Consider the following 72089-nt stretch of genomic DNA (forward strand, 5'->3'; position numbering starts at 1 on the left):
TCATACTTACAAAAGATTTGTGAAAATGTTTCATCCAGTTCTGATTCTTGATATTTTCTTGGTTATCATATCATTCATTCTTCTTTTTCATCTGCCACCAGAGGAGGTTATTTTCTTCTACTATTACCTTGGGGTTATATTGTTTTTCATTCTCCTGTGTCTTTATATTGCTATACGCATTGATATACACGGTTTGTAATTTCGGGGTTGTTTTAGGGCTTTATATTTTCCATTATATTTCGAAGCTTCATGCTTTCGTTTTCTCTTCCCGACTTTAAGTCAAGCGAATAATGGTTCAAAATTCGTAGGTATGGATTTTGAAATGAACATAATTAATGTTCTAAGAAAGAAACGGTAATGGCACAGTCTGACTTGTCAAATTACCAGAATACCTCGAAAAAGACCGAATCATTAAGAAAAATATTTTCGTGATATGTTTAGAGGTTAAATAGAATGAAAGAGTTATGTAACATGGTTCATGATGAGGGTATGATATGTGAACCTTTATCACGTTCCATTAGAAACTCAGTATGACTTACTGTAATATAATCACGTTGATCAAGTGTCATTATATTATACTAACTCATGCTTCAATTCCCAACACTACTTCAAAAACATCCATTTTTCGAAATTTTTAGAAATTAGAAACTAAAATAGTTTCTTTTATGATGTAACACAGATAGCGTGAAGAGATAAATGATTTCAGATAAGAATAGTTATGAAAATATCTTCAGAAATATGGAGGATATTTATAATGTAAGTGAGAATGTACATTCTCCTTTTAGAAATGGAATAAAGGAGAATAGTTATGAAAATATCTTCAGAATGTACATTCTCCTTTTAGAAATGGAATAAAGGAGAATAAAAAGGCAAAGAAAGAAACTAAGTGTGGGGAGAATGTACCAAGTTATTCAATTAAAAACTATATATCACATGTTTCTGTAAAGTTATTGCAGGTGCTTTTGTTTTGGACTAAATTAACTGTTTTACCTGATTTACTGTAATATATTTGAAAGAAAAGATGGATCTACACGATGAATCAATTCCATCATTAAAAGGAAGTAAAGTCTTCCGAAAAAGACACGCGCTTCTTGATTTAGGTCAAAAAGTTGTCGTCCAGACCAGCTGTAGGTTGACGAAAAATCTAGAAAAGTCATCACTAAAATCAGCAGGAAATCCACGGACCTCAGCATAAAACAGGGTCGCCATGTGGTCAGACTTATCCTAACCATGAGAGGATCTGTCTCGTAAAATGGGGAGGGCGCCGTGCAAATTAGCTTGATAAGACTAATGAATCAGACCCCAGAAAGGATAATCTCCTTAAAGATTAAAAATCAGCTTTTAAGCCTGATATTACTCAATCCTTGAGATTGACCTTAAAGATTGAGAATTACAAACTCATGGAATTCAATGATATCTAAACTCGAGCTTGAACGAGAAAATATTTTGATCAAATTATAAACCGATTTGTTTTCTGAAAACCCATTTTCAATGCGTTCATTACCATTGAACGTAAAATCCTAGGAATTCACCTGGAATTCATTAGGTCACCTGAACCAAATCGGGTGTCAACCGTAAGAACGGTGGTTGCATAGCATGGTCGAAGACAGGACCTTGTGCCAGACCGAAAAATTCCTAGGGTGAGCTTTACTATTGCTCCTACAAAGGATAGTAATTGCATCCGACACGTTATAGACCATAATTAAAAGCATGTCAGGGGACATTGCCTTAACAGTTGCTTGTTCGACGCTTTCCTTTACAACCGGACGGTAGTTTATCGAAAGGTAATATACGGAGCAAGTATACTGGACGTGTTGCTTTCCTAATACAAGGTTAGCAAGTGGGTGACACAAAACCACAAGTGTTGAGCTAAAATTTTTAAATCTGAAACCCACACAACCCACAAGAATATGTTGCAAACACCGGTGAAGGGTTATTCCGGAAAACGTGTCTAGGGTAAAAGCTAGATTGAATTTTCAAAAGATCAAATGTTTTCATAAAGATCCAATTTCCTAACGGATCTAAATTTTCATAGTCATGTGGAACTGTAAACCGCCTTTCAAATGTGCACTTTGCTTTGGAAACCGAAAGTAAATCGGCTATTTGATTGCAAGTGTCGTTGACCTAAAACCGAGGCAACTGTGGATGACACACCCACCTTTAACCATGGTTCTATCGTTACTATCATTGTTTATACCACCATATCAAAATCACTGATGTACAAAGTGTGATGAATAAAAAAGTGATTCATGTATGTTTTTATTTCAAGTTCTGTATTGCTTGAGGACAAACAACGCTCAAGTGTGGGGATATTTGATAAGGCTAAAAAGGAACATATATTTCATAGCAATATCCCTCCTAAATAATAGGTTTTCATATGTAATTGTATTATATTTTTATTGTAATTGTTTAAATAAACAAGTGCGAAGACAAAAGGCGAAAACGAAGATTTGAAGACAAAAACGTCCAAAAAGCTCAAATGTACAAGATACAATTCAAAAGGTTCAATTTATTGATGAAAAACATCTAAAAATGACAAGAGTACAAGTTACAAAATGCAAAGTACAAGATATTAAATTGTACGCAAGGACGTTCGAAAATTCGGAACCGGGACATGAGTCAACTATCAACGCCCGACGCAACGGACTAAAAATTACAAGTCTACTATGCACAAGAATATAATATAATATATAAATAATTATATTAATTATTTATATTTTATATTTATATATATAAAACGTCGGCAAAGAAGATCCAAAAGGGTGTGAGCTGTATCCCATTTCCCCGCGACTCGCGGAGTTCTCAGGCACAAAGTGCCGCGACTCGCGGAGCACAGAAATTTCAGAATCCCTATAAAAGGTCGTGAATTCTGCCGAGTTTAAAAACAAGAAAATAATAATAATACTCCGTAAGATAATAAATAAATAAATATATAATATATATAATATATAATATATATATATATATATATATATAGTATAGATTAGTGTTATATTAGATTAGTTTGGGTTATGTAAAAGTTATTTTACGGGTTTTTGAAGTCGAAATTCTGTCCATGTACTACTACGCGATAAATAATCAATGTAAGCTATGTTCTCATTTTTAAATTAATGTCTCGTACTTAAGTTATTATTATGCTTATTTGAGCCGAAGTAATCATGATGTTAAGCTAAATATTAAGGATGGGGTAATTGGGTTTTGTACCATAATTGGGGTTTGGACAAAAGAACGACACTTGTGGAAATTAGACTATGGGCTATTAATGGGCTTTATATTAAATTAACGATACCTCGTTAATTTAATATAAAGGTTATGATTTGACGAATCTATATATAACCACATACGCTTAATCGGACACGATGGGCGGGATATTTATAAGTACGAATTATTGTTCATTTGACCGGACACGGGGATGGATTAATAGTCAATGGACTCATTAAAACAGGGGTGGATTACATTCAAGGGTAATTGGTGTAATTGTTAACAAAGTATTAAAACCTTGGTTTACACACAGTCGATAACCTGGTGTATTCATTAAGCAAAGTATTAAGACCTTGTTACAGTTCGAATCCCCAGTTAGTTGGAATATTTGACTTCGGGTATAAGGTTAAATTTGCCGAGCAGTTTATAATTATGACCGATGAACTATTATGGACAAAAACCAGATAGGTTTCAAATACATCCAGGACAAAGGACAATTAACCCAGGGCATAAAACTAAAATCAACACGTCAACCATCATGATTACGGAAGTTTAAATAAGCATAATATATTTTATTTCATTTTTCCTCGTACTTTTATTTATTGTCATTTTAATTATTGTTATTTATTTTATATTGTTATTTAAATATCGTCATTTACTATACGCTTCGCTTAAAATATAAATCGACAAGCCGGTCATTAAACGGTAAACCCCCTTTTATATATTATTATATATAATTATATATATTTTGTACAAATATAGTTGTTTAAAAATATAGTGTGCAATAAGCCCGCTCCCTGTGGAACGAACCGGACTTACTAAAAACTATACTACTCTACGATTAGGTACACTGCCTATAGTGTTGTAGCAAGGTTTAGGTATATCCCACTTGTAAATAAATAATTAAAACTTGTGTAATTTTTAATAGTATTTCTTGTAAAATTAATAGTATTTTATATACACCTCGCACGACATCAAGTTTTTGGCGCCGCTGCCGGGGACTTGGAGAAATGCTATATTTTTAATATATATTTGTATAAATATATTTTTAGAAAAACAATATCAAATTTAAAAAAAAAAAAACCGAAAAAAAATATAAAAAATAAAATATATATATAAATCTAGTTTTATGATTTTTATTTATAAAATTATAAAGTAGTTCTATTTTTATTTTAATTTTTAAATATAAGTTTTTATTATATAAATATTTAGATTTTAAAACAGAAAAATATAAAACATAAAAAAATAAATAAATAAAGAAAAACGCGTTGAATTTAAATAACCTGTCAGTTGAAAACTGGAACCCCGCGACTCGCGGGGTTTGATGCATTAAATACCGCGACTCGCGGAGAGGACCTGACACGCTGACAGAACCCTAATTCAGCATTAATTACGGGTAATTATTAATTATTATTATTATTTAACCCTATTTATTATTATTATTATTAGTTTTATTATTATTACTTTTACTTTTTATTTAATTTATGTATTTAGTATTAATTAGTTTAATTAATTTATAAAATTTGTAGTTTTAATAAATAAATAATATAAAAATAATATTTTTATAAAAAAATTGTACTTTTTATAACTTTTTGTATATTTTTATATTTTGTTCTTTTTCAATCGTTTTAGCGTAATATTTGTATTTTTAGAGCATATTTAGTTTTAAACTTAGTTTTTGCCATAGTTATTTTTACTTCTAGATTTTTAGGCTTTGCCGTAGAATTCCTTAAGTGCTTTTTCTTTAGACTAAGATTTAGGTGCTTTAGAATTTTGCGACGCCTTTTTAAGTTTTAGTACCTTTTTAAGTTATTACCATTTGGGATATAGTTTTTCTTTTAAGCTTTAATATTTTTAGACGCAACTTTTAATTCCTAGTTTTTAATTCCTTTTTAAGTTACGACGCGCTATTTTCTTATTTTTATTTTTCGACGCGCATTCTTTTTCTTTCTTATTTCTCGACGCTTTAGTTTTTAGGACTTAGAAATTTTCTCTATTTCTTATCTAATATCTCAAACAGAAAGAAAAATTATTTAAGTGGTTAAATTAATGGACGTTGATAATTTTCTGCTTCGTAGTAATAGTTGGATTTGTTAGTGGCTGAGTTGTGAGCTTCCGATTTAAAGGGTTCTGGCTCCCTGCTGCATCTTTTGGCTATTCGAAACGTGGGCAAAAGCAGAAAAGTCTATTAATTGGACAACTTATATAAGTTTTTCTATTTTTATAACTAATAGGATAATTAGTAAATGCACCACATTGTAGCTAAAATTTGGCCATCGCAATAAAATGGAAAATTTTGAAAACAAGGCTATGGAAACTCTTTTTGATATCCAAAATCAATTAAATCAATACTCTCAAACGAGTGTTGATGACAATTCGTTCGGTCAATCTTGGATCACGAATGACGAAACAATAACTGGTTGTGAAATCTGTGGAGATTATCACTCAACATGGGAATGTTATTATTACGTTCCTATGGAAAATTACGCACCCACGGAACCTGAATGGAATGATTATGAAGAATACAATTCAAATTGGGATTATTCCCAAGAATATTTCCAAACTCAACAACCAGTAGACGAGGAAAATTACGTGTCTGAAAATTTATTAGACAATATGAAAATCAAACTCGAAGAACTCAGTGCTCAAAATGAACAAATGAGAGAGTTTGTAAACCGGCAAGCTGAAACTCTATCAGACTACACACCTGTTGATCTGAGGAGTCGTGTGCAAGAAAATCTCATATCATCGAATTTTGATGAATTCGAGAGCTCCGAAATCACCAACTATCCCGATAATACTTTTTATTCAGTCTTACCAATTTCACAACATATCGACACATTAGCCTCTACCGATGAAATCATTGATCCATCAATGGATAAAGAAGAAGTAAGGGTGAAAAATTGGTACTCTTGGGAATATGATAACGTTGAAAATTTTACCCCCGAGGCCAAACCGAACTTCACCATTCCACAACCTTCCAACCCAATATTCTCAATAGACGAGTCATCCACCGGAAATGAACTACGAGCTGTAATAGATAATGACACCTCGAATTTCACCCAATTGGGTAATAGAGGTGAAAACTTTGATTCCGAGAATGAACGAAAGGAAGTGTTAGGAATTGTCCACCCTATAGAAATATGTATGTCGGTGTATATCAATCCATTTAACCAAGAACCAGAAAAGAGACATATCCATTTACTAAAAGCTACACTTAAAAAAGAATTAAGTAGTGATATTCGGGTGGGTCTAAACTTTAAACCCATTGATATATTTTATACCACCCAAGATGTAAATAACTGGCTCACTATTCTAATTCGTGGAACTTATTCTACCGACTTCACATGTCGTCAGCTAAGTGTGGGGAAGTCTAACCCCACTTAACGTTAAATTAGGGGTTCGGGTTAGTGCATAACTCGTTAATAAAAATGCATGATAAGTTAGGGTAAAAGACGCATTTTCAAATATTAACAAATAGTTCAGAAAAGCAACCGTTTTTGAAGAAAAACATGTATGATAAAATAAGAAGGAATGAACGATGAGGCGCGCCATCTATCATTCGATGAGCTTTGTAATTACAAACTGGGTATTTTTTATCACTTTTCTACACTTATCACCCTCATGAATTTATAAATATAGTCTGATTTCATGCAAATGAGGGCATTACATGATCTCAAGTGTGGGGAAGGGTTATAAATTCTCTCGGGTTTATACTTGGTTTATTTTCTAAATTTTATGAAAATTTAAAAAAAAAAAAATTCAACTAAATGAATTCAAAATCATGTTTATATATATTTATGAACGGTGAAAACTAGGTGTTAATACCGAAATTATCGTTACCTCGGAAAGGACATAAATTGAGAAACACCCTAAAACGATTGAATTCATTTAAAATGGAATAAAGGAGAATAAAAAGGCAAAGAAAGAAACTAAGTGTGGGGAGAATGTACCAAGTTATTCAATTAAAAACTATATATCACATGTTTCTGTAAAGTTATTGCAGATGCTTTTGTTTTGGACTAAATTAACTGTTTTACCCGATTTACTGTAATATATTTGAAAGAAAAGATAGATCTACACGATGAATCAATTCCATCATTAAAAGGAAGTAAAGTCTTCCGAAAAAGACACGCGCTTCTTGATTTAGGTCAAAAAGTTGTCGTCCAGACCAGCTGTAGGTTGACGAAAAATCTAGAAAAGTCATCACTAAAATCAGCAGGAAATCCACGGACCTCAGCATAAAACAGGGTCGCCATGTGGTCAGACTTATCCTAACCATGAGAGGATCTGTCTCGTAAAATGGGGAGGGCGCCGTGCAAATTAGCTTGATAAGACTAATGAATCAGACCCCCAGAAAGGATAATCTCCTTAAAGATTAAAAATCAGCTTTTAAGCCTGATATTACTCAATCCTTGAGATTGACCTTAAAGATTGAGAATTACAAACTCATGGAATTCAATGATATCTAAACTCGATCTTGAACGAGAAAATATTTTGATCAAATTATAAACCGATTTGTTTTCTGAAAACCCATTTTCAATGCGTTCATTACCATTGAACGTAAAATCCTAGGAATTCACCTGGAATTCATTAGGTCACCTGAACCAAATCGGGTGTCAACCGTAAGAACGGTGGTTGCATAGCATGGTCGAAGACAGGACCTTGTGCCAGACCGAAAAATTCCTAGGGTGAGCTTTACTATTGCTCCTACAAAGGATAGTAATTGCATCCGACACGTTATAGACCATAATTAAAAGCATGTCAGGGGACATTGCCTTAACAGTTGCTTGTTCAACGCTTTCCTTTACAACAGGACGGTAGTTTATCGAAAGGTAATATACGGAGCAAGTATACTGGACGTGTTGCTTTCCTAATACAAGGTTAGCAAGTGGGTGACACAAAACCACAAGTGTTGAGCTAAAATTTTTAAATCTGAAACCCACACAACCCACAAGAATATTTTGCAAACACCGGTGAAGGGTTATTCCGGAAAACGTGTCTAGGGTAAAAGCTAGATTGAATTTTCAAAAGATCAAATGTTTTCATAAAGATCCAATTTCCTAACGGATCTAAATTTTCATAGTCATGTGGAACTGTAAACCGCCTTTCAAATGTGCACTTTGCTTTGAAAACCGAAAGTAAATCGGCTATTTGATTGCAAGTGTCGTTGACCTAAAACCGAGGCAACTGTGGATGACACACCCACCTTTAACCATGGTTCTATCGTTACTATCATTGTTTATACCACCATATCAAAATCACTGATGTACAAAGTGTGATGAATAAAAAAGTGATTCATGTATGTTTTTATTTCAAGTTCTGTATTGCTTGAGGACAAGCAACGCTCAAGTGTGGGGATATTTGATAAGGCTAAAAAGGAACATATATTTCATAGCAATATCCCTCCTAAATAATAGGTTTTCATATGTAATTGTATTATATTTTTATTGTAATTGTTTAAATAAATAAGTGCGAAGACAAAAGGCGAAAACGAAGATTTGAAGACAAAAACGTCCAAAAAGCTCAAATGTACAAGATACAATTCAAAAGGTTCAATTTATTGATGAAAAACATCTAAAAATGACAAGAGTACAAGTTACAAAATGCAAAGTACAAGATATTAAATTGTACGCAAGGACGTTCGAAAATTCGGAACCGGGACATGAGTCAACTATCAACGCCCGACGCAACGGACTAAAAATTACAAGTCTACTATGCACAAGAATATAATATAATATATAAATAATTATATTAATTATTTATATTTTATATTTATATATATAAAACGTCGGCAAAGAAGATCCAAAAGGGTGTGAGCTGTATCCCATTTCCCCGCGACTCGTGGAGTTCTCAGGCACAAAGTGCCGCGACTCGCGGAGCACAGAAATTTCAGAATCCCTATAAAAGGTCGCGAATTCTGCCGAGTTTAAAAACAAGAAAATAATAATAATACTCCGTAAGATAATAAATAAATAAATATATAATATATATAATATATAATATATATATATATAGTATAGATTAGTGTTATATTAGATTAGTTTGGGTTATGTAAAAGTTATTTTACGGGTTTTTGAAGTCGAAATTCTGTCCATGTACTACTACGCGATAAATAATCAATGTAAGCTATGTTCTCCTTTTTAAATTAATGTCTCGTACTTAAGTTATTATTATGCTTATTTGAGCAGAAGTAATCATGATGTTGAGCTAAATATTAAGGATGGGGTAATTGGGTTTTGTACCATAATTGGGGTTTGGACAAAAGAACGACACTTGTGGAAATTAGACTATGGACTATTAATGGGCTTTATATTAAATTAACGATACCTCGTTAATTTAATATAAAGGTTATGATTTGACGTATCTATATATAACCACATACGCTTAATCGGACACGATGGGCGGGATATTTATAAGTACGAATTATTGTTCATTTGACCGGACACGGGGATGGATTAATAGTCAATGGACTCATTAAAACAGGGGTGGATTACATTCAAGGGTAATTGGTGTAATTGTTAACAAAGTATTAAAACCTTGGTTTACACACAGTCGATAACCTGGTGTATTCATTAAGCAAAGTATTAAGACCTTGTTACAGTTCGAATCCCCAGTTAGTTGGAATATTTGACTTCGGGTATAAGGTTAAATTTGCCGAGCAGTTTATAATTATGACCGATGAACTATTATGAACAAAAACCAGATAGGTTTCAAATACATCCAGGACAAAGGACAATTAACCCAGGGCATAAAACTAAAATCAACACGTCAACCATCATGATTACGGAAGTTTAAATAAGCATAATATATTTTATTTCATTTTTCCTCGTACTTTTATTTATTGTCATTTTAATTATTGTTATTTATTTTATATTGTTATTTAAATATCGTCATTTACTATACGCTTCACTTAAAATATAAATCGACAAGCCGGTCATTAAACGGTAAACCCCCTTTTATATATTATTATATATAATTATATATATTTTGTACAAATATAGTTGTTTAAAAATATAGTGTGCAATAAGCCCGCTCCCTGTGGAACGAACCGGACTTACTAAAAACTATACTACTCTACGATTAGGTACACTGCCTATAGTGTTGTAGCAAGGTTTAGGAATATCCCACTTGTAAATAAATAATTAAAACTTGTGTAATTTGTAACGTATTTCGTAGTAAAATATAGTACTATCACGTACCCCCACGCTACCACATCAGTAAGATACGATGATATCTTAGAATTTCTAATATCAGAGGATGATGCGGAAAATCTGTCTGTGAAGGTTTAGAATAAGAAGTAAGGTTCTTACTAATGGTTTCAGCAGACACTGAATCATTTGGATTCTTTGAAGGTAGATTTCGTCCTTGTGATTTGTCTACAGCTTCCTTCATACTTTGCTCAACCCGTTTTTCAGTTCCAAACCTTCTCTTTTTCTGTGCTTTTCCAACACACTACTCTTTATCATCAAACTTTCGACTGTTAAAGTCGTTTACAGTTTTTGCTGCTTCATCAGCATTTTTCCAAAATTCGGAGAACTAGTTTCGTAGTTTGGGGTGTTTTTCAGAAACTTCACATTCGAAGTATGTAAGTCTAGAAGATAGATGTTATATATATATAACTGTTGTCGTAGAAAATGCTGCGAGATTCAAAATACTGATTGCTAATTCCCGGTGGTTGGTATGGAAATTATTGTTACAAGATGTGGATGAGTACATGATAGGGTTTCAATGAGTATAAGGATTTTTCGAAAGGTCAAGGATTAATAAAGTTGTTTGGTAAATTTACTGCTAATGTGGTGGAATATGAAAGGTTCCCCAGTAACAAAATGTATATATCAAGGTTACAATAAGGCTTAATCTGAAAAGTTGAAGTTGTCTGGTTGGAAGTGTGATAAAACTGGATACTTTGAAAAGAAATTGCAAGATTATTTTTGGTAATAACAATGCTAAAGGATCTTTCACCGTTTTGAAGTCAAAGTATAGCTTTGAAAGATGTAGAGATCTAAGAATGATGTCACTTGTTAAATCTTGACTTGGATTCTGCTCTGTCAATATCAGAATATGTAATTGAATTTGTATGGAAACGATTGTATATCGCTGTGAGCATAGTTAATAATTTTTGAATCAAAGTTGAAGAATGTACAGTGTAACATATTAATTGCGAACTTATATATTTCCCGGGTATTACCTACCCGTTAAAGATTTCACAATTAATACTTTGTACAAAAGAATTTTTATTACCGTCTTTATGAATATATATGTATTTATATTTTCTTCAGATGTAACACAGATTTAATGAGTTAATATCATATTAAGCTCATTTAATTTTCGGCTTGACTTAGAAATGATTAATCTCTAAAACATTAAAGATTACATAATCTTTGCGGAGTATTTCGCTAATGTAATAGATACTTCATTATTTATTCTTATTGATATTCCTCGGTGAAGGATGTTGGTGCTTGTGGAATTTTTGTGAACCTTACAAGGCACAGATGATGTTTTCTGAAAAGTTTCGAGTATATCGAAATTGAAAATGTAAAATCAATTATGTAATTGATTAATACACTTGGTTTATTATGAAATTGAATTCATTGGGTTGAAACAGAGATTGTAGTTAACAATGGTTAAGTTGTTAAGGAAGGATGTACATCATTGCATATTAGTAATATGAACTAACCGAGTAGTACCTACCAGTTAAGATTCACACGTAATAGCTTAGTACGAAAAGATTTATTTTGATTTCAAAATTCATATATATTAAATATACATAAAATTTCTTCAGGGAAAAAAATGAGTTAATACTTCATCGGTTATTGTTGCTGGTATTTCTTGGTAACTATGGTGCGTATGACGTTGATGCTCGTGGAACAGATTGTGAAGTTGAGGTTTGCGATGCGGATGTTGTTGTTGGTGGTAATGGTACTGTTGGTGTTATTGTTGGTGGTACTGTTGATGCCGGTGATGCTGCTGGTGCTTGTAACCTTTGCACCATATTCTCCAAAGCCACTACTCGAGCGCGAAGCTTGTTGACTTCTTCTACTACACCGGGATGATTGGCGGTTCGGACGAGCGGATTAATAAGATCCAGAATTTGAGATAGTATATTATCGTGACGAGATACTCTGGAAATGAGAAAGAAAATGGTGTCTCGAACAGGTTCGCCGGTAAGTGCTTCAGGTTCTTCGCCAAGAGGGCAATGTGGTGGATGGAAGAGATCACCTTCTTCTTGTCTCCAATAATTAAGTAAGCTACGAACCCATCCCCAATTCATCCAGAATAGATGATGGCTAATTGGTTGATCCATTCCAGTTACACTGTCTTCGGAATTCAGGTGAATATCCATATCGGAATAGCTGTCAGAGTTTAAGGAATTTGAACTAGATACGTGATCCATCTTGTATAATTAAGGAGATGATTTTTGATATGAATTAGATTATAGAATTTAGTTTGGTATTCTTCAATACATAATTTACATATGTATATATAATACCAAATTTCATAAATTACGGAGAAATTTTCGGAAGATGTCAAAAAAAGTTTACAGTAACAGATACGCTAAGATATAAATTTTGTCTATACACTATTCATGCAATCAATGCAGTAAAACGTGTCTAGACTAGAAATGATAAGCAGGTAATTTCCGACAAGAAATGATAAGCAAAACTTTTAACATGCAGACACGGTCAAAGTCCAGACTTACTAATGCATCCTAACAACTATCAGTTAGACACACTCATGCAAGACCTGGTTCACTAGGACCAACGCTCTGATACCAACTATGACGATCGCTCCAAATCCATATGGACAAACACGTCATTCATCGATTTCATTGCGAGGTATTTGACCTCTATATGATACGTTTTGTAAACATTGCATTCTTTTGAAAAGGCACACCATCAATGAATATTTAAATTAAAGGTTCTCGACATCTGATGATTTCTATATATAGACAATCACCGTAAATAATAGTTTACAATAGTAATTCCGTTGACAATGCAGTCAAAATAAGATACATGGTGATGATTTTGTGAATGCAACGTTTTCTTGAATAAAGCATACAAGACTCCATGCACATAGCTTGTATAACATGTAAGCAAATAGCGGAAGACTTCTAGGGAACCTGAAAATAAACATGCTAACAAGTGTCAACACAAAGGTTGGTGAGTTCATAGTTTTAGTGTTTCGCATAATCTGTATATAAAAGTGGATCACAAGATTTCAGTTATTTCATCCAAAAACGTTTATCAATAGATTCTACATAACAGAGCACCCTGGTAACTAAGCTTTAACGTTATAATGATAAATACCCCATATGTTTTAATACACGCAAACCAACGTGTCCTAAACTCAAATAACACACGTCCGTTAAAAGGCTAGCGCTCTAGCTCGGACGGGGATGTCAAGCCCTATGGATCTATATACTGTTATTCGCGCCCACCAGTCCATATCCTATGTACTGGCAGCTACTAGTTACCAAAGCTAAGGGATTTTCGGTTCAAACTCAGTGTAGAATTTAGTATGTACTTGTATCCATTGCGTTTTAAAATAAATTGCATGTATTCTCAGCCCAAAAATATAGATTGCAAAAGTAATTAAAAAGGGAGCAATGAAACTCACCTTAGCAGCATATAAAGTCGTTCACCAAAATGTGACCGAAACTCGGATTACCAAATAACTGTAGATCTCAACATAGAGAACATATGTTGGTCAATAAATGTCTATCAAGCTAGGTCAGGTCATAGTATATCACAATCCTAATGCTCGATATCGACATACAAAATTTATCCAAAGTCGTTTCAAAAAGTCAATTTTGACAGTTGTTTAACAAAACGAGACGTACCTTATATAAGGATTCATTTACTCGATTGGTAATGTTCAAAAATCCAATTTATCAATCTCGTAAACAAGTTGTTTAAATCTTAATTGTAAATTCAAAAGCAATTTCAATTAACGTTAATCATAATTCAGTTGATCATATCTTTTAATACGTTCATCGAAATTATTCGATATCTAAATGAAAAGTTATTGATTTTTCGCCAGCTTTCCAAAAACATGTATATCATATACCTTTTACCAGTAATATATGTAATTAATTCGTGATTCATTATAAACTGTTTAATGACGAAATTTAGCATACTCGTATGTATAAATATATATACTCGAGCACTAGACATGGATACGCAATTAATATATAAAAGATAAAATATGAGTGCTTACGTATCAATATTGAGATTCAATATTGTAGGAAAGTACGTAGACGTAACGGAGATGATAAACACTAGGTTTGATTCATAAATATACCCCCGAACATTACCCATAATTTTCTTACCTCTATCCCGCTTGAAAACCATTTTGAAAGTGACACGCTCAAGACCTCGTCGTAGTATTTTATGTATAATACTAATTAATAATATTAATAATAATAAGATTAATAATAATATTAATCTTAATAATAATAATAATAATAATAATAATAATAATAATAATAATAATAATAATAATAATAATAATAATAATAAATACTTACGGAGTAATATTAATAGGGTGAGAAAACAGAACTGAAATCGTGCAATTTATAGAACCTTTTCTGAAAAAGTACCCCATGCGATCGCATGGGATTTGTGCTTCAAGGCCATGCGATCGCATGGCCCTCTGATTCAGCTCACAAACTTTTAACTTTTTGTTTGTCGACATAATTTTATATAATATATATAATATATTTAATTTATATAATTAATTATATATTATATTAAATTCACATGCATAGTTGACTTGTAATTTTTGTTCCGATAAGTCGTACGTCATCACTCGACTTATGTCCCAGTTTCGGTTTTTCAAATGTCCTTTCGTATGCTGAGAAAACTTGTATTTTACATTTCGTGTCACGTACCTTTGTCAAAATATAGCCTTAAATTATCCCTAAACTATACCACTCAAAGTATATCTTAAACTTTCGAGTATTTTGATCATTTACTTCTATAAATCATCGTCTCGCTATTTGTTAATATATATATAATAACATTTCGTTTTTATGACCAAGTTAATATTATATTTTATCGTATTGTTAAATATATATTTTCAATATTAATAAACACGTTTTAAAATACATATTGCAAGTTATTCATATATCTAATTCCAACAGTTGATATTCCTTATTATTGTATGTGTCCAAATTACGTTATTTAAACAAACACTTTACCATTTATTCCAAATACCGTTAATAATGAATGATTTCCCAAATCAACGTGGACCTTACAACAGAGGCCCGTAATAATATCATAATCCTTAAGGGACTCAATAATTATCTTTTAATTCAATCGTTTGGCATAATCTTTTAACTCTGTATCTAAATATATCAATCAGATAATCAAACCAATAAGTTTAATGCACAGTATCATATACTCAACACTTTGTTATGTTTTCAAGTTATGGTATATATATGTATCTATTTGCATAAAATTGTTCGCGAATCGTTGAGAACAATCGAAAGGTAATTGAATAGTTCAAAAATTTTGAGATTCAACTTTACAGACTTTGCTTATCGTGTCGGAAACGTTAAAGATTAAGTTTAAATTTGGTCAGAAATTTTCGGGTCATCACAGAATCTGAGCATGATGATATGGAAAATGTGAATCCAGTCAAACCAACAAAACACCCTTTTTCTAACTACATAGTTGATGAGGATGATGTTCCTGATAGTGATGATGAATACGAAGATGAATACGTCGATGTAACACAAACTTATGACCAGCTAATTAAGTATAATCACCAACCAGATGATATATTTTGGAACATGCCACCGTTACTGTCGAACACCCAACCCAAAATGAAACCTAGATCAATGACAATATATGAAACCTCAGATCTAGTTAAATTGAATCAGACTTTCAAAAACAAGGAAGATTTTCTTATGCAATTACGTACAAAGTGTGTTACTGAAGGGTTCCAGATAAAACCAAAGTACTCAGACAAGTCAAGGTATACAGCTACATGCATATCACCAAATTGTTCATGGCAAATTACTGCTAGGTGTATACAAGATAGCAACAACTTTCAAGTACGGAAGTTGAATGATCTACACACGTGCTCAAATACCCAAATTCTTCCGAACAATAGGCATGCCACCAAGAAGGTCCTAGGAAATATATTGAAAGAGGTGATGAAACAAGAAGGTCGTGTCTATCGACCGAATGATATAAGGACTGATATGTAGGCGCGATTTAAAATAAGTCTATCATACCACCAAGCATGGAAAGCCAAATGTTACGCAATTGAGATGTTGAGGGGTAGTCTTGAAGATTCCTTTCAAATACTACCTAATTATCTATATAATCTTAGATTGTCTAACCCAGGTAGTGTAACCAACATTCGAACGGACAACAAAGGCAGATTTGTTATGAGTTACATGTCCATTGGTGCAGCGGTATGTTTAATGCTCTCTTCATTTACTTATTAATTTAACTCGCATTCATTAACAATGTTTCAATACTTTTATATGTAGACACGTTCGTTTGTTAACTATGCACGACCAGTTATCATAGTCGATGGGGCTCATTTAAAAAGTCGTTACTTGGGGACTAACTTGATTGTTGTCGCTATGGATGCTAACAATGGAATCCTTCCATTAGCCTACGGTATTGGAGCAGGAGAGACCACCGATCATTGGACATGGTTTTTTGGTAATCTAAGAGACTCTCTACAGTCTTCGGGGTGTTGTATTCATAATCTTACCATTATATCTGACAGGGCACCTGCAATAGCTGCTGGCATATCAATTGTATTTTCAGAAGTATTTCATGCACTATGTGCTAGACATTTATTGGGAAACCTTAAAAGTGTGTCTAAACGAGTTAAAAGTTACGAGTGGCACTACTGGAAAATGTGCAAAGCGTATAGAAAATCTGATTTTGATCACCATTATGGTATACTAGCACGACGTATTCCAGATAGTACACGTACACTCACTACTGTTGGCCTCAACAGATGGTCTAGACATCATGCAGATCGTGTTCGGTATGCTTATCTGACTATTAATAGTGCAGAGTCAATGAACGCACAGTCAGTTCATGCGAGGAAACTCCCGATTACAATGCTGCTTGAATTCTTTAGAGCTTCAGTTCAACAATGGTTTTGGGAACACCGAAACACTGTACATGGTTTAACAACACCTGTCACTTCATATGCAGAGCGTAAGCTGGGTAAAAGAAATCACAAGTCTCTTACTTGGACTGTCAAACCGATATCACAAGTTAAGTTTGAGGTAATGGATATGAAAAAAGGCGGTAAAGTCAATCTACAAGATAAAACTTGCACATGTAAACAATGGCAGTTTTTCGGTATACCTTGTGGACATGTAATGGCAGTAGCAAGGTATTTTGTACTACGTGACGTCACTACACACATTCAGAAGTATTTCCACACTGAAATGTACAAGTCGGCATACAATGAAGATATTAACCCGCTAGATCATATTTCTAAATGGATAGATCTAGGACACCTACAAACCGTCCTACCGCCATTGGTTACAAAACGACAATCGGGTAGACCGAAGAGTACTGCTCGTATACCGTCCCAAGGAGAAGACAAAGACAATTTCAAATCTAAAAGAAAATGCAGTCGTTGCTTGGAATATGGACACACAAGATAAACTTGCACCGCACATTATGACCTATCTGAAGGCACACAAAAGTCCAAGTGTAACTCAAAAACAAAGGCAAAGCCGAAGGGGTTGGTAAAGGGGAAGGGTAAAGGAAAACGTGAAGACTCATGCTCAACACAATTTGGCTCGACTTACAATTTGAGTGATGATTGGCTTCTTCTTTGTGTTTTAAATGTGTTTAACTGCCATAGATGATAGGTATGCGTGTTCGTATGTTTTCTGCCGTTTAACTGTCGTGTATGTGTTGTGTCTGTAACTTGTGTTATTTGTTGTGTAATCAATAAATGTAGTATGAGATAATATATAATATTTGTTGTTCAAATTAAAGTTTATTTCACTAAATTGGATGGCAGGCTACATTGGAATTCCGAAAAATCTTATCTGATATATCTTATCCAATAGTAGTATGAGTTATGCTTAGTCGACAAACTTATCGGTCACCTACAACGCAAGTATGGTCGAATATGGTTAGTCGACCGAGTTTTGGCTAACAAGTCAGTCGACCTTGAAGTCGACCATCTCATTGAAGTAGTCGACCAACATCAATGAAGAATGTTGGTCGACTACCTTGAAAACTAAAGTGGTCGACCGGGTAAAGGGGTAGTCGACCCAAATGGTGGTCGACCTAATGGTGTAAATAGACAATTTTTTTCCCGAAAGTGTATTTTGAAAGAAAAGTTTTTAAAAAGTGTATTTGGGCGAATTTCCCAGGATTGAATGATCTCGTGATCTTTTGAAAACCACATAGACCCTGTTGCGCGATTAAATACATCGACTAATACACAGACACAATTTGCACGAATCAATTACAACAAATTAGAACCAACGGTTGAATGAAAGACGATTATTATACTAACACGATGGATTCAACTTGAAGTGTACACTGGAATTAGAATGATAAAATAGTTATAGATGCTACATGTTTGACGTCATTAGATCCGACGTTGAAACATATCAATGTAATATTATATCTATACGAGATCTGACGTTAACATATAATCTAACAATATCCTAATAACGGTAAGAAATATTCATCTTCAAAATTACTTATTTATATATGTCTTTCACACACAACTTGTTTTCAAAAGAAATTTTAGCATAATAAATGAATATAAATTATATATGGTTTTTTCATATGGGAGATGATCTTCCACACCACTTTTTAATCCATGTACATTTTTGTCACATAAAACTCACAATTATACCTCTGAATTAATTTATAGAGTTGAACTTACATTATTATTATAACTATAATTAAGAGTATAATAGGTAATTAGGTGTATATAAATTAAAAAGTGTTATGTGATGATCACTTCCATTTCCATATCTATCTATTAATGATTATTTTTCTTAAAAAGTTAATTTCATGTCTATTAAACAAGTTATTGGGCCGGATGTCCTTTTGAAAGCAATCTCTTTATCCGTCGAACATAGAGAGAGATGACTTTCTCTACTCTTGTGAGTGTTTCACTCGGGGTGGAGAAATGATTTTTCGTTATTCTAGGATAGAGGAAGGGTTGTCTACGCATCACCTCCCCCATACTTCACGCATGTGGGATTGGGCATGTTGTTGTTGTTGTTGTGTAAACAAGTTATTACAATCTGGACACCTTTGATGGATTACAACAATGATTTGATTAAACTTCGGAAATGAGAGGGCCTTATCGACACAATTATACTAATTGTGGATTAACCTACAAATTCGTAGACGTGAACAAAAAAAATACTAATTCACGGGAATGAAGATTATTGAACCACTTGAGTAATATACTAAACTAGATTTATGAGCCCTTGCACGGGTATTCATCCGAAAAAATTATATAGTATTTTGAAAATTTATATGAAATGACGATATTATACGGTCATGTCCTAAGTACTGTTGTGGGTTATTTATGTACTAACAAAAGTGGTAAACTTAATCTCACTAATACATGGTCATTTCTAATTTATGAGCCCGTTGGACGGGTTTTAATAATGACTGCGAACTTTATCTCACCAGCGATCTACTGAACTGTTTCATTATGTTCCTTTTCAACCCAAACTCATATTGACCGAAATCCTGACCATCTACAATTAACACAAAAGAAGATGTTAATTACAACAGCTTACATCGCAGCTTTTACAACAGATGTTAATTACAACAGCTTTTGTGTAATTAACACAAAAGATGTTAATTACAACAATGGCCTACCTCAGCAGCTTGCATCGCAGCTTTTCTTTCATCCACTTGTGTTACTCGGCCGACCCAAACAAACACCTCTGACCCACAATCCAAAAGATGGCATTTGCTGTTTTCAAGTAACGATTTCGAAAGTTCGCCATCTACGTGCTTAACCTGACCTTTAGCAATGCTGCAAAAAAGGCAATAAAATGTAAGCATAAGTAATACATGGGCATTTAAGTATCTGATTCAACATAATAGATCCACACACATAAAAAATGGAAATCACAATGATTATAGAATTATACCAATAAAGTTTTGGAGGAGTCTTTTCTACGACTATATGATCATCATTTGCGACCTTTTTGCTAATAGGCGCAAAACCGCCAAATATGACCCAAAATTCACCCGAGTCACCCTCCGCGTGTAGCTTTCGGTCATCTAAAATATATCAAGAAAGTTATGAAAATAATGATCTTACTACCTTACTTGTAAACTATATTCAAAAGTTGACAACATGTCAACTTTTGACTGACAATGACCAACTTTGACCTGACTTTTTTGCGTTGACCGACTAATTAGACGTTTTTGGGAAACATGGGAGGGGCTAGTCACCAAACTGCTGCGACCGCCGTTTGCAACCATGGTATTATGTAAAATTTCATACAGACAAAACTTAAAATCAATCTATATAGCATATTCACATACCAACAATTGCAACATCACACGTCCCATCATGAAATCATCCTTCAACAATTGAATAACTTCAAGTGCTTTAGCCCGTTCTTGTATATTCGAATTTGCCCCATTAAATTGTAAAATCTTATCCTTTGTATCCAAGATAAAGACATCATCATGATTCAATATAGATCGAGAGAAAGGTACCTGAATAAAAAACACATCTTCATTTTCAATAATAGAGTAGACATACAACATAACAATCAAAATTCAAAATATTGTGATATTAAAACCTGCTTCAATCTGACAGCTCGTTTTCCTTTGCATGTGTACAATCGTATTTGAAATTCTTCTTCTTCAATTTCCTTAAATTCTGTTGCAACACCACCCTCGAGTGGTATAATACACGATTTAAAGTATGAAAAAAAATCTATCAGATTCATGACCCTGTGGTTCCCTATATTGCACCGCGCGTATCACCAAGAATCGCATCAAGTTCGACTCTCTTTATTGCTGTTCTAGCTTCATCCTGTATTATGCAATGGAATTAAGATACTATAGAGTTAAACTTCACAAAAAAAAAAGATAAACATTAAGGTGTTGTTTGTTTTTCAGTCCGCAGATCTTATTTTTACTATTTGTTTGCAAGCTCGCAGACGTTTTTACTACAAATTGTTTGTTTGAATAATGTCTTATTTTGTCAACTCTACTACATACGTTTTTACTTATGTTTGCAAGCTCGCAGATCTTATTATGTCTTATTTTGATCCAATTATTATAAATTGTTTTTTTGAAGATAAAAATTTTCATACACCCAAAGTAAAAGCATAGTAATAATAGATCAATAACAAATAGTAAAAATAAGTAGAAGCTAAATAAAAATAAAAGATATGTACCTTCAGTATCTATACTCATAGAACCTGAAGAGGATGTCTGCAACTGTCGCTGGAAGTACAAATAATTGGATTCACACAACGACAATAAGACCCCGACCCATGTTGGATTTTTGGGAAACCATATATCGTTCAATAATCACAAAAGAATACATATTGCAAACAACAAAATAGTCAATGGTATGAGCAAATTATGAAACAAATATTAACTTTAGCAGGTATCTAATTTATATATGTTTGCTGTTAGTTTCCATAAAACACTAATAGTAACCAATATCTATAATCCATAATGTAATTCAAAACCAAATACCTAATATGTGTTTACTATTTAGCAGTCAGAAAACATAGAAAATATATCGCAATCAAACTGGTAAGTTGTAACATGGTAGTTTATAAAAAACAAAAAAAGTTTTGACTCGATACCCATCCTGCCCGACACGCCCATTTGGCCACCTCAACCTGTCTTGGTAAAAGTTCCAAACTTTAAATATTTCTAGCATTAAATTAATATTGGAAGCTACAAAAGAGAATGTGTACCTAGAGTTATCATAAAGTTTCACTAAAAGAGAGCTTCACTCAGATTTGGCCTTCAAATTGACAGTTGAACCGTATTACTCCACAACTTAAAAAATATAGAACGTAGAATAATAAACACTCTAAAACTAACGATACATATTTTAAGTTTTTTGAAGTAGTTGCAGCAATCGATGAACAATGTTATCAAATTTTTCGATGTAGCAAACGTGGTCCCATTGACCGCCCATGCCCTTCATAATCTATTTCGAGCACTGCATACCCGTAGCTCGCAAGCTTTGTCCCACAACCTACAACCAAAATCATCTTTTATAAATTTAGCAAATCATATATGTGAAAGTAATATATAATAGATCTATTATAAAATTATAACCATGTCATGATACAGTACAGATACTATGAACTATTTAATATTTGACTGCAATGACTTGATTCATAATTTGATCAAATAGAGCAAGTAGATATGACTATTTATGGTACTCTACATAGGTAGCATTATCTTTCAAAAACTTACAATGTTTTTTTTTTAATAGAACAAGTAGATATGATTATTTATGACTATTTAGAATATGTTAATGTTGTTATAAAGGGATTCAGTATTTGATATAAAACCAAGATGACACTACATTCCATACCATAACCTGCAATAGAAACATTAACATATTCTAAATCAAACATTAATGAAGCTTAAATCACAAATTTTTTTTTTTATATTTTTTGTGTTTGTGTGTGTGTGTAAAAGATATTAATCACACCATGGCAGAGGAAGATAAATGCTTAAAAAGATGAAATCATGACTAATCGATCAGAACCTGGACATATATCTGGTAATGCCCTTCGCCAGATGTTCGTTGAGCCGTTCTACTACCTGGAATTCATTGAAAACTTTTATCAAACACTTGGTATGCAACAACCAACAATATAATTTGAGAGTTAGTGGTCTAATACTTTGCAACTACTAAGAAACAACTTTCTATGCAACACATCAATTCCAAAGATACATTGGCCACAAAGACACCGACACTGACAACAACTATATTTCATTTGTTCTTTTCCAGTCACTACACTAATATTCACCAACTGCAATTAATGTAAAACAACTTACACATCCACAAATGCATTTAGAATTGTACACCAGCATCAATAATAGTACCATGAAATTAAAACCACAAAATAGCAGGTTAAAAAAAAATTCTAACAGCAAACAATAAACATATACCTTAAGCACCTTCAAGCAGAGATTTACTAAAACACAGCAAAAAAAGTTAATACGACAAAGCATATGAAAACAAAAACCAATTTAAAGTGAACAAAATGTTCACTACAAAAAACAAATTCAAAATCAAGCAACGATAACCATTAAGTTGTTTTTAAATTTGATGTATATATAAGCAGGGTATCAAAATAGACTAATATTACTACCGTTGATACAACTACAACTGTGATCAACAACATTAGAAGCACACCATCGAAAAGTGGCTTTAGGCATGCTCTCTTCAATTTCTGCTCACGAAACAAAACTAAAAATTGAAGAAAGCTACCAGCAATTTTACTGTACAACAAATAGCTAAGTAATCAAATTCACTTTTAATATAAATTACAACCAATTACACAAAATACTCCTTCAGAATTAAAACAAACTTATTAATCAAATCACATATATCTACTTTTCAATTGACGATGAACCGTAATTAGAACGAAACAAATACAAATTCAAACTTACCCATTTAATGCGATAAAGCTTAATAAAAGCCGCTTGAAATAATTCTCGCAACGATTGACTGATTGAGGAATTTTCAATTCTTCATCGAATTGATTCCTGCAACAATCGATTATGAAACAAACTGAAACGTGTATCACGGAATTACACTCGCCATTGAAGAGATAATCGACGGATATAGTGATCGTGGTTATTCTAGGGTTTTTACTTTTGAGGGATAGGAGCGGTTTCAATGATCATGATGATGAACATGAACTTCCTTAAGAGACATTAATCGTTAAAGATTGAATCGGTGATAGAATGAATCGATGAAAAATAATTTTGTGAACCCTAATTTTGAACGACCCCAACCAATTGAAGGGATTATTGAGGGACACGTGTCATTTTTATAGAATTATTGGGATTTAATCAACTTTTAAGGAGAAAAAAGAAAAATGCTGAGGGTTAATGTAGGACTGCCACGTGGACTTAGCTTACCGGATTAGTAATATAGAGGATTATTTAAAATGCAAACTCATGTTATAATTTGATGGCCGGTGAAATAAGTGACATTGTCAAAGGGTATTTGATATATTTATCATTTTTTTGCTACATTCATCATAATTATGCATTAATATAATATACGATAGAACATGTTAATACATAATTTACGGTGAATGTTGTAAAAATGATAGTAAACATATCACCACTCATTGTCAAATAATAATGACATTAACTTTTGTAGGCCTAGATCAAATTTACAAATGAGAAATGCGTAGCAAATTTATTTTTACTATCTAGTTAAGGAATTTCTATGCTTATGAATCCAATTAGGTTTTGAGACTTGTGAATTTTCTCAATTCAGTACTTATGAGTAATTGCTTTTACTCTGTTCTTCAATTGTTTGAATGTTGGTATTTTGATTAATTGAATTATATGTTATTTTTCAATTGTCAAAGTATTATTATGCTAATTAGATGTTTAAGTCCGTAATTGCTTGAATGTTCTAATGATAGTAGTAATTAACAATGTTGATTATGGTCAAGTTTTCAATTATTGTTAAGGGTATAAGTAATATGATTTAGATGAACCGAGCTTATGTGTTTGTCAATCAGAACTGGTAATCTCTTTTGAGTCTAATGCTATCTTCAATCAAGCCTGGAGCTTGTTTAAGGCTGATTAGTTTGATAATGGAAATAATCAAAGAGCTTGTTTTGTTTATGGACAATTTAAGAAGAAATAGTAATGTATTAGTGTGAAAAAACTAGTGAATTTGTCTTTCATGTCGGTAAGAGATTAAGAGATGGTCCAACGTAGATACTCTCTTTAACAATGTTGTATATGTATATTAACCAGATATTAAATTTTGTGAAATTGTTCGGAAGGCCTTAATTTTTAAAAGTATTTAAAAATATGCTCTCAAAAAATCGTATTGCAAAACTGCTCCATGACCATGCATCATGTTTTTAGGTTGTCTGTGTGTTTCCGTGATAATGGCCGAGACAACCATTGTTCATCGCGAACATGCACCAAACCAAGCACCACGTCCGGTGTGTGGTACTTAGTGCTTGTTGTGCAAGAAATTTGAATGACTGTATATTTTGACTCGTAACTACGATTTAGTCAACCTTTTTTTAATCGTGTAATTTTTTTTTTCAATATATGTCCTTTGGCAAACAGCCGAAGGCGGTTTGTCCCAAGTTTTTCGAAATTAAGCCTGGAAGACCTTCAATTTTGACATTTTCGTTGATTTTGATATTTTTTTTTAACATATTTTGACCGTTCATAACTTGCTATTGAACATTCTAATTTTTGATGTGTTAACTCTATCACAAGTCTTGACTAGAAGTACACGAAATCCCTTAATTAAATTTAATAAACGTCACATTTCGCAAAATCGAGCATTTTCTAAGTTAATTAAAAAAATCACATCATATCAGATCTAATTTCAATACTATTTTTGTCACTTCAGAAGAGTTCCAACGGGTAGATCTTGAAAATACACATTTTAAAAAATAATTAAGAAAACGGTAACTAAATCAGAACCACGAGTTAAAAGATATGGGCATTCAAAGTTTTTGCCCAACAAGGACCAAATACTAAGCACCAAGCACAACACGCCGTGTGTGTTGCGTGTTGGTGATGAAAAATGGTTGTCTTATCATTATCTCTACAACACACAAACGCACCAAATTACATGTATTTCACTTTGTGGATTGAGTTTTGTTTGTTTTGGCAAGACATATCCCTCGTAATAAACCCAACAATTTGTGGCTGAAACTCTAGAAAGTTTCAACCCTACTAAGTTTGGTCTACAAAGCTCTGATCTTTTCGATTTTAGTTTAACACGGATCAAAAGATGGCCCTAAAACGCCTTGTTACTCAGGTTTAGATTTCTTTTAATACTTTTTTTCCTTCTTTTATTTCAAGGATTGCTATCTTTTTTTGCTTCTTAATTGTGTAGATTGCGTGTGTCAATCATGAATGTTAGTTAGGGTTGCATTTGAATTTTGAAAAGAAAAGAAAATAAATCCCAGTATTACTAGTCTTTTAGGGTTCTTATTTATATATTTGAATTTAAGAGTTAGAATATGGTTATGTAGCTGTAACTTGATGGACTAATTTAATGGGAATTTGATGTGCTAAAAATGAAGTGTTTTAAGAAAAACCAGTATTCAGTTAGATCTTTGCGTGTGAAATCATAAGGGTTATCAGATTAAGTTCCATGAATTTATCTCAAATCTAGGAACAGAAAGCTTATAATTTATAACCCGAAACCAGTTAAAGATTGCGCCTTTTTAAGAGTGGAAAGCAACAAAAACAGGGCTGAAGTTAGTAAGTTGAGGATGAAAACATTATTCTTGATGTTGTCGATAATATTCTTTATGACAATTTTGTTTGTTGTTAGTTATCAAGCAACCAGTAATTCATATATTGTTTGTAAGATGGACATGTTCATTAGAATTTTAGTGACATGAAGTGTGTAGACGAAGCATAATGATACGCTATTCGGTTAGCGTATAGAAAAACACATTTTAAAAGAACCGAACACCATAAACGTGAATAAAAGCATCAAAAAACAATAAAGTATAAGTACATTAGCGACCAGCGAATAGAGAAGGCGGATAGCGAAGAAAAACAAGAATCAACTTCTGAAAAATAAGGGTTGACTCACCAGTCAGAATGTGACGCGTGTCCATCTTGAGGAAGAACCTTTGACTTTTTTGGCTATAAATAGGTCACCTGGACTTCATTGATAGGCAAATCAGATCATTTTGTCAATGCAGAACTTTCTCTCTCTACAGAGATTTTCTCTCTCTAAAGTGATTGACCAAGTTTGACCTTGACTGGATTCGCAGCTTGACTCTGGATCCGGTAATCATTGTTATTCGGAGAGTATTCAAGAACTTAAACCGCTCGCCGTCAACGTGATTGTGATTTGCACTTGTATTCTATCCGCGATCCGGATTTAGTATTATCAAAGAAAAAAATGAGCTTGAGGAGATCGTTCTCTATCTTCGTGACCCTAAGGTAGTAAGTGCACCATCAAACCTTAAAGATGTACTCTGCATTTTTTTTTTTTTGGGTAAAGGGGGGTCACCCGGTGAATTTTCTATATATATATAAACAAACGGTTACAAGCACAAATGCTACAAGAGAGTCTTGAAGCCTCAAAACGAACCAGAAGACTAAATATCAAAAAGATACTAAAGCCTATACACAAGCAAACTCAAATTGAGCTGTACTAAACAAAGAACCACAAATCAAGGTACTCTCCATAAGGCTTTCATGTTTTGCACATCCTGAGAATATTTAAATTTTAGCGAAAGTAGCTTGAGACGAACCGTTGAAGTAATAACCTGAACCAACTGTTCGATTGACCTTGTCTTTGATTGGAATAACCTTTGATTCCTTTCTTGCCAAACAAAATAAATCGTAGCCGAAAAAATAATCTTTGCAACCACTATACGAGCAAGCTGTTTCGAAGCTATAGTTATTAACAGATTAACCACATCAAGCCATCTAGAACTCGAGATAGGGATTTGAATTAGACTCTTCATCTTGGACCATACCTGCAATGGGTAAGAACATTCAAAGAATAAATGTGAATGGGAGTCTGGGACTGTTTTGCAAAAAGTACATAATAAGCTTCCACCATTCGCTCCATTCCTCTCCCAGTCCTTTATTTTGTCTCGAGTCTTGAGTTTTTCACCCATGAGAAGCCAAGTCAGGAAAGCGTGTCGAGGAATGCATTGAGAGAACCAAACTAAACTACACCATGGAACCACATTTGACCTGGGACGAATTGAATTACAAACCAAGTTAGCTGAAAAACGTTGCATATTACCATTGTTGTCCTTCCACATCAACACGTCTTCATTATTTGAAAAAACGGGAGGATTGATCCGATGAAGGAAGGGATACTTCTGAACCCAAAATCGTGGCCATTGGCAGCCATCATGTCGAATAACATCCCTTAGCTTTGCTTGCAACGAGTAACCTGCCACTTTAATGTCCCTGCTCGAGATAATATTTGCAAGAGGACCGTATTCACACCAAGTGTCATGCCATGCCAAGATATTTCGCCCATTCCCAACTTGGTGTATCAAATTGTCTCGAAGTGTATTACGCATCCTCAGCATTTTCCGCCAACCCCAACTACTATCAGCTGGAACAGTTACCTCCCAAAAACTTTTCTTCCGGAGACGATATGAATGAACCCATTTGACCCACAAAGATTGTTTATTAGTTAGGAGTCTCCATACCTGAGTGGCCATTAAAGCAAAATTCCGATTTTTTAGATGTTTGATACCAAGCCCTCCTTCTTTCGGCAAACAAACATCATCCCATTTAACTTTAGCTCTACCTGTCTTCATATCCCCCTGACACCATAAGAAACCACGGAGCAATTTCTCAATGTCTTTTATTATAGCATCAGGGAGAGTAAACACGGAAGCCCAATAGATCTGCATAGAAGATAAAACGGATATAATAAGCTGAACTCTTCCTGCAAAAGATAGAGATTTATTCTTTCAATCGTTGATTCTAGCTTTGACTTTTTCCACTAAGCTCTTACAGTCTCTGTAGTGAAGTCTGGAAGAGATTAAAGGGACTCCCAAATACCTGACTGGGAGATGGCCCTCCTCAAATGGCATTAACCCTAGGATCTGATCTTTAAGTATTTGAGGAACATTCGCGAAAAAGGCTGTACTTTTTTGGATACTAGGAATTAAGCCGGAACATGCCTTAAACTCCTCGAGGGCTTCGGAAATAATTGTGACCGAACCAGCATCACCATGCGAAAATAATAAAAGGTCGTCCGCAAAACAAAATAATAAAAGGTCGTCCGCAAAACACAAACTTATCAGATTTTGCTTCTCACACCGTGGATGATAGATGAAATTACCTGAACGTTGAATATTACGGCTGAGAATTAAAGAAAGAACTTCCATGATTAAGGTGAATAAATATGGTGACATTGGATCTCCTTGTCTGAGGCCACGCCTACCTTTGAAGTAGCCATGGAGCTCGCCATTAATACTAATCGAGAACGATGTTGACGTGACACACTTCATTATCCAGTTTATCATGGTTCTGTGGAAACCAAAATTATAGAGAATCTCCTCCAAGAACTTCTAGTCAACAGTATCGTACGCTTTCTGAATGTCCACCTTAAAAGCACATCTAGGCGTACCACGATTCAAGTGATAATTTCTCATAAGCTCCTGAGTAAGGAGAATATTATTCGAGATACTCCTACCAGGAATGAAAGCCGATTGATTTTCCCCAACAACATCATCAAGGCATGTCATGATGCGGTTAGAAATGATCTTGCTAATGCACTTATAGAGAACATTGCAACACGAGATTGGACGATAGTCATTGACCTTATTAGGGATAACAACTTTCGGAATAAGGGCCAGGATGGTATGGTTCAATTCTGTTAGTAATTGGCCGTTATCAAAGAAAGTTCTAACAGCTTCACATACATCGTCCCCTATAATGTCCCAAGTGCTCTTGAAAAATGCAGAAGAGTATCCGTCCGGACCAGGAGACTTGGACTCACCAATATTAAACATTGCATCCTTGATTTCAATGTTGGTAACATCGCGTATCATATAATTCGCCTTTTCCTCCGATATCCTTCTTGTGAACAGCTCATCCAATTTCAAATAATTGCATGGGTACTGAGTGCCCAAGAATTGTTCATAATGCGTTACAAAAACATTCGGCACATCCTTTCCTTCCACCAAATTATCCATTTGATCATAGATTGCATGAATGTGGCTCCTGATAACTTTTCCCCTAACAACCTTATGAAAATAACTTGAGTTGCTATCACCAACCCTTAGCCATTCCACTTTCGATTTTTGTTTAAGGAACCGCTCCTCCTCTAGAAGGGCTTCATTATACAATCTCAGCATATCCCTCTCTTTGGTTCGAATCTCAATCACGTGAGGGTTCATATCAAGATGTTTCTGGATTTCATCTAATTGTTGGCGCAGAGAGGATACATGAGCATGAATACTTCCTTTGTTCCACATGAGCTATCTAATAGGTTTTTTAAGTAATCGCATTCTTTTCACCACCCGAAACATCATGTGCCCTTCTATATCTGTTTTCCAACCATTAATAACCACTTCTTTGAAATCAGCATTGTGAGTAACAAAATTACCAAACTTAAATGGTTTAGGTTTTACCTCTTTAGGCTTCTCAATCTTCAAAACCGCAGGAGCATGGTCCGAGATTCAATAAGGTTGGAAAATTACATAGGCATTCGGATGTAACCCAATGAACTCGTCATTTGCCATTACACGGTCAATCTTCTTTAAAATACCTGTCACAGATTGTGGTCTCTGGTTCCAAGTGAAGTGAAGGCCTTTATGGTTAATATCTGACATTTGAATATCTTCAATACATTCCTGGAATTCACGCATAGCGATAGTAACCTTAGAAGATCCTGAAGAAGAGTCGTCTGGGGAGAGAGCAACATTAAAATCACCGAACATGACCCAGGGCTGACTACCTACAAATCTGTTATGCATAGATAATTCACGCCATAAAGGCCTGCGATTCATGTAATTATTTTCGGCATAAATAAAAGAAGCAAAAAACTGACTATTGTCGCAAACCATATTAATTTGGCAATGTATTGCTTGATCAGAAATGGCCAGGATCATCAGCCTCACTACATTTGGGTTCCATCCTAGAATTATACGAGTGCCACGGTTGCAGACACTATTATTCGACGACCAAACCCAGTTTGGAAATACTGAGTTACATATATTTGCGAGTTTTCCAAGAGCCACATGTGATTCAAGGATGGCACAAATTGACAATTTGTTCCTAGAAACAACTTCTTGAACCTCTCTCTGTTTCGGGACACGGTTCAAGCCCCGTATGTTCCATGCAGTGATACTAAACATTGGGCACTTCTTTTATGGGAGTGCTTGCCCCCTTAGTGTTTTTCTTTGATGCCAAAAACTGTGATGTCTCATCCTCATTATGTTCAGTGTCACTTGGTTCATCTACTAAATCAAAGATCTTATCATTATTTTCATCAATATTTTGTAAGGCTGCAAAAGAGTTACCAGTTTTAACTTTGTCCTTCTTTGTTCCATCTTTAGACGTACCCGCTTCATCATCATTACTAGGTTTATTAACCACACCAGTAGGTATAGTAGTAGATTTACGCCTATAAACCAATTTGGGCTGTTGTTTCCCAACCACAAAACCGTCATTAGTCTTTAAGTTTTTTGCTCGATGAGTACCTACGGTGACTCCCTTTACTTGTCGTGCCTTGACTTTAGTAAAACCATCAGCATCAACCATCTTTAAATCAGCCGTAACTGGGATATTTTGGGGACATTGCGAGTCCTTGTGACCAAATACACGACAACCTGTGCAATGCGGAGGTTTCCATTCATATTCAACTTTTATTGTCTCCTTTGTAAACCGTTTACTAATCGGACAAGGAACAGCAACAGTTAGACTTTCTTTTAGATCTGTCAAAGCTGAGACTTCAATTATTGCTCGAGCATAGTTGGGGCGTCCCCATGACTCTAAACACATTGTACTTGTGTAGGAGTCCAACATTAATGGTTTACCAATCTTTGACGCTATTGCACTCAATCCCACTTCAGTAAAAGCAGCAAGCGGTATGTCGTGTATCTTGACCCAAACTGGGACAGTCTGAATATCCTCTTTGGTAAGGACAACACGAGGCGACCACTTATTCAAGATTATTGGGACTGATCTGATTATCCATGGACCGTTTTCAAGCACATCCATTAAACCTTTTTCAGTACTAAACTTGAAAAAGAAAATTCCTTTAGTGTTCATCATTGTCTTTTCAGTGCCGTACTTCTTCCAAGTATTCATAACATAATTTTGCACTACGGGAAAGGCAATTCTACGACCCACAAAATAGCCATATAAAGTATTGTTGTACCTGCTCAAAGCCTCCTCAACTGAAGCAAGCGGAATCTCAACATCTATCCCATCCTCAAGACTTGCCGGTTGTTCAATGAATTTGAAGTTGATTTTTCGGTGAGGGGCTATCTCTCCCACCACCGCATTCATATACGAATTTATAGGAAGATTAGCAGCAACCTTCTCTATATGTGCCCCAGTTTCCACAGATTCCTTATCTTTGGCCATATCAGTATTACTATAATTGTCTCCAGTATTCACGTGCATCGGAAAAAGCATATATTCCGGCAACATGTTAGTATCTAGTTCCTGCTCCTTCACTGATACATCATCATCATTAGAAGAGTCATTAACCGTATGAACACTAACCTTATCGTAATCATGCCCGGAAGGCGACAGAGGTTCATCGTTAGCATTACTGTCATTGTTTTCACTAAGCTGGATACTCACACTATCATCTAATTTCGAGTTTTTCATTGAGTAATCGTCAGTTTGTCTTGTTTCTTCCATGTCATCTACCCCAATTTTTCTGTTGCGCAAAACCCTAGGCACAGTTATGGTCTCGTTCTTTTTCTTTTTCTTCCCAGCAGAGTTCTTCCCCATAGGGGTTTGATCAGGATTCGTAAAAGATAAGAATGAATGCTAAATATTGATGAAAGAATCAATGTACTCTGCATTTAATTATAGTTATTAGAAGTAATGTCATATATTGATTAATTAGGCAAATGTCCATTTTGGTCATTGTATTAGTCAGTTACTTAAATAATCTGAATCGCCAGGCACTCATCAAACCACTGATTATCTGAATATTACATTTGTAAACAGCACAAGCACAGTCAAACACTATTTCACAGTACATTTTATAACCGTCGATTATATGATTCTTATTAGTATACTACTAGTATTTTATATACCGCAACGTCGTGGATTAACTCCAATAATATTTAGTAATAAACCATCACAAGATAGCCTAGTGGTTGGGGCCCTGAGTTTCTTGCAAGAGGTCTCATATTCGAATCATGTTTAGGACGAATATTTTGTGGTGGCTAGGGAAGGGTTGGAAACAGCCAGGGAGTAATTCTACTGGGCTGCATACATCAGAGTATGGGGTCAGATTACTCCCCCTCCCGGTAGCCCGAACTAGAAAAACCTTTTACGTAATAATAACTAACCGACGAGACACATAACTAATTACGAGGGAGGCAAATGTTCCCAAATTAGGAGACATGGAATTCTAATCAATGGTTAAAATTCATACTAATTGTTGAAATCCAAATCAATGGTTTAGAAATAGGAGAGAGAGAGAATTATATACCATCACCCAAATCAATGGTGAGATTATGATTCATCTGACGGTTGGAATAGAATACGCTTACCTAATTATGACTTTCTTAATATATAGTTAGTTACATAAATATATTAGATTATTTCAAATTCTCACATTGTTAACTTCAAAAGAGTCATCTAGGAAAGGGGGTCCATATATGATTTTTCATTTTGATTTCGATAGCGGTTTACTCAGCTTGGTGGGAAGCTACCCAAAGGTGTTTATTAGTGGGCCCACCCGGGACCGGTAAAACCATGTTAGCTAGGGCGATATCGGGAGAAGTAGGTGTAGCGTTTCTTTTCATGTAGCGGGAGTGAATTCGAAGACATGTTTCTTGGTGTTAGAGATCTTTTTGTTGCAGCTAAGAAACGATCACCATGTATAATCTTCATAGACGAGATTGATGTCATTGTTGGTAGCCGTAACCCGAAAGACCAGCTGTACATCCGAGTACTCCAAGAGTTGCCGAGTACTCCCTAAAAAGTCTCGACCGAGTACTCTCCGAGTGGCGATTTTTGCAACCTTGATTTGATAATTTAGGTCCAATAATCAGGTTTTGATAATCTGTTCCTTAGAAGCTGAAACATAGGGGTGGTTAACTTAAAGGAAAGATAGTACTTACTATCTCTCCTTAATCTTATTACCTACTTTAAAAACATTTTTTATTTGGATTTGATTTTGTATTCCATCCTACTGTAGATTAAATATATTAGCAAATCATAAAAACTTCCTTTTTGGGCCTATCCATTAGTAATATAAGCATCATCTGATCATTATTCAAAACACGAAAAATCATTGGTCATCTTGTTTGATGATAGGTTAGTAGCCTGTGGGCTTGGGTCCGTTAGGGTTTATAGACGTGGGCTTGGGTCCGTTAGGGTTTATAGGTTTATTAGGGTTTGATCATGTAATATAAATATTGACATATCGTATGAGTATCGAATAATAATCACGGGTTATATTACTTAACACATCTCACTATCACTGCTTCGAACAGGTGAAGCACACACATTATCTTCGGTAAAACGTTATATTTCTGCCTGTTATCTGATTTATATTATTGAATTTCACATAACCAGATATTAAAGGCTGGCGATTCGATGGTTGTGGCCAGAGGAACTCCCGGATTTTCCGGTGCCGATCTTGCAAATTTAGTAAACGTTGCAGCTCTCAAGGCAGCAATGGACGGTGCAAAATCCGTCAGCATGGCTGACCTGGAATACGCTAAAGACAAAATCATGATGGGCAGTGAAAGAAAATCAGCTGTCGTATCAGACGAGGTTCGCAAACTCACTGCCTACCATGAAGCTGGTCATGCACTCGTGGCTATTAATATGGACAGGGCCCACCCGGTACACAAAGCGACTATTGTTCCTCAAGGTATGGCTCTTGGTATGGTGGCTTAGTTGCCAGAAAAAGACAAAGCTAGTGTTTCCCGTAAGAAATGCTAGCTCGACTCGATGTTTGTATGGGAAAAGTATGTGGTACCGAAGCTAGGTTACTAATCGAAAAAGAAGTCCGATGATTTTTGGAAAAAAGCCTATAATAATGCCAAGAATATTCCTACTACGTACAGTGACGAACATCATGCACTTGTTAATGCGTTACTAGAACACAAGACATTATCAGGAAACAGATAAACTGATAAAGAATTGCTCGCTCGATTGAACACGCCACCTCAACAACAGCAACAGATGGTTGCACCGAGACCAGTATCATCTTTAACGCCAAATCCTGCTGCGGCGGCAGCTGCTACCGCCGCCAGTGCTGTCTCTGCTGCAGCCAAGGCCAAAGGTATTACTCCTGTGGGATCTTGACACTAAATGGTGTAGGGTTATATTTACAGAAACAAACCCATGTGCATATTATGGTGACTTTTAAGGTACTAGGACATATGAAAAGTAATAGGATACCGCAGCGGCAGCATAATGTTGTCAATATAGTGGTTACATTGAGATCTTTAAGAGAGAATTTTTCTGTTAAATTTTTCTTTGGATTCGCAGAGGAAACCTAGCAACAACTACATTGAGTCCCTACTAGCGAGTAAAACCCCGGGTGACGCTCCTTGAGCGACGAAACCCGTAACCGGGTAAATTGAGCACATTGGTGCCCTCTCCAATCAGGACCCAATTTTCATTCGACTTGGGCGTTACCAAGATTCGAACCTGAATCTCCTGCATCACAGGGTACTCGGTGGCCACTGGCCAGTGGGCTATGCCCAAGTGGTTTCTTTCTGTTTAATTTAGTGAACACAATTTAGAATACTGAGTTTTTTGTTATGTTTTGTACCTACTGTACAAGGATTGAGTCGTGTTGAACCCATATATTGTTTTTTTTAACGGTTGAACCCATATATTGTGATGTCCATTTTCGATGTTGAATAATTAATTGCCAAACTTTATTTCGATTTTCGTTTTTTTAAATAGTTTTGTGTATGTTAATGATAACTCTAAAAGCTACTTGAAAAATCCTTAAAAATAGTAACTTTTGCATGTTAGCTGTTTATGTAATAATTTTTGCATTTTTAGACTTGGATGAGGGATCGTTTATGTGAAAATTTTTGCGAATTTGAACTGTAAATGTAAAAATAAAAGACTTGCGATGCAAATATGTACGGAATATAAATTTACATTAACCGATCATACATTTTGACCATTTTTGACAGGGCGGGATATAACCATAATGCCACCATTAGACCACTCGTAACAGCCATCGGCAACGCCGTTGCCGGCTGATTTGGACACCGGAAACCGCCGTAACAAGGCGTTTCCGGGCGGCGTTTTCGAGGCGTTGGGAGACTTCCAACGGGTGAGAAAACGTGTGTTGAAGCCACGTGTCGTCTTGTGATTCGTTGGTCAATCCAACCGTTTGAAAATGTAACGGCTAAAAAAAAAAAAAAAATTACCTTTTTTTTTTTTTTAATTATATAAACACTACAATACCAAACCTCAAATACATACACACAATATTCTACAAAACATCTCATAAACAATCTAATCTTCTTACAAATTTATCAAAATGTCTAACACTCCAAACATACCAATCATTCCACGAAACCAAGATCACGAAGAACCCGCAACACCACTCTCCAATACCCGTCCGTTTTCTAATCTTTTTGTGTTCGGGAGTGCTAACCAACCCGGAATCGCAAACCAACCAATACTCACGCCAAGTCCACAACAATACGCTCATATAACTCGAAATTTGTTCGGGTTAAATCAACAACAACCACCCTTGACACCACTAACGTTAGAACAACAACAACAACAACAATGAACATTTTTTCAACAACAACAACAAATGTTTCAAAACCAACAACAATTGTTTCCAAACCAACAACAAATGTTTCAATCGCAACAACAACAAATGTTCCAAACTCAATCTCAAGCGCAACAATCTCAAGCGCAACATCCGAAGTGGATCATTCCAAATGATCCGGTTGCTAGAGCTCAAGCTCAAGGTGAAGGTGAAACAGGGTATCGTGTGGATATGACGGGTATTGGTGAAAGTCAAGGAGACCCGGTTAGCCCCTCGCAAGACTTTGAGGCGGAGTTGTTTGGGGACATTCCGATGCCGCGTCCAATGGGACGAAATAAAGCAAAGAAAGCTCAAAAAAATTCGGAATCTTCGGACACGGGGGGGGGGGGGGGGGGGCTTCTCGAGGCAGAAGTTCGAATTCGTCAAGGATAGAGTCGTTTATGGACAAGTGGGAACATGTGGCGGAAGGGAAGACGAGTGCGATATCCAACTTCAACAAGTTTTGCACTATGCAAACCGCACTCACACAAGTTGATTTGTTGGGGAGATCTTCGGCTACGATGGAAGATCCGGATGACGTGATTCGTCTTGAAAATCTAAAAAAATATGTTCGAGACATGATGAAAGACGACATGAACATCGACGGTAACCCCCGAGAATAGATTCTATTTATGTTGTTCCGTATTTTTTTTATGAATTTAATTTATGTTTCTAGGACTTTTAAGTATGTAATTTTTTTTTAAGTAATGGTATGTTTATGACTTTTAATTATTTACGTTATTCCATCCTTTTTATTTGAGTGCTACAATAAAATGAATAAAATCAATAAAAAAAACATAAAAAGAAAATTAAAATTCCACATCAGCATTCCACTACCACAACACCAACCCACAACACCAACTTTCAACACCACCACTACTCCACTCTCTCCCACAACACATCCTAATCATCAAAAAACCCACAACATCACCCCACAACACACCCAACCATTACAAATGGTCTTACACACTTAATGCGGCGTGATGGTATTAGAATATTTGGGTGTGATGGATGCCTTCACGGGCTGAATCAATAAAAAAGATCTTACGGAGTATTATTTTTACATTTTCTACTTTTTTCACCACATTTTTTTCTCAATTTTCATCACGCTCTTATCACCCATTCCCCGCTATTCTCATTTTCACAGTACATTTGCCATGCCAATGCTACTCTTTCAGTCTCAAGTTAATAGTCCATAGACAAAAGAGCACACAGCCTAATACATATCATTATCACACTTCACTTTTTATTCACTCTACAGTTTTACTCTTACTTTTTATATACGGAGTATATTTTAATTTTACATGTATTAAGGAAGGGTATAAATTCACATTATTCTTAACTATTTATAGAAGTGGATTATTGATTTGAGACATTTTGAAGAGAAAAAAGAAAGTACTACTCCCTCCGTCCCATATATATTGTCCATTATATTTTTTTATGGATGTTCTAAATTAATTATCCACTTTCATAAATAGAAAAGAATAATGTAATAAAGTTCTTTGTGCCCCTACTTTATACATGTAAGACAAATTGATAGGTTAAAAGTAAGAGGTAAAACTGAAAAGTTAACAGAAAAGTACATGTGTAAGGTACTTTTTCTTAAACTGTGTGTTTTTTGTTTGGAGACAATAAATTTGGGACGGATAGATTGAAACTGAGTAAGTATTACCTCACAAAACTTCATCACATTGTCAAGGCTCCCTTAAAAATAGTCTTTAACTCTTCAATAATAATAAAAGGAAGTTATGAGAGTGGACTTTGGTCTGCAAAAAGCTTGGTTCCTTTCTTGTGTACTCCTTTTAATTCGCCATTGGTAGTAAAAGTTTGGTTTTATTATCAGCTTTATGTCAACTTTTAGGAACAAGATCAAGATTGAAAGGTTTAAAGTGATTCTTGACACAGTAAGATCACACTTTTTTTGATTGTGTTTATAATTATGACGAATCAAATTATTAAAATTCCTCTTTTTTATTTAATCCTTATCCTTATAAATGATATACCCTCAAGTTTTCAGAGGAAGGAAATATAGAAATAAAATTGCAAGAAAAACATGTTGAGTCCAAATTTTACCATAAAACAAATCAATGATGGAGGGATAACATACTTATACATTGGCATTATTTTGGCTTTCATAAAAAAAAAACATAGGCATTATTTTCTTTTATTTTCTTATGTGGCACATGAGTATTTGTAACTACTACAAAATTACTATATTATTTTTTACGAAAGATAATCAACATGACCTGTGAATCTGTGATTGAGCAGGATTTAATTTAGTGACTTGGATTTTATGTTAAGTAAAAGACCTACTTTTTATTTTATTTTTTCTATATTTTTGTTACATATAAACTTTCTTCACCCAATCTCACAAAATCATACGTAGTACTATTCTAGATAGCATCAAAGTTTCTTCTTTATCGTAGTTAAAATTTGAGAGGTGATACTCACACACATATTTTGGATCCATACACACTTTTTACTATAAAACTTACAGTTATAGTCTTAAGTTTATTTAGAAAATTGAACCTCTATTATTGTAAGTAAAGACATAATAGTAAATTGTGTGTGTGGATCAAAAACTAGTGTGTGAGTATCGTCTCCTTTAAAATTTAGATGTCGTAATATTTATATCTAGCCGGACGGTTTTATTTGCTCTACCTCTTTATTAGCCGCTTCTTTATTAAAATATACATAATTTTTTGGCAAAAAAACCGAAAACTTTATTACGAAACTTTATCTCGGAAAGAGAAAAGAAAACAAATATACAATAAGGAGTACGAACGAGGCTCGAAAGCTGTAAGCTAGCCCAACCAACGAAACTGACCTAAAGCTAACTAAACCCAAGCCTCACTATGAACTGACGAAATACGCAAACTACAATCACAAGATATAAAAAATAAACCACCAAACCAACCAACTAAATAACGACTAAGCCACAACACTAACAATCGCCAATGTTGTTGTCGACACCGACACCCACATTAGCCTTGAACGGAAAGGTCGACTCAATTCCGATCCCGTCACCGGTGGAAGTTCTCGCCGGGGTGGAACGCAAACCATCTTTCCTAAACTAGTAAAAAAATCCCCTTTTTCTAAAACCCGACCCGATCTCGAACGTACGTAAGACCACTTACAAAGCACCGTCTCTTTGAATGTCAATAAAATTTGTTTGAATCGCCGTCCCACTTTGTCATCATTACTGCAATCCTTCTATATATATATATATATATATATATATATATATATATATATATATATATATATATATATATATATATATATATATATATATATAAATCAATCAAATTGAAAGATCAATCAGCCTAAATATTAGTAATACCACACAATCTAATACCTACTTGAGACTTGTCCATGCATTCTATTTACTTTATCTATATTTGATAGGGAGAAAGTAGTAAATTTACATCCCTATAATGTAACCAATAATGTATATCATTTTAATTTAATTTAATATCAATTTATTTCCTAATGAAAAGCAAACAAAGGATAGGACAAAAAACATGCAACTTCAGACTCGGTTGCTTTTTGCTTCTTTGTTTTCATTTTGATATCTTCAAGCTGCCTACTATTTGAAAGAGATCCAAAATTAGAGATATCTTCGGATCTAAATCTTTTCTTTTTCTCTCTAAATAGTCTGTTTTTTTTTTTGGATTTGATTTGGTAGATTTGTACATCATCTTCAAGACTTGACTATATATATACTTTTGTATATATAGACAAGAAGAAGTTTGACCATCAATTTTCATGCCCACCTTTAACTATCAAGAACAAAAAACACATCTTTCTATGGTTCTTGCTTATATAGATCTGTAAGATAAGTTTCTTCTAATAAGATAAAGGTGTTAGTCAATCTTTCTGATATTTCTAGTCAAAGGTAAAAATAAAAAAAGATTTTTTTTTTTTTTTTCAATTTCAGTCAAGCACATTTAATAAGATAGAGATAAAGTTGGTGGAGAGAGATGAAAGGCATGTTATTAGATGACAGTATGTCAAATTTAACATCAGCATCAAATGAAGCAAGCCTATCTTCATCAAGTAACAAGAATGAAGTTGATACTGTTGTGCAACAGTCATTTGCCAATTCAGTTGCAGTTAATAATTCAAACAGTCAAACTCAAACCAACAAGAAAAAAAGAAATCTTCCAGGGAATCCAGGTAATTATTCTAAATTAACTTAAATTTTTGTACTTTTGCACTAAGAATGTGAATATTTGCTTTGGAGATTATTATACTATGATAATAATAAGTAGAATATATGATACCTTACTCTAGATTGTAGTTTTTTCATGAGTTACATGGTAATCCAAATGCATACCTTGTACTGCATGCATGAAATTGTTAAATAATTACTAGTAATTATGAAAGATTCTAACTTTATGTATTAAAAATGTGAAAGAACATTTCTTTATTGATTATTGATTTTTAATTATTCTTTTTGAATGGAACATGTAAAGACCCTGAAGCTGAGGTGATATCAATGTCTCCAAAAACACTAATGGCAACAAACAGATTTGTATGTGAGATTTGCAATAAAGGGTTTCAAAGAGATCAAAATCTTCAGTTACATAGAAGAGGGCACAATCTACCATGGAAGCTGAAACAAAGATCAAAACAAGAAGTGGTTAGGAAAAAAGTGTATGTATGTCCAGAACCTAGCTGTGTGCACCATGAACCTGCAAGGGCTCTTGGAGATCTCACTGGTATTAAAAAACATTATTCAAGAAAACATGGTGAGAAGAAATGGAAATGTGATAAGTGTTCAAAACGATATGCTGTTCAATCGGATTGGAAAGCTCATTCGAAGATTTGTGGCACTCGAGAGTATCGATGCGATTGTGGCACTCTTTTCTCAAGGTTAAATCTTTATTACTAATTTGATCAACTTTTGTGCCAAGTAACTAACACTCATTATTAAGCTTTACAAAGTTCAGAACTTGTTGTCATAACTGCTTTAGTAAGTCATTAATTACTAAAGTGTTTCTTAATCCAAATTAGTAACTAAGAAACTAATCTTTATAATCGCAAGGTGTTGTTTCATTGGGGTGACCTAACTTCTCATAAGAGTTCGACTCCCATGTGCTCCAATTTTTTTTTTTTACATGTGGTTACCGGTCCATTTCACGGGTCTAGGAGGTTTTGGACGTCTATGCGTTTGAGTCGCACCTCACCCGAGGGGGTTTTACCACACGCGATACCCGTATGGATTCTTTAGGTGATTTCCTCATGAGGGCGGTAAGATTGTAATAGTTCGTCCAAGAAAATGATCGAGTGGGTTCGGACCCACTCTAACCGCCATTAAAAAAAAAGAAATAAACTAATTTTTTTTTTTTTTATTATTAAAGATACATATGTACACTAATCTCGTGATAGTAATAAGACCACTTAGAAGCCATAGGCAAGAAACCACAATGCGATCCGTATGTACACTAATCTCGTGATAGTAATAAGACCACTTAGAAGCCATAGGCAAGAAACCACAATGTGATCCGCAAGAAACCGCAATGCGATCCACCATAGGCCCACTAACACTTCGCCACAATTATAACGGACAGCATTTGTTTGTGTGTATATTTGTTGGTTAGTACGGGTGCTTATAGATGTTATCATATGTATGGTTTAGTTATGTGTTAATAATAATGTATGGTTTGGTTAGTACGGGTGCGGATGTGGTAGTTAAGAAGTTTTATAATAAAAGTGATAAGACTTTTTATAAAGGTATATGGTACTCCCTCCGTTCCAATTTAATAGTTCACAGACAAAAGGGCACACAGTTTTAGAAAATCCCACTAACTTCATTTATTTACCAATGAAATATTTTCTCACTCCTGATCCATCAATCAAATATCCTCTTTCCTTTATGGAAGTGGACTATTAATTTGGGACATCTCAAAATGGAAAAACAGGACTATCTAATTGGGACGAAGGTAGTACTTTTTTTTCGATTCAAAATATCTAATGTACCTTTAACATTATAGATACATATGTTATTTATAAAAATATGTAACTAATAGTTAAATGAGAAACTTGATAAATCATTTTAGTAAACAAAAATAAAAATGCGTATGCATCAATGCATGGAAGTAGTCTTTAATTCAGAGATGTGTGTATGAGGGAGAGTATCATACTAGTATCATTTATTTATTTTTAATATCAAATAAGATTAAGTTAGGTCTTTTTTTGTTTAGAATGCTAATTAAATTAAATTGCTTGTTTCTTTATGGTTACATCTCAATCACAACAGGAGGGACAGCTTCATAACACACAGAGCTTTTTGTGGTGCTTTAACAGGAGAAAATGCAAGATCTTCAACATCATCACTACTTATACCAAACCACATCCCACTTCATTTACCAATAAATTTCCCACTCAAAACTGAACCACAAAATTTCATCCAACCCTCACCACTCAATCCACATTATAACATTAATAGTACTACTTTACAACAAAATCATTTATTTCCGTCATGGTTTAATCATAATAATCATCAACAAAATATCATCAGCCCAATTAGCCCAAACAATGCAACTAGTATTAACAATTACCATCTTCAATCTCCATCTTCTCCTTCTCACATGTCTGCCACTGCATTGCTTCAAAAGGCAACTCAAATAGGTGTGATAATGAGCAAGCCTGCAACTAGTACCAATACTGTTATTGTCATGTCACAACATCAACAACAGCAACAGTCCTTTCAACGTGGGTCCCAACAACATGATCACATGTGTCCACCTACAACACTAGTGACAGCTCATCAGCATCATGCTTCTGATCTTGGAGATTTGTCTTCTAGTGGTGCAATTACAACTATGCCTTTGCATACTAATTCCTTAATGGCTCTAGGGTCAAATGCTAATTACCAAGAATCTTATAGTGATATGTTGAGTTCCACAAGGACTAATCTTGGTAGTGATCACTTTCAAGAACCGTTTTTTTGGCGCACATCAGCATCAAGCGAAACATGTCTTCACCAAACCACAAAATGTGGTGATGGTGGTGGGAACGGCGAGTTAACGAGAGATTTTTTGGGTGTTACAGGGTTTCCACATGGTGATCATGATTATTTAAGTATGGTTGGTTTGGATCATTTAAGCCATTCTTCACCTTATCATCATCAGCAACATGATTTGAACCACAACCAAAATCAGTTACCTTGGAATGTGTAATGCTAAGAGGTAGCTAGTTGATATTTGATGATATAGGTATATGTGTTTTCACTTTTCACCCTATTATCGCGCTTTGAAATCTCATTAAGATTCAAATGACTGTAGTGTTAAATTTTGTTTGAACATAATCATTACCTAACAAGCAATCAAATATCACATTGTAATAATTAATCTTAGTGTTAATCTAATCCTTTAGACCCTGCATTTTAAACCAATGTATGTCATCAATCATAGCTAGAGGGAAATGGAAAAGGACAACTTTTGTTACATATGCTTGTTACCACTCAGGCCTTATTAGCCAACTATTCATTTGATATTGTATCGGGTCAAACCCCTAGGGTTAGCATAGTTTGTGGCCTGTCATGTCACTTTTACGAGCTTTGTTGAATAAATAAAAGTGAACTTTTTATATAATAAATTTTTACATATAATAATAATACGAAGTAATAATAAGTTCAATAATGCTAAAAAAAAATGTCGTAATTACTAACATCAATCACAATTAATGTTGGGCTATTTTTGCCCCCTTTGAATATTGGGCCTTGTGCTATATATTGCACGCCTCAATATCAGGCCTTGCTTAATATCCTCTTGGCTTGTAATACTGTGAGATATATTAAAAAACGGGATTATCACCAAAAAATCCATTTTTTTGAACTTGTTTGCGTGAGAGCCCATAAAAAAAAAGTTTGACAATTTGCCCTCGCAAGGAGCAAGATGCCTCTTGCTCCCTTGCGCCTTGCGTCCTTGCGACCTTAGTCACACTTGAGAGCAAGGTGCCTCTTGCTCCCTTGCTCCCAGGTGAAAGCAAGGACGCAAGGTGCCTCTTGCTCCCTTGCTTTCACCTGGGAGCAAGGTGCCTCTTGCTCCCAGGTGGAAGCAAGGAAGCAAATGCACCTTGCGTCCTTGCTTCCACCTGGGAGCAAGGGAGCAAGAGGCACCTTGCGTCCTTGCTTCCACTTGGGAGCAAGGGAGCACGATGCACCTTGCTTCCACCTGGGAGCAAGGGAGCAAGATGCACTTTGCTCCTTGCTCCTTGCTCTCAAGTGTGACTAAGGACGCAAGGCGCAAGGGAGCAAGAGGCATCTTGCTCCTTGCGAGGGCAAATTGTCAAACTTTTTTTTTTATGGGCTCTCACGCAAACAAGTTCAAGAAAATGGGCTTTTTGGTGATAATCCCTAAAAAAACACATTTTGTAATATGATCATGAGAGCCCTAAACTTAAAACCGTTTGTATCATCATCATCATAGGATGCCAAAAGGCAAACTATGCTAACCCTACGGGCTTGGCCCTATACAATATCAAATGGGTAATGGGCTAACAAGGCATGACAATATATTTTCTAACAACGGTGTCCTTACTTTTTCTAAATTTTTCCATAGTGATTTCATGTTATTTATATAAATTGTGGTAAATGGTGTCAACCTATGATTCGCTGACACCATCCGTGAATAGTAACTTTTGTTTTTCTTTTTCAAAACATGATTCCCCAAACCACTAACCCAATATCCCCCTGACCCACTCCACTAACCCGACCCGAATACCCGCTACTGTAGCTACAGTACCTTTTTTTTTTCCTTTTCTTTTTCGAAACCAACCCGCAGCGAAAGCGCGGGCCAAAAAACTAGTTTTTCTTAATCTTTGTAATTTCTAAACTCAGATATCCTAAGGGGAGGATCTACAGAAAACCTCTAATTTCCAAACATAGTAATAGATGCCCCAAATAATCAAAATGTTTGGCTTTCAAGCTTGATCCTTCCTATTCAAATTTTAATCATCCGTTATTTCCATCACTACTTAGGTACGATATGATAAAGAAAATTAATGAAACACAAAGTTTGTGTCCATCTCTCTTCCTTAATCTTGTCTCCTTGATTGCTAAGGTATAATATGACCTTTTATTTTTTCTCTATATTCTACAATGTCTACATGAGATCAGAAAACCCTTTAATCTTTACCATAACATAACAAGGAAATTGATTGATTGCATCCAAAATGATGAAAACTTTGTCCATAGAAATTCATGAGACTTGTCCATGATTCGAATTTGTGTGTATATATACATTTGTTTATGTCGAAACACACCGATCACATGTTTTGCATTGGGTTAAATGTTGATCATTTGCACACCACAAATTTAATGGCATATTCTCAGTACGAAAATATAAAATTCATGAACACCCTGTTATGCACAGGGGTGGAGACAAGCGGAACTAAGGGGTGTTCAGCCTCCCCCAAGACCCAATCGAGGCCGAAGTTTCATTTGTATTATTATGCAAAAAATAATTGTAAGCCTCCCTCAAGACTCAAATATCAAATATAATGTTATGACCTTTTAATATAGCTTTTTTAATTATCCGATTATCGAGTAAGCCTCCCTCATCTGTAAATTCTAATTCTGGCTTCGCCTCTTGTTAGCATTTCTTGAGGCATGCGCCAATAGAGTATGTGTCACATCGATATCGCTATCTAATCATTATACGTGCAGGAATAACACAAAACAGACGAGGTTATGAAAACCATCTCATTTGTTGCTCAAGCGTTTAGTGGCTATTCGTCATGTGTTGGAAGAGGAATAAGAATAATCAAGATAAAGTAAGCTTTCTAGATGATTTCCACTTCGTCAATTTTAATCAATAAATAAACTGTATGTAATCGTAAATTGAGTTTCTCTTTACAACTGAATAGTATGTTTGCTAGGTGATAGTAGCAGAATTCAACATCTCATTGTATTGCGATAGATGTGAAGAGCTGGTTGCCGAAACAATTTTAAATATTAAAGGTTTGGTCATATTTCAATCGATGAATTCTACTTAAATTCCGGACAAACTATATCCACATAATTCATATTCTCAGAATTCTCACAAGAGGTAAGTTTTATAGTAGCGGTATATTGAGGTGGCCAGGGGAAATGATCAAAAACGGTCACGGATAACCCGGCTAGGCCGTGCACATTTGAGTAAAAAAAGTAAGTCAGGGAAACGGGTCGGGTTGGGTCGAGATCCAAATGGTTTGCGTCAAAACGGGTCATGGGTTGGGTTGAACGGGTCACAAATTTCAAACGGGTCGGGTCCAAACGGGTTTGGGGTTGGGTCGAGACCCATTTTTTCGTATAATGGGTTTCAACGGGTCTAGATGCACCTTCTAACTATTGAATGACTAAAGATGGGTCCATATTGGACCCATTTTCCCTTTGCTATCTCGAGAACCAATGGACCCAAATAGTAGACCCAATGGACCTAATTTTTTTGGTGTATAAGTCTTGATTCCCAGGTACAGAAGCATGGAAGAACCTAACCTTTTTGGGTTACTATGGAGTATATGACATGACTATTGATATCATGAGTTTGTAATAATATGCAGGGGTTGAGAAGTTTATAACTAACATGACAAGACATCAAGTTGTGGTAATGGGAAAGATGGATCCAGCAAAAGTGTTGAAGAAATTAAAGAAGACGGGAAAAAGAGTAGAATTGATTTTGTCGTATGAACATGATGTTCCTAATGATGTTGAACAAGGGCGTACAGAACTAGGAGAATACTGGGAACCTGTCCCAGATCCTTTAATGTTGGAGTGTTTGGGTGAAAATACATTGTATAAAATATTTAGCGACGAGAGTCCTAATGCTTGTTCGATAATGTAGAATGATTGTGATACTCAAGTAGCTAGTACCAAATGTTTTTGTTATCTGACCATACACAAAATCCTCTTCTTTAGCCAGAAAATGTCAATTTTTATGATTAACTGTCAAACCTCGAACTCGGAACAAACATACTAAACATGAACTTTATTCAGACCTAAAAGCCGATTTATTATCTTTAATTCTCTATATTCTAATTCTAATGATCAGTTACCATTAGTCTTTTTCATACCCCAAGCATCTAATGTTTCAATAACTACATCAAGAGTTCCGTTATTAAATGCATAGACACGCGCTTCTTGTTCCATATAGAACTGTGGATACACTCTAGCCGTAATGCACGCTCTTCCTTTAGCTCCAAAACTCTCAATCACTGAATGATCTACCTGTAAAGAGCGAACAGGATCATAAACTATAAACCTTGAAAGTAATAATTTGCAAAAGGCCACATATATGACAAGTTCGTACCAAGCTCCTAAGCGAAATGACGTCAACGTTACGATCCATGTGGATAAAAGCTCCATAAGTAGTCTTATCTATCCCTTGTCTAACAGAAGACCTGCAAATAGTTTAATGTAAAAAATGTAACGAATGTTACCTTATAACCGGCTTAAATCAAGTGAACTTTTAACAATTTATATGAGAATAAAAAAAGTACCTGCTTTGATCACTACACATTAGAATAACGTAACGGTTTTTATTATGAAATATTCGGAAGAAGACTGCAGTTTGCTCCTTAAAGTCTTTAGAAGCCATAAGCAATAACCCAAATGGCCCTGCTTGACCACTGACCCATGCGGTATTAGTGCTACAAAGAACTTGAGGATCATCCCACTTTGGGTTGAAAAGCTCGGTCACCTCTAGTTTTGGCATTTTAAACGACACTTCTATGTCAACCTATACGCACATTTATTATATAAGTAAGAAAATTTATATCTGTGATCGATATGAAATATGTAACAGAGATAACCTGTGAGGCTGTGATGCCTGAAATTTCAAGTAATGATTTTCCTCTAAGCTTTTCGCCAGAATAAGTAACATGCTTCTCGCGCAGTCTTTCAGTTTCCTCAATTGGCCATTGTATTAGCTGTGTTCCGGTCGTACTAACATAAACTCGGCGAGGAATCGACTACAAAATCCCATTTTAAAAGAAGTTTGTAAGAACATATTCATTTAAAAAAAAGATTTTTGTAACGTATAAAACACTTGTACAATCAGGTAACCGTCATCATAATGTAAATAACCAACTGCTATATACAACTGTTATGTGTGTCGTTAATATATGAAATTTAGTTACCTGGATTCCAGCCCATCCTTTGTTGATATCATCAGTGGAACTATCGGACTCGTTAATCCATCCCCATAGTATCCTTCGTTTCTTCACACTATCGAAAAACGTCTTTGACGCATAAAACTTTCCATAATCGTATCTCAAGTCCGAGCTATTTCCAGTAATACCTAAACCATCCGGCACAAACTTTTCCTTGTCAGCTTCATACCTTCCAATTGTGTACACGTCATGCGCTCGAAAACTCACTTTCAGCACATACTTTAAGTTCATATCAACTTCCGAAGTATCAACCCCGTTTCTATCGTTAACCGACACAGGATAAAAATCTGGACACTCCCATATTCCAGTATTTTTACCATAATAAAGCGGGTCATCGTGCAAACTCCAATGCACAAAATCTTTACTTCTGTAAAGAATCGCGACACCTGAATCGTTTTTCACACCGCCTACTGCTACCCTCCAAATTCCATCTTTGCCTTTCCAAGCAGTAGTCGGATCACGAAAATCGTTTGGTTTGACCCATTGAGGTGCAGTCATAATAGGATTACCCGGATATTTGACCCATTCGATAAGAAACGGGTCTGATAAGTTTTTTGGAGTTGCAAGATTCTGAACTTGTTGATTTTTCGCGTCTACACCGGTGTACAAAATGACTGGTTTGTTTCCTGGTAGGATGGTTATAGAACCCGAGAAGCAACTGTTGATGTCGAATGAATTTTTCGGTATAAGGGAGTTTTTGAGATGAATCCAGTTGACTAAATCGTGTGAGGCCGAGTGTCCCCACACGATTGGTTTCTTAAATACTGAACCGTAAGGATTGTACTGGTAGAATAAATGATAAACTCCTTTGTAATAAACTGGACCTACACATTGACAGTTGATTAACAAACAAAACCTTGTTAAGTGTAAAAAACATGTCTTGGTATTCAAAGTAACTTAAGATATTACCATTAGGATCTGTATGGTAAAACGCCCCGGATATAAGATACAGAACGTACCGTGCAAAGAGAGAATAAACAAAATGTGAGTTCTCCAAGCAAAACAAGTTGAAAATTAAATTAAAATAAATCATATATGAAAACCGTTGAATGTGTTTGTGAGATGCAATGCTAGATTACCGTTTAGCCAGTTTTTTGGAGGTCGAAGGTGGAAAGACGGTCTCCCTTTTTGGTTTTTTGGAATTTGAGAAGTATCTTGAATCTCCTTACCATTGCTAAGGATCACACAACATAAGTATATGACACAAACAACAGTAGCCTTCATTTTTGGGATAACTGTATTTTCGTAGAATGTGAAGTTGGTAAGAAGTTTACCTGAATTTATAGGAGTTTCGAAGGGAAGTGGACAAATACACCAAATAAATTGATGCATGCACCAAAAAGGCCTGAATTCTTCCTAAGATGTCTCATGTTCAAACCTCACTTGAAACATATTTTGGGAGGCGGGAAAAGAGTCAAAACCGTCACGCAATAAATGGATAAGTCTCATACATTTGAGTAAAAAAAATACTCTCAATATCCAGGTGGCCTGCAGAAAAACCTTATTCGTTATACTAATAAGGTACAAGACTTGAGTATTATGCATGATACAAGTACATGATAATAAGAATTTGGTGTACTCAATCGATATTATTTGGCTCAAATGTCAATTTTACCCTTTCAAATACACATATTTGTTGGTGGTTCGAAATGTATATACTTTTATGAGAGTGAATGAAGGGTATAATAGGAAAAGTGATATTTTATTTCCAAAGTGAATATTTATTTTGGGAGAAACGAAAATAGAGTTCTTAAACATGCAAGGCCCAGTGGAAGTATAATTCACGAACATAATTTAATTTCATTCCGTGTCAAATCAAAGGTGCATGTCAATTACATTCGGTGAAATTCATTCGATTCCACGGGTGGCAAAGGGAAAAACCGATTTCCTCCCGCTTATGGTCTAATAGTTGGTTGTCAAGTTGGCTTTAAGACGAGGTATGCACAAGCCTAAACAACCGCTTTTAGAGGTTGCGCTACACTAACAATTTCAACTTCTATACAATTCAAGTTTTTTTCATGGTAAGTATGTAACGACCCGACCAAAACCGTTATTGACGGCGCCGTTAACTTAGGTCCCGTTGCGTGGTCGTAGTCCCTATATGAGACTCGTTTGACCAAAATTATGTCGCATTCATTTGAAAGGTACAAGACTTGCAAGTTTAGTTTACAAAACCGTTCGACAACAAGTCTAAGTTTACAAAAGTCATAAAGTATAAATGAAATAACTTGCGACATAATTAGTTTAAAAACACAGTTGCTGTAAATAGCGTAAGTATGTAAACAAAAGTTTGAATCCAAAGGTGCTATCACTAGCGTATGCATGTATGTATGCTTGACCCCAAGCAAGAAATCAAAGTGTGCGGAAGCATGTATCAAGTAGCCGAGTATGAACCTGAGAAACATATAGAAAACTGTCAACGAAAAACGTTGGTGAAATCATAGGTGTTTGTAAACGTTGTTTTTGAACCACAAGATTTAGTATTCCCATAGTTGATTATCAAAATCGTTTGCATTCCAAAAGTATTGTTCGCGAGCACCCAATTATCAAGACTTAACGTTTCCTCCCATAGAACCCCATCACAATAGTGTTAGAACATACACTGTTTCTCGAAAATATATTTCATCCGTAGACGGTAGCGAACCGTCCGTAATGAGGGTTTGTCAAACCCGTATGGCCACACAATATAAGTTCTCGCTTACACCCTGCAAGTGTAACTAATGATAATCGAATTGAGGATTTTTGTTCTAACTCGCTGTGGAATGTTTGTTTCCTTGTACTTGTGTTCAAAGTATAAAAGTATGTAGTATAAAACTGTATATGTTTCTCATCCCATAATTTAAAAGTATAAAAGTTGTTGAAAGATGGGACTATGATCTCACCTCGAGTGCACGAGTATAAATGTACTTCACAAAGTAAACGTGTGCATGAAAGTTGCTTAGCCTTGACCTAAACAAGTAAGTTATATCAATTGACCGGTTACAACACAAGGTCGGGCGAAATGTGTTCAATTAGTCCTATGGCTCGTTACGACTCGATTATGTAGCATGTGAATCAAATTGTCAAGTTTCATGCAAGATACAAGTACAGAAACAAGTTAGGAAGGTTGCATAATCATTTGGTTAAGTTTGACAAAAAGTCAAACTTTGGTCGGTCAAAGTCAACGAAAGTCAACACGTTCGGGTCGGGTCCCGGACTATTTTTCTATGCTAGTTATTCATATACAAGTATATTAGAACAAGTTTCATGTGAATCGGAGGTCGATAGCTAGTCAAACATTTCACGTGAAATGGGTCCAAGAGGTCAGAATCTGGCCAGGTGATTCTGCGCGCCGCGCAGGGATGTGGCGCGCCGCGCCACTACCTGGGCAGAGAATTCTGGTCAGTTTTTCCAAGTGTGCACGAACCAAAACCTTTTCTAACACAACACTTGACCCGCAAACACTTATAACGCCTATCATACATCGTTGGAAAGGTATTTTGACGAGGAATGCAACTAAGTACATATTATCAAGCAATTCATCACTAACAACAACCAAAAACCGCATTAAACGTTCATAATCAAGGTTTCAAGTTCATCAAATGCATTTTGAGTTCCGGGAATCCAATTTACACATATGATATGCCGTTTTGAAGGTAATGAAGCACACATTACCACTAAACACTAACAATTACCATTTCATGGCATTTAAGCATCAAAAAGTTCATGTCAAGAACTATCAAACCCTAGTCAAACATCACAAAATCATTAATCGGGTTTTTGAAGTTTTCTAAATCAACCTATACATCAAAACGAAGCTAGTGATACTAGTAACACAATTAAAACATGAACTTTAACAATCTAACAACATTAACTCATCCAAAATCAAGGATTAAGCAAACCCATTTCAAAAACTCAAACTAGTTACTCAAAACAACAAATCGAGCAAGTAAATCATATATTCATGCTAGACACGAGCCATAGACACTAACTAACACCATTTCAAATCAAAAACACGAATTTAGAGAAATCTAGAGTTTTAGAAATGTTACCCAAACGAGATGAAGTTGGTATCAAATTGTAGAGGATGAAGAGAGGATCACGAATATGTAATTTGTTTTGAAGTTTGCTTCCCGATCCGAATTTAGATGATGAATGTTTGAATTGGGTGTTTGTGTGTGTGTTCTTGCTAGAGAGAAAGAGAGAGAGATGGAGGTGATTGAATGGTGAGGAAGGTGGGGAGGTGGTGACTAGTTGCCCCAATTTGACCAAGTGACGAGATTGGTCCCTCAAGTTCCAAAGCGGGTGCGGTAATTAACCAAACGAATATTTTAAAACGTTCGAGTAAACGGGTGATGTCAAAATTAAATAGCGGGAATATAATGAACGTTACTCACGGAAACTATTAATTTAAATACGAAAGATTATGTTTTAAAAAAAAAAAAGACGGTGTTAAAATTAAATTTAACGGAAAAACGCGGGATGTTACATTATCCACGCCTCAAAAGAAATTTCGTCCCGAAATTTAGTTGGAAGTAGTAGTTGTTGAATCTTACTCGAGATCTTGCGTTGTAAATTCTACGAATAAGTGAAGGTACGTCCTTGAGTATTTCAACGAACTTGAAGGTCGGGGTCGTATGTTGTTTTAAGGTTTGGCTTCACGATTCATGGTTTCAACCGGTCCTCCTAGGAAGTGAGGGTTATCGTCGATAGTGAGTTCATCAAAGGAGATAACAAGTTCTCGTTTCGCAAAACACGTCTTTAAGTTGATACATCGAATGTAGGATAAACGGAGACTCGAAATGAGCCGGAAAATCTAAACGGCTAGCAACGGGTCTAAAACGCCCCAAGATTTCAAAAGGATAAAATATCACGGATTTAGCTTCCTACGTTTTCCCGAAACGGATTGCACCTTTCCAAGGTGCGACTCTTAACGTGACGCGGTTTCCCATGGAATTCGAAAGGTTTACGTGTAACATCGGCATAGCTCCTGGTGATTACGAGTCGCGTTGGGTCTTGCTTGAATATGAATAAATTTTCTCGGTTGCTCATGAATAATCCCGGTCCCGGTGAATTGGTCATCGTTTACTTGGTTCGACAAAAGGAGAATGACGTTTCCGGTCATATAAGGTTTCGAAGGCGTGGCGTCAATACTCGAATGAAAATTTTGTAGTAAGAGAGTTTGATTAAAGGCAAAGACGTTTCTCAAGAAAATTTGAAGTTGGTAATACAAATTCGTATTATGGTTTTCAAGACTTAAATCGTATGTTTGTTCGGTCCGTCGGGTTGTGGATGGTACGCGGTACTCATGTCTAAACGCGGTCCCGAGGCTTTTTGTGAGGCACTCCAAAATCTAGAAGTGAAACGAGGATCTCGGTCCGAAACGGAGTACATTCCGTAAGGTATATTTGAACAAGTTTGTTAGGACAAGTTTCTCAAGAAAATTCGCGTCGCGAAAGATTTATCAGTTTCCAAAAACGTTCGTCGGGGCAAGTTCTCATCGGTTTCTGAAAAAGAAAAAAACGTTCGTCGGGACTATTCACCCTCGAGGTGAATACTAGTATAACGTGGAGAGTCTCTCCCTCCATTGAGAGTTTAGAGTAAAGATTTCCTGAACCGGAAGTACGAGTGTGATGCAAGAGAAGTTTCCGCCCCGATGTGAGCATAACGAGTAAATTGTAGTTAGTCAATATGTGATGACCCGGAAATTTCTGACCAAATTTAAACTTAATCTTTGTATGATTAACATTTTCGACACGATAAGCAAAGTCTGTAAAACTGAATCTCAAAATTTTTGAACTACTTTTATATATTTAAATACCCTTCGGTTATTTTCGACGATTCGAGAACAATTATATGTAAATAGATACATATATACTATAACATGAAAAGGTAACAATGTATTAATTGTTTGATACCGTACATTAAACTTATTGGTTTAAATATCTATTTGAATGTATATGATAAGTTGAAATATTTATTATTAAAATTTATTTATAAATAACTTCCAATGTGTATTTAAAAACTGATTTATGTATATTAAAAAGATATATACATATATATAATAAACGATAGTAACATTCGTTTATTGATTCAATTGATATTTAGATAAGTTAACTAAAGCGTTTAAGATGAACCAGTTAAACACTAATTTGCTACAGTGTTTTCAAATTGCCACATTACTCAAAATGCTACAGTGTTTTCGAAAATCACTATTTGCTACAGTGAAATTGACTTTGCTACAGTGAATTGCTACAGTAAAAATTGCTACAGTAAAATTGACTTACTATTTTAAAAATGTATTTTAGCAAATAGCGAGACGATGATTTATAGAAGTAAATGACCAAAATACTCGAAAGTTTAAGATATACTTTGAGTGGTATAGTTTAGGAATAATTTAAGGCTATATTTTAACAAAGGTACGAGTCACGAAATGTAAAATGCAAGTTTTCTAAGCGTACGAAAATGCGTTCGAGAAACCGGAACAGGGACATAAGTCGAGTGATGACGTACGACTTATCGGACCAAAAATATCTAGTCTACTATGCACAAGAATAAAATATAATATATAAATAATTATATTAATTATTTATATATTTATATTTATTTTATATTATGTCGACAAGCTAGGAGCCAAAACGATGTGAGCTGTCCCTGGTCCTCATGCGAGTCGCATGGCCAGAAGGCCATTTCCATGCGAGTCGCATGACTCCAAATTTCAGGCCAAGTGCTATAAATTCTCGAGTTTTGGCCAGATAAATCACACACACATATATATTAATTTTTACTCCGTATTTGTTTATTTTATTATCATTATTATTATTATTATTAATAATAAGATTATTATTAATCTTATTATTTTTATTATTAGTGTTATTATTTTTGCGATACAAAAATAATAATGTACATAAAATATTACGACGGAGTGCTGTCCAAGTAATTTTTCAAAACGAGTTTCCGAGAAAGCTAGAGCTAAGGAAAATATGGGTTATTGCCAAGGAGGTTATGGGTAATATTCGGGGGTATTTTTGTGAATCAAACCTCGTACTTATTATCTCCAATGCGTCTACGTACTTTCCTACAATATTGTATATCAATATTTAACTGTGAGTTCATTGATCCCTTTTTATACATATTTTTGGGCTGAGAATACATGCGCTGTTTTATAAAATGAATACAAAAACTAAAACTGATTTGAGTGAGTTTCATAAGATCCCTTTTACTCTCTACATTTTTGGGCTGAGAATACATGCAAATGCTTTATTAACCGATATACAATATTTATATGCGTGAGTTTCATTGATCCCTTTTTAATTGCTTTTGCAATATATTTTTGGGCTGAGAATATATGCACTTTATTTTAAACGCAATGGATACAAGTACATACTAAATTCTACACTGAGTTTGAACCGAAAATCCCTTAACTTTGGTAACTAGTAACTGCCAGTTATAAGAACTGGTGGGCGCGAGTAGTAGTATATGGATCCATAGGGCTTGACATCCCCGTTCGAGCTAGAGCGCTAGCCTTTTAACGGACGTATGCTATTTGAGAAGCGTACACGTTGGTTTGCGTGTATTATTAAGATGATTATACAGAGGGTACAAATTATATAAACGTTAAAGTTTAGTTACCAGGGTGCTCAATTTTGTAGAACCGATTGATAAACGTTTCGGATGAAACAACTGAAATCTTGTGATTCACCTTTTATGTAAAACCTATTGATAAACGTTTTGAATAAAACAACTGAACTTTTGTAATCCACATTGATATACGGATTATGTGTAATATTAAAACTATGAACTCACCAACCTTTGTGTTGACACTTGAAGCATGTTTATTCTCAGGATTCTAGAAGTCTTCCGCTGTTTGCTCATACGTGATACAAGTTATGTGCATGGAGTCTTATATGGCATATTTTTCAAGAAAACGTTGCATTCACCAATTCATCATCATGTACCTTATTTTGACTGCATTGTCAACGGAAGTACTATTGTAAACCATTTAAATGGTGATTGTCTATACGTAGGAATCATCAGATGTAAAAAAACCTGGAATTTATATATTCATTTATGAAATACCTTTTCAAACGAATGCAATGTTACAAAACGTATCACTTAGAGGTCAAATACCTCGCAATGAAATCAATGAATGACGTGTTCGTCCATATGGATTTGGAGCGATCGTCACACAATAAGACTGCGCGAGGACGAGCTAGTATACCCGTGCAACATACGGTTGAAATCGAATGGAATCGGTAATTCATTCGGAAGCATAAATATAATTCGACAATAATTGAAGGTGTGTCCCCGGTATGGTTGTTATAAATATTCTCGGAGTTTTCGGATGTCCAAACCTGAAAAGATGAAGTCATGTACATGGCACATGGTGGTGTTTAGGTTGATCGAGTCTAACCACCATCACGTGTCATTAGAACTTTGGTATGTCTTACCGTAATATAACCACGTTGATCGAGTGTCGTTATATTACGCTAACTCATACCTCCATTCCCACATCACTCTATAGATTCAAGTTCGTGTCATCGTGAAGACCTAAAATGAACAAAATGTAACGACGTCTCAAACGTGACTCATATTAAATCGAAAGAATTTCTGCAAATCTAAGGAAGCGTTCCCCGAGGGAAGTGTATAAATGATTGTTCACGTCAATGTGGTTCGAGTCAGACAATAAGGTATTCAGGTATGAAAAGAGTAACGAGTAGCACGCAACCGTAGTGATAAATGTTGATGACGATACTCACCTAGAGTAGTGATGGTAGTAACACCAAAAAGTAGATAGTAAGAAACACCAGTGGGAAACCGATAGTAAGTTGAAACGGTGGCAAATAACAATTCGGGAGACAGAGTTCCCGAACAAGTGTGACTAATGAAGTCGTCGTCATCCATACGTGTATGAATCATGAATTTACGTGTGTTACCAAAAAGTGGCGGAATACGAGTTCGTATGATGAAGGTTGGGTACCATTAAAAAGTTTGCCTAAGAATGATTCAAGTATAATGCACAAGTAGTCAAGTAAGTGCTATCTATAGCAAATGTATGTCAGAATGCAAATGCTAACTATCCGGTTGTAGTCTAGACTCACTAATGCGTCCTAACGACTCTGTTAGACACACTAATGCACGTCCTAGTTCCCTACAACCAACGCTCTGATACCACTTGTAACGACCCGACCAAAACCGTTATTGACGGCGCCGTTAACTTAGGTCCCGTTGCGTGGTCGTAGTCCCTATATGAGACTCGTTTGACCAAAATTATGTCGCATTCATTTGAAAGGTACAAGACTTGCAAGTTTAGTTTACAAAACCGTTCGACAACAAGTCTAAGTTTACAAAAGTCATAAAGTATAAATGAAATAACTTGCGACATAATTAGTTTAAAAACACAGTTGCTGTAAATAGCGTAAGTATGTAAACAAAAGTTTGAATCCAAAGGTGCTATCACTAGCGTATGCATGTATGTATGCTTGACCCCAAGCAAGAAATCAAAGTGTGCGGAAGCATGTATCAAGTAGCCGAGTATGAACCTGAGAAACATATAGAAAACTGTCAACGAAAAACGTTGGTGAAATCATAGGTGTTTGTAAACGTTGTTTTTGAACCACAAGATTTAGTATTCCCATAGTTGATTATCAAAATCGTTTGCATTCCAAAAGTATTGTTCGCGAGCACCCAATTATCAAGACTTAACGTTTCCTCCCATAGAACCCCATCACAATAGTGTTAGAACATACACTGTTTCTCGAAAATATATTTCATCCGTAGACGGTAGCGAACCGTCCGTAATGAGGGTTTGTCAAACCCGTATGGCCACACAATATAAGTTCTCGCTTACACCCTGCAAGTGTAACTAATGATAATCGAATTGAGGATTTTTGTTCTAACTCGCTGTGGAATGTTTGTTTCCTTGTACTTGTGTTCAAAGTATAAAAGTATGTAGTATAAAACTGTATATGTTTCTCATCCCATAATTTAAAAGTATAAAAGTTGTTGAAAGATGGGACTATGATCTCACCTCGAGTGCACGAGTATAAATGTACTTCACAAAGTAAACGTGTGCATGAAAGTTGCTTAGCCTTGACCTAAACAAGTAAGTTATATCAATTGACCGGTTACAACACAAGGTCGGGCGAAATGTGTTCAATTAGTCCTATGGCTCGTTACGACTCGATTATGTAGCATGTGAATCAAATTGTCAAGTTTCATGCAAGATACAAGTACAGAAACAAGTTAGGAAGGTTGCATAATCATTTGGTTAAGTTTGACAAAAAGTCAAACTTTGGTCGGTCAAAGTCAACGAAAGTCAACACGTTCGGGTCGGGTCCCGGACTATTTTTCTATGCTAGTTATTCATATACAAGTATATTAGAACAAGTTTCATGTGAATCGGAGGTCGATAGCTAGTCAAACATTTCACGTGAAATGGGTCCAAGAGGTCAGAATCTGGCCAGGTGATTCTGCGCGCCGCGCAGGGATGTGGCGCGCCGCGCCACTACCTGGGCAGAGAATTCTGGTCAGTTTTTCCAAGTGTGCACGAACCAAAACCTTTTCTAACACAACACTTGACCCGCAAACACTTATAACGCCTATCATACATCGTTGGAAAGGTATTTTGACGAGGAATGCAACTAATACATATTATCAAGCAATTCATCACTAACAACAACCAAAAACCGCATTAAACGTTCATAATCAAGGTTTCAAGTTCATCAAATGCATTTTGAGTTCCGGGAATCCAATTTACACATATGATATGCCGTTTTGAAGGTAATGAAGCATACATTACCACTAAACACTAACAATTACCATTTCATGGCATTTAAGCATCAAAAAGTTCATGTCAAGAACTATCAAACCCTAGTCAAACATCACAAAATCATTAATCGGGTTTTTGAAGTTTTCTAAATCAACCTATACATCAAAACGAAGCTAGTGATACTAGTAACACAATTAAAACATGAACTTTAACAATCTAACAACATTAACTCATCCAAAATCAAGGATTAAGCAAACCCATTTCAAAAACTCAAACTAGTTACTCAAAACAACAAATCGAGCAAGTAAATCATATATTCATGCTAGACACGAGCCATAGACACTAACTAACACCATTTCAAATCAAAAACACGAATTTAGAGAAATCTAGAGTTTTAGAAATGTTACCCAAACGAGATGAAGTTGGTATCAAATTGTAGAGGATGAAGAGAGGATCACGAATATGTAATTTGTTTTGAAGTTTGCTTCCCGATCCGAATTTAGATGATGAATGTTTGAATTGGGTGTTTGTGTGTGTGTTCTTGCTAGAGAGAAAGAGAGAGAGATGGAGGTGATTGAATGGTGAGGAAGGTGGGGAGGTGGTGACTAGTTGCCCCAATTTGACCAAGTGACGAGATTGGTCCCTCAAGTTCCAAAGCGGGTGCGGTAATTAACCAAACGAATATTTTAAAACGCTCGAGTAAACGGGTGATGTCAAAATTAAATAGCGGGAATATAATGAACGTTACTCACGGAAACTATTAATTTAAATACGAAAGATTATGTTTTTTTAAAAAAAAAAGACGGTGTTAAAATTAAATTTAATGGAAAAACGCGGGATGTTACAAAGTACAAGTATACATAACCTCAATACAACGTGATTTACAACTTGCATACATTCAGTTTTGGTTTTAGTTTTGGTATTGGTTTTCAGAGTTCTACACGTTGCAGTAAATAAACAATGACTAGTATCATATATTTTGTGGGTTGCACTAAATAAATAATGATTAGTATCATATATTTTGTGGGTCTATGTAATGCTCTAGAAAGGACACTGTGTTACCAAAAATGGCATCATTGACATTTTCCTTGTAGTGGAAGAACATTGGGTCACTTTCACATAATCATAGAATTAGCCTAACTTCCACTTATATATGGGCTAGTATCCTTGGCAGCATCTAAATCACATGTCGATAAGGTAGTGTTTAGAAGGTCCCTTAAACATACCAGCTTGGCTAGACCACTTTGTTGACTGATTCATGAAGTCATCATCATAAAAAGGGAAAAAAGTCAAACATGACACATGGGCTCATGATGACGTGGGAGCTGTAGAAGATAATCGACAGCTACACTTGGCGAAGGCCACTCTAACGAGTTTAGTGCTTAGATTTTGTGGTGGTACCGTTGTAAGTGGGATATGCAGTAGCTTCAAGATTGGAGAAGTAAAATTTGCAACCGTGTCCAAAGTTTGTATGCTAGTGAACGCATGCGCAATACTGTGAAAAAAATACTGGTGACATCAGTTTAATCAACTGGGAGACTGCCAAACACAGCGTTACGAAGAAATTTTGATAGTGGGCCGGCGTCTACTCCTACGGCTTTTAGGCCACTTCCAACCATGACATAATTCATCCTCGAGACCAACGGTCACACAACGCCACATCATCATTTACTTAACAGGACTAACCAGGACTAATCACTCTCAACCATGACGTACTTCCTCATAAAATTTGGGACTCACTATATTAATTATTAATTAATTATAATAAAGTACAAATATAAAAGCTATGGGTACAACATATAATGCCTTCACTTCCGTCCCTGGGACGCTTTACGGGCTGGGAACTGCCTTAGTATCTTGAGTAATTTGGTTGGTTCTAAAATAAAATACACATCAATAAAAGTAAAGGATGACATATCTATGTTATTAGGGTTGCCGATTTTCAACACGACTTGAAACATGATATAAAATCAATTCGGATATAAGTTAAATGTACATGAAATACCTCTGCCAAATACCTCCTATGTGACGAGAACGAGACTAATGTCACCGTGACAAGAGGTGCAAATTCTTGACACGAATATCGCAGAATTTGCGCCCACATTTGCAAAGAGTTATCACCAGTGTTGCAAAAATCCCGTTTAATCCCCGATTAATCATTTTTAAGAGCAGTCCGTTCCGATTTTTGAAAATCCGTTTTATTAATTGGTCAACATCGATTGATGAGTCAAAATCAAATTTGATAATCAAAGTCGGTCAAAGTCAAAATTGGTCAACATTTTAACATGAAGTTGAACTAAAATTTTAAAGATTTTGAACAAAATGAACACTTTTAGACAATTATGTTAAACTTTATGTTTATATTTATGGTTTTATTCTATATTTTTACATATAATTTTTAAAATTTAATATTTTAATGTAAATAGTACAATCCGATTATTCCACGCTTAATCCCCGAATTTTCGATTAATCCTTTCAAAGTCCCGACCGATTAATCCCCGAATAGCGAATTTTGCAACCTTGGCTATCATATAGCGACCCTGACTTCTAAAATATGTACATATTAAAGCCGTCAAATTTGTTTACTCCAGTAACATAATAAGTGCCTCATTCACACTCAACCCCAGATTTATTACCAGGTACCATCTTTGCAAGATCAACATTGACAAAATCGCACTAGCTTCTTGAATTGGTTTTACAATTTATAGTTTATAATTTTATATTATTTTAATATTTCATTTGAGTCATGATCGGTGTTTATTTTAAGTGCTTAATTTGGATAAAAGTGGTTGATAGATTATTATAACTCCAACAATCGTGCAAATTCAATCGGAATTTGGATTCATGATCGGTTCATAAATGCCGATTGTGTTTGATATTAAAGGATGAATTTTATGTGTGCATTTGAGGTTTAAAAGGCTATTTTATAAGGTTTTCATAATGGGTAACGAGTCCAGACGAAACGCGAAAACGAGGATTAAAACGAGAAAAATGCGCGAAAAAAGTGCCCAGCCGCAAATTGCGGCTGGTGAGCATAAATTGCAGCTGACATGAATTAAAAAGTTTGTTCAGGTCAGAAACGGGCATAAGAAAGCGCTTGGGTTTTTGCGGCTGGGCGTAAATTGAGCCCGATGAGCATAAATTGCGGCTGGACGTATTTTTGGATAGAATTTAGAGCCGGATTTGAGGGATTTCATACTTGAGGAATACCCTAATTCATCCCTATATAAGGAAAACCCTAGGCTACGAATTGAATACCTCTTCCATCAGTTTTGAGAGCATAAAACACACAAAAACACACCATCAATCATCATCAAGCAAGGATTCAAGCTAGGATTCAAGTGGTGTTCATCATGCAACTTCAAGAAACAACTATGATCATCATCAGCAACATGCTTGGCTAGTCTCTTTTACTTTATTCCTTGCATGAACAATTATTGTATGCTTAATTCTTCATTTATTTATGTGATTCTTGATTTTGTAATCCTTATGTCTTTTGGTTTATAACTTCATTGAATCTTTTGAGTTATCAATTAATGCAAGTTTGAAAGTTATTGATTGTTGCAAGACAAGTGATTGTTAGTTAACATCTTGTGCTTAATCCAACCTAGTTATAATTTAGAATAGGGATAAAGACAACGTGTTTAAGTAGCATTATTTGTACCCAAGATAATCATAAATTGGAAAATCGAAGAAGTCTTGTCTATGAGGTTTAGTTGATAATTTGATAGCATAAGGATTTGTTGAACTACTGCATGCATAATTGGGATTGTAAAGGAATAAAAGCTTCCATCCAATTGATTACAACCTTTTCATTTAGTTCATTGTTTATGCTCTTAAATACTCAAAGTTTACATTTGCTTAGTAATTGTTAATCTAGTCTTTACTTTAGTTAATTTTAGTTAATCACAAACAAACCAATCTTGAAATTGCTTGCTAGTTAACCATAACTTCCCGTGGAACGAATCCTGCTTACCCTATCTAAAGTAGAGTAATTAGGCTATTTTTGACCGGCCCTTCGACACCGATCAATTTACGAGGGTATACAACAATTAATCGAATTAATCTACTTGAACATAGATTATAAAAAATCAAATATGTAAATTGTATGTTTAGTTTGTTAGATATATGTGTTTTATTTTAATATATCATACTCATTTTATTATAATGTTGAAAGCAAAATGTAAATTCAATGGTAAATGCGTTTGTAATATTAAATATGTAAGCATATATCAATATTTATGTATTTATACATGTGTATTTCGGGTGTAAATGGATATATACATTGATAAAAGTTTTCAGCCATGTCCATATTTATATTCATTAAGGTTCATCTATATACGTTGTAACAACCCAAACCATACCGCGTATAAAACCCCGTTAAATTTCATGACAAAAAAAAAAAAAATTTGCTGACTGACCCATTTGCGCGGCGCGCCGACAGGTTGCGCGGCGCGCAGAACCTGTCTGGCAGCCCGCTGTCCCGTTTTACTTAAAATGCCAAAATGTTTGACCCGTTCCCGACGTTTTTAGCCAAAACGCTTTTAACCATGAATTCATACATATAAAACTAACACGTTTAATTAATAAAATTAAGTTTACGAAGCGGGTCCCACATCGACCCATTTTACCACCTTAAGTACCAAAATACAATTTTCGACTTTAAGACTTTAATACAACACAAAGCCGAGCATGGCGATCGGGGATACGCTACCCAATCCTAAACGATCCAAAAGCAAGTCTCTAAAGCAAGCTATGAAAGTCTTCTAGTCCTCGCACTTACCCGAGCCACCGTCCGCATGAAATCTATAAAAATAATCAACAACGAGAGGGTAAGCTAGTGCTTAGTGAATGATAATATACTACATACATATATATGTATAAAATGAATACGCCACACAAAACAAATACCGCATACCGAAGCATCCAAGTATAAAGCGTCTACACTAAGCATACCGTACGATCTAAGCAACGAGCTAAAGATACAACACAAAAGATAGTCCACCAACGACAAAGTAAACATCGCCAAATAGCTACACCCGGAGGGTTAGCTACAACACAACAACACATTAATATATATATAACAATATAAACGAACAAGGTTAACCCCTTAACCTCAAACACACGAACATTGGCCGAACAACCCGAGCCTTGTGAATTCGCACAACCCGAAATTCACTTCTCAACCATAAGATGACCGAACAACCCGAGTCATCATGAATCCGCACTACCCGAGATTCATTACCTCCAATAAGGTGACCGAACAACCCGAGTCACCATGAATCCGCACTACCCGAGATTCATTACCTCCAATAAGGTGACCGAACAACCCGAGTCACCATGAATCCGCACTACCCGAGATTCATTTCACAATACTAAAACCCACGGTCACGGGATTATAAAATCCACCACACAACCATATCAACCCTTCGCCATTAGGGTTATAACAACCAAATCACAACCAAGTGTGATAACGTGCACACAAACGTGTACGTCGCCAAAGATGGTCAACCAAGAAGCACAAACGTGCCAATTGGACTCATACACAAGTCCTTCAAATCCACCTATATGTGAAGTGAGCTCTATAACCGAGAATCACTTCACCCGACCCGCACCCATCCTACACATACATATGCATATAGGATATTATCACTCACCTTGAAGTCTTTATGAAAGCTTCCAAATAATCTGCAACTCGCCAATGGAAAATACCTATTCCATTATCATAATTACAACAATACACTTAGAATGGATTCACAAATCAACCCAAATTGACACTTAGTGCAAATTTGACCCAAATGCACTTCCAAGTACAAAACGCGCCCAAAATTAACCAATAATCACTAACACAAGTGAGAATGGTCATAATATGCCAATTAAACCCGAACTCAAGTGTTAAACACGTGTCATACCCATTTTGACACTTAAACCCTAATTTTGACCCATAAAGGCCAAAATTCATCCTTTACAAGTTTTGACACCAAAACACATTTAACTCGGTTCTATACTTCAACTTAATCCATTTTAAGTTTATAAACCTCATTAAATCGCCAATCGGGTCATAGTCACCACCAAACCCTAATTTGACCCAAAGTCAAAGTTAGTCAACCAAACAACCTCCAATGGGTTCCAATACTTCCATAATCGCTAACTAAAGTGATTAAACTAAATTTCAAGTTCTAAACATGGCCAATTTGTTCACCAACCCAAAATCCACCAACAATTAACAATAAACCCGATTACTAGCATCACTAAACCCATTTCATCACCTAAAAGGGTATTACAACAAATTAACTCAAAACCCTAACTTGAATATCAAATTAAATAAATGAAATTCGGAGTTTGAGCTTACCAATACTATCACCGCGTAGCCGAGAACGAAAAGAACAACTTTAAAACCCGAGACTTTGATCGATTCGAGCTTCTTCTTCCCCAAAACCTCAAATCTCTCTCTAGACCTCTCTCTCTCTCTAAGAATGGATGAGGATGATGAATGGATGTGAAATGATCCAAAGTTGGATCTAAACCAACTGATAATGCCCACAAATCCGGCCCCATGTGAAATTACCCAAATACCCTTCATTTAAAATAAATAAAACAAGATAGGTTCTGTCAGCGCGTTTGCGCGGCGCGCAGATTGACAGATTCAGCTCTTTTCCAATTTTAATATATATAAATATTCAACGAAGCCCAATCTCATATGCCTTTAATAAACAAGTATACAAAATAAATATTCGGGTCTTACAACTCTCCCCCACTTAAACTCGATCACGTCCTCGTGATCCTCATCACTTAACCAAACAGACCTCACCCTACGGTCCTCGACATAAGTCTCAATCCGACTTCCTAAGCAATTCTTTCCAACGAATCGCCTTCCACAACTAAATCGTCACTCGCGACTTCTCAAGTCCACAATCCGAGCACTAAAACCATGCTCTTACCCTAACATCGGGAAAACTCAACTAATCTCGTACCGGGATGTCAATCCCTTAGCATACTAATACCGAGTACAACTCTAAAAGCAACCAAGTCTCAACCTAAGGTCAACAACCCGAAACGATGAAACCGAACCAAACGAATCCTTACGGATATCACCTAATCATTAAACATCCCTTGTAGTGCGCAATACGACCAATACGCAACTACCGTAACAATACAATCCAACGGTTAGAAACCGATAGCGCCCAAAACGGCTATGGGAACGCAAATCCCAAGGGGTACGAAATCATCTATCGTCACACCCGTAACAAACATGTGAGCGAAATACGGCTATCGCACCACTAATCATACCACATGGTCCTCACGACCCCACCATCGACGCATAAAACGACCGATAGTTCCCACAACATGGTCCTCACGACCCCACCATTGGTGTATCAAACAACCAATAGATTACAACTCAACATGGCCGAAACAACCCGAGCCAAAACACATATGGAGGATGGTCGAAACAACCCGAACCTTAGTGAATTCGCACAACCCGAAATCCACCAACCCAATCCATATATCTCACAACGACATGACCGCAAAACCCGAGTCATCGTGAATACGCGCAAACCGATATTCACTACCACCGCCACATTGTATAACCGAGGATGGCCGTACAACCCGAACCTTAGTGAATCCGAACTACCCGACATTCACTACCTCAAACTATGAGCCCAACCAACAGGGACATTCGTACTACCCGAAATTTTGTGAATACGAACAACCCGATATTCACGTCCCACAACACAACCCTCTTGATGAAGTCAGCGGACCCCGAAGGTCATGCTCCACCAATCTCAATATCGGATGAAGTCAGCGGACCCGAAGATCATGCTTCACCGATCTCAATACCGGATGAAGTCAGCGGACCCGAAGATCATGCTTCACCGATCTCAACACCACGCTCATGACGAAGTCAGCGGACCCTAAAGATCATGCTCCATCAATCGCGTACTCCCATGATGAAGTCAGCGGACCCTAAAGATCATGCTCCATCACGCAACCATACTATAATGAAGTCAGCGGACCCCGAAAGTCATGCTTCATTAATCATCAATACCACGATGAAGTCAGCGGACCCCGAAGGTCATGCTTCATCAACTACATACCATAATCGAGCAAGAACCACCTATATCAAACATAGGTACCGAACAAGAATTCTCCAAAAGAGAACCCGACACACACCTTCCTTAACCGAAGGATTTCACCTTGCTCACCAAACACGTCCATTATCTCTCAACGAGATTTACCACATTACCGCCTCGGTGGGATTCCAATCCAAACCATAAGTACAATTTATCCGAAATCGCACTCTACCACGAATCGACCCAAAACTAGGTCTCGGTAAAAATTCCAGATCTACCAAAATCATCATCCGAAATATCACACTAAAACTTCCTCGTGCGGGAGTGCGACTCCCCCACTTGGAACCACGTTCCTATATCACAACTCGTACACCCGTACGATGCTACCAAAGGTAGACTTTACCAACAATTGGGTACACACGACCCATCACCACACCTTGCTCTAACCTTGAGCACACGAAGGATTTCAATCAATCCTTAAACACTTCGAACGAAAAGTGTACCACGATTACACAAACCATACCCTCGCAATTATCCAATTGCTTTAGTTTGTCAAGTTTCACCTAGTCACTCATGTACCTACGGGTTTCTCCCGGTACCCTAAGTACAATGTAACCACAACACAATCGGAGTCGACACCACGCTAGTAGGTATAAAAGAGGCACCTAATGTCGCGTCATAAAGACTCCATTACCAACACACATCGAGATTTTAAACACTCGGCCTCAAAGGTTCCAATCATCCGACGAACCTCATGGTTCATCACTTCAACACCAAAAGCGAACACGCGCTAAACAATCGAACACCAAAACCATTTCCGTGGCTTGGTAGTAACATTCCCCAAATACTAAGGAATGCTTGGTTACACCAAGTCTTACGCCCTTCGTCCAACAACCAAACATCACCATAGGGTACTTCCGTTAGGAACGTCACCCTTAACCATAACATGCAAATCACTATGCAATTAACAAGTCCGAACATAAACGCCACATAAATAAATATTCAAAGACATATTTATCAAAACGAAACGTACCTCAACGTCTCCTTGCGGCATTCGCCGCCGCCAACTCGGGACAATCCGGCTTGCGATGTCCCTCTTTATGACAATAGTAGCACATTCCGCCTTCACTTCTCGGCATCGTGCATTCCCACAACTTGTGACCCCTAACGCCACAATTGAAACATCTAGGCGCACGAGATTCCACCGCGCCCTTTACCACTTTACTCGTACTCGCACTCGGACCCTTAGTCCTCTTACTCGGAGCACCATAAGAAACAACCCTTCCCTCACTTGAAGGTTCGCCCTTTTTCGATCGCGTATAAGACTCGAAACCTCTAGCCACCGCAAATAACTCCGCAAACAACTTCGCGTAACCCCGGCTAATTTTGCTTTTCAAGTCATCGCTCAAAGTTCGATAGAAATCCTCCATCAACAAACGATCGTTCCCCAAATATTCCGGGCAAAAACGAGCCTTCGACATAAAAGTCGTCTTTAAAGTATTCAAGTCCATAGAACCCTGTTGCAAATTTCGCAACTCACAACGCAATTCTGATAAATCGGCTGAAGTTCGGAACTCCTCGAAGAATTCCTCCTTAAATTCGTCCCACGATAACGTCATAAACGTTTCACCACCGACAAGATCAATCTTGCCATCCAACCAATCCTTCGCCCTACCCCGCAACAAACTAGTAGCGAGTCTCGTCTTTTTCTCGGGAGGGCATTCCATAGTACGAAAACACCCTTCGACATCCGAAACCCAAGTCGTACTCACCAAAGGATCCGGTTTCCCATCATACATCGGGGGTCTAGTCCTCATGAAGCTCTTAAGACAACGCTCCATTTCACCCCTATTTTGGAATTCGGAATACTTCCCGTCCATTTCTTCTCGAAACGCTCTCATTTGCTCCGCAACGGCGGCCGCAACTCTAGCGTTAAATTCCGTGTCATTCGTCTCGGTCTCGTTTCGCGTCGTCATTCTAAAGAATGCAAAACGATTAGTCCACGCACGTATAAAACGACACGCACAACACCACCCCATCTTGCTAAACACTCGTCGTACATCACTTGTTAGACACGATTTGCACCCGTAATAAGGTCTGCAAGTTCTTATTACGCACGCACGCCGCATCGACTCGTTAGTACAACGACCGCCTCGCTCGATGCTATAAACAAACACAAACAAAATTCTACGCGATAGAAGCACACGCGAGAATTACCCCACAACACAAATAATATATTAATAATATCCGCATTACTAATATAAACGTTAGTCAACCTATAAACAAGGCACTAACTAAACCCGTTCCTGACCCGTAATCCTACAAGTCCCGCAACAAATTACGCGCACACAAAAGTCTAAGTCTAGGCACTTATCTCAAGTCACCTAAATCCCTTAGACCATGCTCTGATACCACTTGTAACAACCCAAACCATACCGCGTATAAAACCCCGTTAAATTTCATGACAAAAAAAAAAAAATTTGCTGACTGACCCATTTGCGCGGCGCGCCGACAGGTTGCGCGGCGCGCAGAACCTGTCTGGCAGCCCGCTGTCCCGTTTTACTTAAAATGCCAAAATGTTTGACCCGTTCCCGACGTTTTTAGCCAAAACGCTTTTAACCATGAATTCATACATATAAAACTAACACGTTTAATTAATAAAATTAAGTTTACGAAGCGGGTCCCACATCGACCCATTTTACCACCTTAAGTACCAAAATACAATTTTCGACTTTAAGACTTTAATACAACACAAAGCCGAGCATGGCGATCGGGGATACGCTACCCAATCCTAAACGATCCAAAAGCAAGTCTCTAAAGCAAGCTATGAAAGTCTTCTAGTCCTCGTACTTACCCGAGCCACCGTCCGCATGAAATCTATAAAAATAATCAACAATGAGAGGGTAAGCTAGTGCTTAGTGAATGATAATATACTACATACATATATATGTATAAAATGAATACGCCACACAAAACAAATACCGCATACCGAAGCATCCAAGTATAAAGCGTCTACACTAAGCATACCGTACGATCTAAGCAACGAGCTAAAGATACAACACAAAAGATAGTCCACCAACGACAAAGTAAACATCGCCAAATAGCTACACCCGGAGGGTTAGCTACAACACAACAACACATTAATATATATATAACAATATAAACGAACAAGGTTAACCCCTTAACCTCAAACACACGAACATTGGCCGAACAACCCGAGCCTTGTGAATTCGCACAACCCGAAATTCACTTCTCAACCATAAGATGACCGAACAACCCGAGTCATCATGAATCCGCACTACCCGAGATTCATTACCTCCAATAAGGTGACCGAACAACCCGAGTCACCATGAATCCGCACTACCCGAGATTCATTACCTCCAATAAGGTGACCGAACAACCCGAGTCACCATGAATCCGCACTACCCGAGATTCATTTCACAATACTAAAACCCACGGTCACGGGATTATAAAATCCACCACACAACCATATCAACCCTTCGCCATTAGGGTTATAACAACCAAATCACAACCAAGTGTGATAACGTGCACACAAACGTGTACGTCGCCAAAGATGGTCAACTAAGAAGCACAAACGTGCCAATTGGACTCATACACAAGTCCTTCAAATCCACCTATATGTGAAGTGAGCTCTATAACCGAGAATCACTTCACCCGACCCGCACCCATCCTACACATACATATGCATATAGGATATTAACACTCACCTTGAAGTCTTTATGAAAGCTTCCAAATAATCTGCAACTCGCCAATGGAAAATACCTATTCCATTATCATAATTACAACAATACACTTAGAATGGATTCACAAATCAACCCAAATTGACACTTAGTGCAAATTTGACCCAAATGCACTTCCAAGTACAAAACGCGCCCAAAATTAACCAATAATCACTAACACAAGTGAGAATGGTCATAATATGCCAATTAAACCCGAACTCAAGTGTTAAACACGTGTCATACCCATTTTGACACTTAAACCCTAATTTTGACCCATAAAGGCCAAAATTCATCCTTTACAAGTTTTGACACCAAAACACATTTAACTCGGTTCTATACTTCAACTTAATCCATTTTAAGTTTATAAACCTCATTAAATCGCCAATCGGGTCATAGTCACCACCAAACCCTAATTTGACCCAAAGTCAAAGTTAGTCAACCAAACAACCTCCAATGGGTTCCAATACTTCCATAATCGCTAAC

The 72089-nt window shown here is 35.9% G+C and overlaps 5 protein-coding genes and 1 pseudogene across 7 annotated transcripts; 4 read left to right on the forward strand and 2 right to left on the reverse strand.

Annotated features, from left to right (window-relative positions):
* The first annotated feature begins 16801 nt into the window (after positions 1 to 16801).
* LOC139872948 (uncharacterized) lies at positions 16802 to 17851 on the forward strand. Its single transcript, XM_071860911.1, has one exon. The coding sequence runs from the start codon at positions 16802 to 16804 to the stop codon at positions 17849 to 17851; it is 1050 nt and encodes a 349-aa protein (XP_071717012.1).
* A 2860-nt stretch (positions 17852 to 20711) lies between these two features.
* On the reverse strand, positions 20712 to 23856 carry LOC139873041 (villin-2-like). The gene is made up of 8 exons (XM_071861007.1): positions 23853 to 23856; positions 23349 to 23374; positions 23158 to 23209; positions 22942 to 22997; positions 22765 to 22770; positions 21171 to 21231; positions 20996 to 21075; positions 20712 to 20909 (listed from the first exon to the last, which is right to left on the reverse strand). Exons 1-8 carry the CDS (start codon positions 23854 to 23856, stop codon positions 20712 to 20714), a joined length of 483 nt encoding a protein of 160 aa, XP_071717108.1.
* A 2192-nt stretch (positions 23857 to 26048) lies between these two features.
* On the forward strand, positions 26049 to 36071 carry LOC139886453 (ATP-dependent zinc metalloprotease FTSH 4, mitochondrial-like; annotated as a pseudogene).
* Positions 36072 to 40522: 4451 nt separating this feature from the next.
* Positions 40523 to 46647, forward strand: LOC139860303 (protein indeterminate-domain 7-like). 3 transcript variants are annotated; one of them, XM_071849081.1, is made up of 5 exons: positions 40523 to 40718; positions 40826 to 41064; positions 41364 to 41763; positions 43151 to 44081; positions 46562 to 46647. In XM_071849081.1, the coding sequence occupies exons 2-4, from the start codon at positions 40869 to 40871 to the stop codon at positions 44070 to 44072; spliced, it is 1518 nt and encodes a 505-aa protein (XP_071705182.1). In that variant the 5' UTR covers positions 40523 to 40718; positions 40826 to 40868; the 3' UTR covers positions 44073 to 44081; positions 46562 to 46647. The 3 variants fall into 3 exon arrangements, with proteins under 3 accessions (XP_071705182.1, XP_071705172.1, XP_071705177.1); XM_071849071.1 differs by lacking the exon at positions 46562 to 46647 and having other exon boundaries at positions 43151 to 44210; XM_071849076.1 differs by lacking the exon at positions 46562 to 46647 and having other exon boundaries at positions 40523 to 41064; positions 43151 to 44210.
* Positions 46648 to 47284: 637 nt separating this feature from the next.
* LOC139873139 (heavy metal-associated isoprenylated plant protein 19-like) lies at positions 47285 to 47717 on the forward strand. Its single transcript, XM_071861106.1, has 2 exons — positions 47285 to 47324; positions 47437 to 47717. The coding sequence occupies exons 1-2, from the start codon at positions 47285 to 47287 to the stop codon at positions 47715 to 47717; spliced, it is 321 nt and encodes a 106-aa protein (XP_071717207.1).
* Positions 47718 to 47839: 122 nt separating this feature from the next.
* LOC139860320 (beta-fructofuranosidase, insoluble isoenzyme CWINV3-like) lies at positions 47840 to 50268 on the reverse strand. The gene is made up of 7 exons (XM_071849087.1): positions 50124 to 50268; positions 49954 to 49962; positions 49012 to 49868; positions 48685 to 48843; positions 48373 to 48611; positions 48183 to 48273; positions 47840 to 48100 (listed from the first exon to the last, which is right to left on the reverse strand). Exons 1-7 carry the CDS (start codon positions 50266 to 50268, stop codon positions 47921 to 47923), a joined length of 1680 nt encoding a protein of 559 aa, XP_071705188.1. The 3' UTR covers positions 47840 to 47920.
* Positions 50269 to 72089: the final 21821 nt, after the last annotated feature.

The sequence above is a fragment of the Rutidosis leptorrhynchoides genome, chromosome 1 (genome assembly GCF_046630445.1).
Source record: "Rutidosis leptorrhynchoides isolate AG116_Rl617_1_P2 chromosome 1, CSIRO_AGI_Rlap_v1, whole genome shotgun sequence".
Classification (NCBI taxonomy): Eukaryota; Viridiplantae; Streptophyta; class Magnoliopsida; order Asterales; family Asteraceae; genus Rutidosis; species Rutidosis leptorrhynchoides.

Bases quoted from the DNA above. Each gene is read 5' to 3' on its own strand.
- LOC139872948 (XM_071860911.1), top strand. From the start codon at position 16,802: ATGGATGCTAACAATGGAATCCTTCCATTAGCCTACGGTATTGGAGCA.
- LOC139873041 (XM_071861007.1), bottom strand. The intron at 23,210-23,348 runs GTATATGTTTAT...CATTAATTGCAG, and splicing joins TCTGCTTGAAGGTGCTTAAG to TTGGTGAATATTAGTGTAGT. The intron at 22,998-23,157 runs GTCAGTGTCGGT...AATGAATTCCAG, and splicing joins ACAAATGAAATATAGTTGTT to GTAGTAGAACGGCTCAACGA.
- LOC139860303 (XM_071849081.1), top strand. From the start codon at position 40,869: ATGAAAGGCATGTTATTAGATGACAGTATGTCAAATTTAACATCAGCA. The intron at 41,065-41,363 runs GTAATTATTCTA...GAACATGTAAAG, and splicing joins AAATCTTCCAGGGAATCCAG to ACCCTGAAGCTGAGGTGATA. The intron at 41,764-43,150 runs GTTAAATCTTTA...CAATCACAACAG, and splicing joins TGTGGCACTCTTTTCTCAAG to GAGGGACAGCTTCATAACAC.
- LOC139873139 (XM_071861106.1), top strand. From the start codon at position 47,285: ATGGACCCAAATAGTAGACCCAATGGACCTAATTTTTTTG. The intron at 47,325-47,436 runs GTGTATAAGTCT...AATAATATGCAG, and splicing joins CAATGGACCTAATTTTTTTG to GGGTTGAGAAGTTTATAACT.
- LOC139860320 (XM_071849087.1), bottom strand. From the start codon at position 50,268: ATGAAGGCTACTGTTGTTTGTGTCATATACTTATGTTGTGTGATCCTT. The intron at 48,844-49,011 runs GTAACTAAATTT...GGGATTTTGTAG, and splicing joins AAGGATGGGCTGGAATCCAG to TCGATTCCTCGCCGAGTTTA. The intron at 48,101-48,182 runs GTACGAACTTGT...CGCTCTTTACAG, and splicing joins TCATTTCGCTTAGGAGCTTG to GTAGATCATTCAGTGATTGA.